This window comes from Numida meleagris, chromosome 1 (assembly GCF_002078875.1).
Source record: "Numida meleagris isolate 19003 breed g44 Domestic line chromosome 1, NumMel1.0, whole genome shotgun sequence".
In the NCBI taxonomy this organism is placed as follows: Eukaryota; Metazoa; Chordata; class Aves; order Galliformes; family Numididae; genus Numida; species Numida meleagris.
Window position 1 is genome coordinate 190612090 of NC_034409.1, and position 70563 is coordinate 190682652.

The following is a 70563-nucleotide window of genomic DNA, read 5'->3' on the forward strand; positions in this document are numbered from 1 at the left end:
AGGGGAGATTTAGGCTGGACATTAGGAAATACTACTTTTCTGAAAGAGTGGTCAGGCGCTGGAATGGGCTGCCCAGGGAGGTGGTTGAGTCACCGTCCCTGGAGGTGTTCAAGAAACGTTTAGATATAGCGTTGAGAGGCATGGTTTAGTGGGGTTATTGGTGGTAGGTGGATGGTTGGACTAGGTGATCTTGTAGGTCTTTTCCAACCTAGCTAATTCTATGATTCTACGATTCTATGTCTCTTGCTGCAGTATAAAGTTCTCAGCAGAGCTCTAAGTGGAGGAAACAGAAGGATTTCTGAATGCTGAGGGGACTGGGCAGCCCCTCAGAACAGGCCCACTCAATAGCAGAAGTGGCAACATCACTGATAACCAAGCGGGAACAGCCTTAATTTCTGCCTTTCACCATCTCTTCTGGAGGAAGGCAGATAGTTCCATCAACAGACACCACAAACAAGCAGTGTCAGAGCAGAACAGTTATCAGAGATGCTCACATAGCATTCTGTGTCTGCCTGGCTGCATCCCTGGGGTGATATCTCTGGTCTGGCTCCTTCCTGGGATGAAGGGGTAATCTCAGAGGACGATGGATACACCCTAAACCCAGCACAGGGAACTTTCAGCATCTCTGAGCACTGCATTTACTCACTCATCAACCTGGGCACCATGCACGGCACCTTAGAGCTGGCCCCAAAGTCAGCCAGGCCAAGCCATATATTACTCTCTGACAGAAGAATGTCTTCTTCCCTTTTCTTCATCTGCTGGGAAACGTAAAGGAAAAAAAAACAAAGGACAGTGCAAGAAGCAGTTTTTGTGTCTGCTTTTGTCTCTTTTCAGTGAAGGGTTAAGAGAAAGAAAAAAAAAAGGAAGCTGAGATAGAAAGAATGAATTATCTAAACCAGTGATTTGTTTAGGGAAAATCATCTTTATTTATTGGAAAAAATGTTCTTTTTATTGTATCTCATTTCATTGGAAAGTTACTGCTGTGAAACAAAGAAATACAAATTCTTTACTTTGGAATAAAGACAAATGTGCTTCATTTTGTGTTTCCAGAATACGGCTGGAAAAAAAGAAAAAAGAAAAAAGAATGGCACTTTCTAATCACTGTGTCCCCACTGCTCTATCTGAGGCATAGCAGGCTGCAGCCTATCTGGTGCATCTCGGTTTCATGCTAAGACCTTTAGGGGCACCAGAGGGCATCTGCTGATACAGTGGAATGTCTCCATAAAGTGGGAAGTGTGTCAGATTGAAGAACTGCATATTAACCACAGGTTAACAAGGATATTTATCTGCCTTACTCTTCTTCTTTTGGGGAGGACATGCTTATGCCTTGCACACACAGTCTTTTATTTTTTCAGAAGGCATACTGAACTGCAACTAGAAGGCACAGGCTGATCTGATGATGCAGTGAAAGGGATGCAAGACTTTCTTAGGGTTGGGATCAGAGGTTCGCAAACAGTGGACACTCCCAATGATAAAAACCCTCACTGAAATCAGAAAGAGCTGCTGAAATGCTACTGCTGGGAAATACATTCTCTGGGCTGACAGAAGTAAAGATGGAAAAGATTTCTATAAGGCCAGCCCTGAGGGCAGAGTTTTCCTACAATGGCATCTCCAGTTCCTAACTATGTCAAGAAAATAGGTGCAATGTTATCAGCTACTAGAGAGACAAGAGCCTTCTTGAAGGAGGCAAGATTTTATTTTTTACTTTACACCACTCCCACTCTGTTTCCTGCCCTTCTTATTAGTCCCACTTCCCAGCCAGATCTGGATGGCATTATTGGCTTCCCTAGACCTTCCTGCTTGGGAATGCTCCATTTCTTTAATGGACTCTCTGATATCTTGACTGAGAAATCTTCTCTCCCAGTTGCACTTCTTGAGGTCTGAAAGAGGTCACAAGTCCAGACAATCACCATGGGAATGTGCTAGCTAAAAGCCTCAGAATCAAAAGGAAACAAGGACAGGTTTACTTCAAAAGCAGAACTGCATGGAGCTACTCCTCCTCCACCCACTAGAAAAGATGAAGGAACAGAAAGCTGTAGAGTGCATGGGTGAAGAGGCTGAATGTTGAGACAGAGTAAAAGCAGCAGGCAGAAATATGCACAGAGGAGGCATTTCAGAGCATTTCTCCTGCCAGGTGAAGGCTGAGTGTTGCTTACACAGATGATGCCAAGGAGGTGATGACCTACAAGCACACCACTAATTGTCCACGCACATCCAAAAACTGATGCTCCCTGCTTGGAAGTTCTTCCCCACCATTGTTCCAAACTTTCTCAGCAGACCCTATGCCCAGCTGGGAGTACAAGAGAATGATTATTTCTCACCATTCTTTAAGCTTCTTTCCCTGCAGACATCCTGACAATTGGCTTTCTGCCTCCCAGCTCAGACTTACATTATTAAACTGATGCACAAACAGCATCAGTGTCCTCTGCAGAGCTTTCAGAAGAACTCTTTTCTGCAGGGAAGGAAGAAGAACACAAATTCAGATACTGCCACATCCTTTTTAGACACCCAAACTGGCTCCAAAACACCCAGTTCAGGTACCAGAAAGGGAACAGACACATGAGCTAGCTCTAGCACTGTATAGACCCATGAAGATGTACTGAAACAACCTGCAACCTGTGCTTGTCACTGGGACTGTGATTCATGTTATCAACACTACAGAACATCTGTCCAGCGAGGGCAGCAGCCAGCAGTGAAAAGAATATGGTCAGCTTTGAAGGGAACAAACTGATGTTTGTTGGAGAACTTTGGGAATAAACTAGGACCTGTCTGTCCCTCTGTCGTCTTAAAAAGCTTGCCTGGAACTGTGCCTGTCAGCACACAAATGTTACCTGCAGTCCAGGAGCCTGAAGCAGCTCACAGCAAAATGACTAATGCTTCATCCTCATTTTCTTTCAGGGATGATGGACCAAAGTCCTGCTCTCTCCAGTGACACCATTTCATCTTTAGAAGGAAAGTTATTCAGATGGATGGGACAAGTTCACAACTAGCATTAGACAACTGTGGCCAGACTTGCCAAGTTATTCACTTCTCTCAAAGACCCATAGGTGGCCCTGGTGCATAGGGATCTAAAGGAAGGACCTTCCCTCTTATCTCATGCATTCAGCTGCTGGCATTGGTGTGAGGCCCAAGTTATTCCGAAATAAATAGTTTATACAGTCTGGAGATAGTTCTGTGAGTCAAGCTATTCTGGAAAAAATATTCTGGGACGCTATTGGCCAAACACCAGAGGCAAAATCTATAGATGAGAAGTAATAAAGGTACCATCTGTGACCTGGTAGAGAGGAGACCTAACATACACTGAACACTTATTACATACTCATTTAATTCTCACATAAAGCCAGCAGCTCCCTGAACAGTAGAGCACTCATTTCCTACCAGTTTCTGTATCTCTGTCTCACACCGCAGCAGGACCAGCTCCTTCCTCCATTGTGATTCTGTAAGAAACTGCATCATGTCACTGTATCAACACATAGCAAAGCTCGGTACTGGCCCTTAAAGGAGGGGATAATGACTGGCATTAAAACAAAACTAATTCTGCTAAGTCAGAAGCACCAAGACATGTATGGCTGTGCATTTCCATCCAGCATTACATGTATCCAGGTAGTCTGCCTTATCCCTTGCAATGGCACAGAGGACAGATTAAACCAGCTAACAAGTTCTCCACATTGGTTCTAGCTCAGTTCCCACCCACCCTTTCTGCATCCCTTTCTGTGGTCTCCTGTCCTGTTTGTGACTTTCTTTCCCCTTCACAGGGCTATGTCTGTGCCCCTGCTCTGCACCTCTAATTCTTTGGGATGGCCTTCCGGAGGAGCTCAGAGCTCAGGTCTAAACTGAGAGCCACAGGTGAGGACACTGCTAACTGTGAGAAAAGAAAGAGGTGAAGGAAGGCCCCAGCAAGCCGTGTGATGACTTTGAGGACAAGAAGCTTCTTATTCAATAGATAAAAAGCACCACAGGGGAAAGTCAAAACCGGGTATCTACAGAGCTTTCCTCTATCTCCTTCCCATGAGCTCAGTTTGTTTCTTTTAAGTGAGGTCTCTGGCCAATGCATTTTTTCTGATCTAAGACCATGTAGTGAGGCAGAGGTTTGTCTTACAGCAAGCAGTGCTGCTAGCAAAGCTGCTTCCCAGCATCTCCTGGCCCAGGGGCAGATGCTACTGCCACTTGAGAGGGGAAGGAAACTGAGAGCATGAAGCTGAGTGGCAGTGTTTCACATCTTCATTCTGTTAGCATGGCATGTAGGAAAGCAAGACAGTCACCCAGAAGGACAGGAGAGTGGGACAACGGCAGACAGGTGCTACGCCATTCCCAAAACCCACTGCAGCATGCTCCACAACATCACCATACTGCACTGCTGCTGAGGAGAGCAGCCTCTCCCTTCAGTCCCTTCCTATCAGAGCCCCTGGTGCTACGTCATGAGTAGGGCCTGCAGCCTGTTCCAAAAAAAACATCAGGAGTTGTGTTTTCACTCAGCCAGTGCCATCTCCAGCTCTCTTCATGCAACAGAGGCAGTGGGAGGCTTGCTGGGGCTCCTGGGGCAGTGGAGATGGCGACCGTGCTACCAAGGGCTCAGAAAGCTGCAGAACCCTTTGTCCCCTCCATGGAAACCCCTTGTCCCCACCATATCATAGACTCATAGAATCATAGAATGGCTTGGGTTGGAAAGGACCTTAAAGGTCATCCAGTTCCAACCTCCCTGTTATGGACAGGGTTGTCGACTGCTAGATCAAACAGCAGATCAGGTTGTCCAGGGCCTCATCCATCCTGGTCTTGTACACCTCTAGGGATGGAGCATCCATATCATGGGAGCCCTTGTCTGCCATTATCCTGCTCTGCTCTGCAATGCTGCGGCCTCACTGTGTGCAGATTTGGGCACCACCTTGTTAGGACATAAAACTATTTGAGAGCATCCAAATGAGGGCTACAAAGATGGAAACGGGACTGGAGGGCAAGGGGTGTGAGGAGTGGCTGAGGGCCCTTGGTTGTTCATTCCAGAGAAGTGGAGGATGAGCGGAGGCCTCGTGGCAGCCTGCAGCTCCTTATGGCGGCCTGCAGATTCTCGCAGGGAGCAGAGGGGCAGCGCTGAGCTCTGCTCTCTAGTTACAGACAGGGCCCAAGGGAACAGCATGGAGCTGTGTCAGGGGAGCGTCAGGGGGTGTGGGGAAAAGGCTCTACCCCAGAGGGCAGTGGGCATGGAATAGGCTGCCTAGGGCAGTGGGCACGGCCCTGAGCTGACGGAGCTCAGGGAGCATTGGGTCACCGCTCTCAGACATCAGGTTTGGGATTTGAGTGATCCTGTTTGGGCCAGGAGTTGGACTTGATGATCCTTATAGGCCCCTTCCAACTCAGGGTATTCTGTGGTTCTATGATTCTCATAACAGTCAGAGCAGAAGGGCAGGAGGTGCTCCAGGCATGGAGCAGCAGTTCCCTTCAGCCCAGGAGATGTTCATGTTGGAGCAGGCTGTCCCCCTGCAGCCCATAGGCACCACATGGAGCAGATCTTCACATGCAGCCATGGAGGAGCCCATGGTGCAGCAGTGGATGTGGCCTGGAGGAAGCAGCAGCCCATGGAGAGCTCCCACAAAAGTAGATCCTGGGCAGGAGCTGAGGAGCTGTAGCCCAAGGAAAGGAGCAGGTGGAGCCAGGGTGGAGCAAGGGCACAAAGTGACCACAGAGGAGCAGCAGAGATGAAGCGTTATGGATAGATCGCAGTCCCTATTCTCCATTCCTCTGTGCTGCTTCAGAGGGGATAAGGTAGAAGGGAGAGGATAGGGAGGAGGTGTTTGTAGTTTGCTTTTAGTTCTTACTGCTCCAGTCTGTTAGCAATAGGCAATAAATCACATTAATTTCCCTTTGCTGAGTCTGTTCTCCCTGCCATGGTGACTGGTGAGCGAGCTCCCTGTCCTCATCTCAGCCCTTGAGCCCACAGCAGAGGGGTAAACTAGAAGACCACAGAATCACAGAATTGTAGGGGCTGGAAGGGACCTCTAGAGATCATCAAGCTCAACCCCCCTGCCAAAGCAGGCTACCTACAGCAGGCTGCACAGGTAGGCGTCCAGGCGGGTCTTGAATGCTTCCAGAGAAGGAGACTTCACAACCTCTATGAGAAGGCTGTTCCAGTGCTCTGTCACCCTTACCGTGAAGTTGTTACACACATTTGTGTGGAACTTCCTATGCTTCAGTTTGTGGCCATTTCTTTATCACCTTTGTGGCCCTCTGCTGGACTCCTTCCAGGAGATCCCTGTCCTTTTTGTACTGGGGAGCCCAGAACTGGACACAATACTCCAGGTGAGGCCTGACTAGGGTGGAGTAGAGGGGAAGGATCACCTCCCTTGACCTGCTGGCCATGCTCTTTTTAATGCAGCCCAGGATGCCATTGGCCTTCTTGGCCACCAGGGCACACTGCTGGCTCATGGTCAACCTGTCCTCCACCAGGACCCCCAGGTCCCTCTCTACAGAGCTCCTCTCCATCAGATCATCCCCCAACCTGTACTGGTGCATGCAGTTATTCCTCCCTAGGCGCAAGACTATACACTTACTCTTGTTAAACCTCATCTGTTTCCGCTCTGCCCAGCTCTCCAGCCTGACCAGGTCAATCTTTAAGGTCCCTTCCAATCCAAGCTGTTCTGTGATTCTATAATATTTACTCCGTCTGTTTCATAAAGACGGGCAGGGAGAGAGCTGTGCAGTGCCCCTCAGCCGCCCATCAGCGAGAAACTACTGCCACCCCCCCCCCCGTGAACTACACTTCCCAGAAGACCTTGCGCCCCCCCGGCGGAAGAGGCGGCCCTTGCAAGCTGGCGGTCTTCCCTCCGATTGGCCCGCTGGGGCAGCCCGCCGAGCGGCCATTGGCTGGGGCGGTCACGTGAGGCTCGTCGCCTCTGAGAGGTCGTGAGGCGGCGGAGCGGGTTCCTGCGTCCCACGGGGGCGGGTTGAGGCCGGGACCCTCGGAGGCGGCGGGGCCTGTGGAGGGGACCGGGCCTGTGGAGGGGACCGGGCCTGCCCGGCCGCTGCCATGCTGGGGACCCGGGGCGGGTGGCGAGCCCTCCGCTACTGCTCCTCCTCACTGCCGCGGGAGCAGCGGGTACCGGCGGCGCGGCTGCGGGTCCGGGAGGCGCTGGGGGCCCGGGAAGCTGCGGGCGAGGTGAAGGTGCAGGTGTGTGGCGGCGGAGCGACTCCCAGGCGGTAACGCGACCCAAGGCCGGAGCGAAAGGGAGAGGAGCTCTCAGTTCCTGAGCTTCGGAGATGAGGGCTTTAGTTTTAGCCTCTTGTAAACCTGTCTGGTCCCCTTTGCTGTCTCTGTGCGGCTCTGCCCGTCCCTTATCACTTGGTGGTCGTTAGATCAGATGCAGAGCTTTGAAATTACCCTGGATGTGTGCAGGGAAAGGTCCTGCCTATGGCGGGTTACACTGAAGTGTTTCTCTGTGCAGCCTGGGTTGCATTCCCTGTCAATTTAGGAAGGCAAACCGTTGTCTTTACACTGTTATCCTACCCTGTTGTGAGCCAAAGTAGACTGGGATACGTTTTTAATAACCAGACTTTTTCCCTTTTCTCAGCACGGGGTTTTGTCCTCCTTTTCTGGTGTGCCTGACACACAGCAGTGCTTTTTGATGCACGGTCCCTGTTTGAATGCAGCTGTACTGTTTCAGGGGTTCTGCACCAGTCTGTTAAGGGCTGGGGTCATGACAAATACCAGCACATCGATATTCCTCCATGCACCTCGATACTGGGAAGAAATTCTTTGCTGTGAGGTTGGTGAAACACTGGCACAGGTTGCCCAGAGAGGTTGTAGATGCTGCCACCATAGAAGCAATCAAGGCCAGGCTGGATGGGTCTTTGAGCAACCTGGTCTAGAGGGAGGTGACCCTGTTTATAACATGGGGATTGGAACTAGGTGATCTTCAAGGTCCCTTCCAGCCCAAACCATCCTATGATTCTGTATAGCCTAATAGAGAAGGAAGAAGCTTATTTAATATAGATGCTTTTCATCTGTAGTTTTATGAATTATGCAGTCTGGAATAAGCCACTGCTAAACTGACAGTACTGCCTTTTTGTTTCCTTGATTCTTTGTTGCCTTTCCCTTGTGTTGACACACATGGTTTTGCATTACGTTGGGCTGGAGAACTGATCTGGCTTAAAATGATCCTTATTATGAATAGATTTTAGTTACTGGAAGCTGCAGCCTGATCTGAATTGAAACTGACACTGAGCAGGGCTTCTGATAGGGTGTGAAGTGGTCCAAACGCTTCTGCTACAGCCTCTGCTCTCCTGTTATAAGCCTGAGGGTAAGCTCATATTTTCCTGTTGTAGGCTGGAAGAGTCATCTCCTTGTTTAACAAATCCCAGTGCCACTTGATGAGGTGGGAAAAAACCATCAAGAACGTTTCTTTGTTCAGGGCTTTTTTTGTTTCCTTGCAAGGAAGGAAACTAAGAAAAACATCTACCATTATGCATCAAGTGTAATGTACCTGTTCTGGGGTTTTACTGGAATATAGGAGATTTGCACAATAACATTCCTGAAGCTGTTGTCCGTAATGCCTTTTAAACACCTGTTGCTTTAGCTATAAGAATATGAGGATGCCATGCCAGATAATCAGACTTTACTTTTAGACTTTTTTTTTTTTTTTTTTGCATTAACACTGCTTCAGGTGGAATTCCCTACAGAGGACGTTCAGGTAAACACGTATCTGAATTTGTGAGGCTGGAAGAAAGGCTGAAGTTCTGGTAATCCTTCGTTTTATGGCCTAAACATCTTCCATAGTTCTTGCATGCACCTTCCCTCCCCAGTTTGGCAGGGGTTTCCTATGGAGGAGAGCTAAGGGTTCTATAGAAAACCATGATACGAGGGCAGACTTGAAATGTGCATGTTGTGCATTTGTGGTGGATTGTTTCCAGTGTTGGTCTCCTACTGTGAGCCTGTGTAATGCTTTATCTGATTTCGTAGTCCCAGCACAACTTGAAGAATGCTTTCCTTTTGTTACTTCTTGCAGTTTGTTCAGTATAGTCAGAAGCAGATGGATTCAAATAGTTTTGTCTGGTATAAAATCCCTAAAGCAGTTGGTGAGTTTCAGGTCTTCGAAACTGTGGGCAGAAGACTAAAATTGCAGGAAACGTGGGCCCAGTTGGTTTATTTAATCGGCACTATTTTCATTTGTTCTCTACAGTATTATCATAACGTGAGCTGGAAACTTCCCAGTGGATAGGTTTTGTTTTAATGCCAACTTTGTCTCAGCTCTGGTGAGGTGAGGAGCTGCTAAGGGAGTTACGTTTTGGATGCCATGACTTTTGCGTGGTGCCTTGCTACAGACTGTAAATTTTAGATTCTTTTATTTCCTGTTTCATTTCTTAAAATGCATCATGGAATTCCAGACTGATTTGGGCTGGAAGGGGCCTTTAACCCACCTGTTCCTGGCCTCTGCCATAGGCAGGATGCCTCCCGGGAGGCCAGGCTGCTCAAAGCCCCATCCAGCCTGGCCTTGAGCACTTCCAGGGATGGGGCAACCTGTGCCAGTGCCTCCCCACCCCCCAGTGTGAAGAATTCCTTCATTATATCCAAACTAAATCTATCCTCTTCTAGTTTACAGCTGGTTGCCCCTTGTCCTGTCACTCTGTGTTTCTTACAAGCCCCTTTTATATATTCGAAGGCCACAGTAAGACCTCCCTGGAGCCTCCTCTTCTTCAGGAGAAACAATCCTCATTCTCGCAACGTTTATTCATCTCCCACTGAACCATGAATTGTTTTAATTCTTTAATTCAAAATGTGTAAGAATGCTTCTTTCCTTTTTTTTTTTTTCAATGGGGACAGCATGCCAATATTGATTTTTAAGGCACAAAGAGAAACATGCAAAAGTGTCAGAGCATTAATTTTGATTTTTGTGTTGCATGAATTATCTGTTGGCTGTAATATCATTGTTCCAATAGTCCAATGGCTTTGGGCTTGTAATCAAAAACAACTAGTGAACAATTTCCAGTTGGAACCCTCTTACAGGTGCTACAGCAACAAAAATTGGCACTAACATTGTCAAAATAGCCTTGAGTGCTTTAACTTAAAGCACTGTGCATTCCCACACGGTTGCAATAAAAATGTTCTGGAGGGAAATAACTAATAGAAATGTGTACGTTGCTAAAATGCTTTTCGTCTTCAAAGCAACTCTGCCACTTGCGTTACTCTAAGCTGCACAGAGATGCAGGTAGATCTTAGTTATGCTTGCTTTACTCCTGGGGAGAGCTGGGGTCTCTGCCTAAGGTTTCATTCCTATTTGCTTTGAAGTGAACAGAAAAAAAAAATGACATTGTTGGGGTTTTTTTTTTTTTTTTTTTTTTTTTTTTAAGAAGTAAATGGCAACAGTTAAATAGTTAAATCTAGAAGCTAAGAAAGAACTCACATGCTCAGGAAAAGTTGTTACGATGAAATTACTTCTTGTACAGAGAGGAATACAGCATCCTGTAGAGAAATTTTTTTTTTTTTTTTTTTTTAACTTCCTTATAGAGAAATATTTCCTTTGATTTCAATGAAAAGCTGAAATAGGCCTGCTGTGGCGTGTCCAGCTCTTTGGAGGGGGAAATAAAAAAAACAAAAAAACAAAAAACCAAAAACAAAAAGAAACATGATTATGCAGAGCCCGTGACAAGAAATAACAATTTTCTTTTGCTTTTACCTGTAGGGCTGGGTCCGCTCGGTCCGATCCCAGAAGGAGGTTTTGTTCCTGCATATAAACGATGGGAGTTCTCTGGAAAGCCTCCAGGTGGTTGCTGATCCCAGTCTGGAGAATAGGTGGGTCAGCTTCTGATACCTGGAGAAATGTGTGTGTCAGTCAGTGCTCAGAGGGATCCACAGAGTCCTCCTTTCCTGTGCCACGTTGCTGGAGGAGCCTCCAGCAGCTGGCACTTGACCACAGGGAAGAAACAGCCACAGTCTGGGTTCCCTGGTTTTGATTTTAATATGGGGCTGTGGCTTTGTGGTTCAGCTGTTTGGGATTCATTTGGATCTCACTTTCTTAGCTGTAGTAGCCTGAGTGTTCTGGACTACTGCTGGACCTTCTTGGAAATCACACGCTGTTGTCAGGGATGACTGTTCTCCAGGTTCTTGGGTAACCACTGTTGTTCTTACCATGCTAATTTGAGAGATGGCTCCGTAGGCACACTTCCTAGATAGGTGTGCCTGTTCTGTTGTCAGAATAATGCACTTGTTTTCCAGCTTCATTTTCTTACTCTCAGTTGTTCTTTGAGGATTTCATGACAACCCAGGAACCTTCTGTACATTATTTGATATGTTTTTTTTATTTGTTTTTCTCATAAGCTTCGTTTGTCCACACCAGTACTCCTTCTTATAAAAGCCTCTCACTTGTCCAACACTCCAGTGCCCTAAATTCTTCCAGTGATTTGTGAATTTATTCTCACTTTCACCTTTTAATAACGTCTGACTGCATTTGGTACATCATCAATTACAAGATGAGGTTGTGGCTATAGTGCTTAATCTCAAGGAGTCCCGCTAAATTAGAAGAGAGACTGCTGTTAAATTGTAGTTGCCTTTGTATCAAGAGCTAGTTAAGTGCTGCTGTTCTTGGTTTTGCAGAGACCTGACTTTTGGAAGTGCAGTGGAAGTACAGGGGAAACTGGTCAAAAGCCCTCACAAGATGCAAAACGTGGAGCTGCAAGCTGAAGCCATTCGTGTGGTGGGACCTTGTGATACTTTGGTATGTCACTGCAGCAGAGTCCAACTGGTAGGATCGCCTTGGGAATGAATGCCAAAATGCCCAACTGCCCAGTAGAGAGTGCTTCAAACTGTGTTGTTTGTTTGTTTGTTTTCAACTCAGTGTGTCTGCAGACTTTCATTTGGCTGCAGTGTATGTAGGGTACATCACATGAAGATAAAAAATGATGGGAACGCTGTGAACGCTGTCATCTGGGGCAGCGCTGTTCCTGTGTGGAAGCAGGTGCAAATGCTGGCAGCTGAGTGAGTGCATTTGTCCCACCCTGAAGCAGTTTCCTGGGCTGCGTCGTTTACCTGGTAACTCCGGCCAGGCTGTGAATCAGGGAAGCAATGGATCTGGCTAAATGCACCAGATCATGAAGGCAGAATAATCTGCTGCAAGCATGTTTGGAAACAGCTCACTGTTGCAGTAGTGAGATGAACAGTTAGCTTCCAAGGGAGCTCAACTTCTGAAAGATAAAGCATTTCAGAATGCTGCTACTTTTCTTCTATTCATGGCTTAGAAAAAATTAAAAAATAAAATGTAAATCTGCAGAGTACTAGAGAAGGTGGGGAAAAGCATTTTTTTTTTTCCTCTTCTTTGCTCTGTAATGATGATTGAGTTTTAGAACGCAGAGACTGCCTTTCCATGCGTAGTAATAGAGATGTACTGACTCCATGTCCTCATCCTCTTTGTTTTTCTTTGCTTGTTGCTTTCAGTCTTTCCCCTTGAAAGTCAAGGAGAGGCACCCACTGGAGTACGTCCGACAGTTCCCGCACTTGCGATGCCGAAGCAACGCGCTTGGAGCCCTCCTGAGAATCCGCAGTGAAGCCACGGCAGCAATCCACTCATTCTTCCAGGTAGTCCCCGCTGTCCTGAGCTTTATGTGTAGACCACTACCTGGGTTAGGCCTCACAGGAACACGTGGAGAGGAAAGGGCCATCATGTGTTCACTGCATGGTAGTGTTTTTTCAGGGCCAGGCCAGGCTGAGACCTTGACCAGGGTGTTGCTGATGATGAAGTTTGCACGTTGGTGGTCTCCTTAGCGTCCTTCCACCTGTTTTCCTGTTAGTTATTTTATCCCTTTCACTTAGTTGCAGTATAATTGCCTGCAACTGTGTGTGTGGTCTGTAGCACACAGCATAATAAGGAATTATTTAACACACTCTCAGCAGTGACCTTGGATAGTAGCCTCCTCCTACGTGGAAATATCTGCTATCCTGGAAAACTGCAGACAAACAGACTCAGACCTTCATGTTATTGCTGTCGTTTCTTTTTATCTCTGTATACGAGTCTGTGTGGATGCTGCTAGCTGAGATTAAGAAGCTCCTGTTTTAATGCATTTCCAACTGATGGATTGGAAACACCTGTATTTCATGAATGTGTACACACCCTCAAGCTGTGGGCAGGGTGTAGGCAGTGAATTAACTCTGATTCTAGATTCTCTACGGAGACCATGTGATTCTTTGCATGAGTACATAAAGTAAGAAAGCAAGTCCTCTAACACTGGAGCTCTTTCTGTTACAGCTATTCTTTCTGTTTCAGTTGAAATAAACTGGCTTTAGCTGGAGTAGAAGCATATGCACAGCATTCCTATTATTATGTCTCAAAGAACAGACTGGAATTGTTGAGGTTGAATTTCTGGCCCTGAATGTGCTCTTCCTTTTTGCTTGCAGTGATGAAGAAAGCTTGCTTGCTCACTCAGAGGCTTGTCTGCATGAAATTGTGTGGTATTTTAAAGGTTGTGTTTTAAGAGCTTAATAGTAATATCGTGTCAGATAAAGCTGCTGTTAGCTTCAGCATTGTGCCTACTCATAATACAGAACATGACTTCAGTGGGAATTGGTCTCTGCTGGTATCGAGCCACTAGATGGCAATACCTACAAAACTTTGTAATTTCAAACCTGGCAAGGAAGCCAGCTGATACCTAAAAGCATCATATTCTGACAAAGGCTTTACTTCTCCAGGTTAATTCCATCTCAGACTGACATAGTCCTGTTTAAAATGCTCAGAATTACTGCAAAATACGAAGTATTTTATCATTGGCAGCTACAGTAAAGTTAAGAGATGAGGAAGGGATAAGGAAGACCTGCTATTTGCAAATGCTTATGTCACGACTCTTCTAGCACCAGGAATGGCTGTAGCTTTTTTCCTTTCTGATGGAAGGAAAGCAGTCTTTTTAAATTGCCACCTACATCGTCCCCAAAATGCTGCAATTTCAAACTTGATGTTGTCAGGTTGCATGATCGCTAGCAAGTACAGCTGCAGCCTTTTTGCTCTGCAGAGCTGTACAGAGCAGAATGGTGAAAGAAAATAAGTGGTTTTAGTTCTTTTAATCCAGAAGCTATCTTAACTGCCTGTAACTTGAAAAAAATCTTTTTTCTGATCATTTACAGCCAGCCAAATGACTAATGCTAAATGCCTTGGATTTGGACATTGAAGGCTAAAATGCCATCTCGAAACCTTCCTGAGTCTTGTGGTCCGTGAGGGTTATGAAGTGTGAAATGGTTGCATTGTGAATGACAGTCTGCACGTTGCATCTTGATCAGTTCTCAGGTTTGTCAGGGCCGGTGATGTGACATGTAGTATTCCAGGAGCTTTAATAAGAGAAACTGTGCAGGAGCTTTTTATGAGATCCCCGTGCTAGACACCAGTTTTCTGACCTCTGCAGGTTGTGCAGAAGTTCTCTTACATGCTTTGGAAAGGGATTGGAAACATATATCTTCTCTCATGTGGTGTTAATAGTTGCTGTTTAAAAAAAAAACACAAGTGATATTCTGAAGTCTTATGGAGCAGTGAAAGGACCCATGACCAGCAGGTCTCTGGAGCATGCATGGGATTATGGGAGAGAGCTGCACTTCATATTGATAGGCTAAAACTGTCCTTCCTGAGCAAAGCAAATAGTTCTGGCTCCCAAACATCTTTCTGTGCAGTAAGTGGATCTTTGTGAGATGCTCCTGGCAGCCACCTGGCAAGCCAAGGTCTTTGCACCTGTAACCAAGGTAGCCTGGAGCTCACTGTGGGGACTTTGCTCTCTCTTGGTTGTGTTAGATTACTTCCACAAAATACACTGCATGTCCATATGAGTTCTTTGGTCCTAATTCATTTTAGTTTGATTCCCAGAATGAACAGTAAGTCCTATTCCTGTTTAACTAGTTGATGGTAAGGATCAGAGGTTGTGGTGTGAATTGAATTTGTATTACCCTGGTAAAATCTGTGAAACTTCAGCTTTTATGAGCACTCCTTATTTGTTTGGTGGTTTTTAGTATTTTGTGTAAATAAGATAATGGTAGTTGCCTGTATCATGGTAATGCTGGCACACCCTCATTTTTAGAAGAGTTCCCTTGTACTGGGCATTACAGTGGTGCAAGAGAAAACAAGTCCTTCTTGTGTGGGAGGCCCCAGAGCTGGATGCAGTACTGCAGGTGTGGCCTCACAGGAGCAGGGTAGAGGGGGACAGTCACCTCCCTTGACTTGCTGCCACCCTGTTTTTGATGCAGCCAAGGACACAGTTGGCTTTCTGAGCTGTGGTTGCACTTTGACAGCTCATTTTGAACTTCTCATCAACCAGCAGCCCTAAGTGCTTCAATTCAGGGCTGCTCTCAATACCTTCTCTGCCCAGCTTGTATTTGCGCTTGGACTTGCCTCAACCAAAGTACAGGACCTTGCATTTGGCCTTTTTGAATTTCAGGGTTCACACAGGCCCGCCTTCCAAGGCTGTCCAGGTCCCTCTGGATGGCATCCCTTCTTCCAGCATGTTGACTGCAACGCTCAGCTTGGTGTCACTGGCAAACTTTCTGAGGGTGCAATCAATCCCACTGTCCGTGTCAGTGTCAAAGGTGTTAAACAGCTCCGTGTCCCAGTAATGAACCATGGGGAATACCACTTGTCACTGGTCTCCATCTGGGAATCAAGCCATTGACCACAGCTCTTTGTGACCATCCAACCAATTGCTTATCCAGTAAGCAGTCCATTCATCAGCTCCATGTCTTTCCAATGTGGAGGGAATGCTGTGGAGATGAGCAGTTGCAAAAACATGTAGCAGTAGCATAAATGTAATTTCTTTAGGAAATAGGGATGAAAAGTACAAGTAGTACACTTGGAATTGTAGCCCTCTTGTTTTTGTCCATGTTAGGCAGAAGTTGCCTGATAGGGTGCACATACTGTCCTGGTTGAGGTCTGATAGCTGGGTCATGGTTTGTCCTGGTTGAGGTCATCTTCGAAATTGTTATCTTCAGCTAGTAACTTTGAGTGTTCTGTCTGTTCCAGGATAATGGCTACGTGCATATTCATACTCCCATAATTACATCAAACGACTGTGAAGGTGCTGGGGAACTCTTTCAAATTGAGGTAAGTTGCAGTGGGTAGAGTTGCTTGATTATTATTATTTTTATTTGTTTTTACTTGCAGAGCAATTTTGGAATCATTGAAGGTTGGAGGAAGTGTTTGCATAAAACCTTTACTTTATACTCTTCTGTGATTTTTTTTCTTAATATAGCAGTCCTTTCCTTTGATGAATAATTGAGACAGAATTAAACAGATTACTCTAAGTCCTGGTTAGTACGTTAATCAGTACCTTTTGTACTGATGAGTTATTTTATCCCTGGTGCTCTGAGATAGACTAGTGAACAGGAGATGGGATGGGACATTCAGGACAGCCTAATATACAAAAATACGTTAGCTCAGAAATTAAGGATGTAATTCACCTTAGTTCTTCTTCTCAACCCTGAGATTACTCCTTAAAAGAAATTCAGCAATATCCAAAACTGCTTTTCACATGTATACGTTCCTCCCAACAAGTTACTCCCATTGCATATTGGAATTCTTCCTACTGAAATTGCCTTGTCTCCTGATATTGCTGAGTCTGTTTGTCCACCAGATTACTGCCACAGTCTGTCATTTTCTGAAGTACTTGACATCTTGGGTCAAAAGTGCCTGTGAAACTTAAATCCAGCTATAAACACTAAGATTTTCCCCGCAGATTCCTCGTGATTCCTAACCCCCCACGTTCATGAATCATAGGAAATTCCATCTGCTTTTTATACTTCTGTATTTGAAATGTACTCTTCTATCTCAGACAATTACATCCATTGCCACTTATGCTCATTGGCAGCAGCCTTGCTGGTGAATCATCTGTAAGCAAAAGTAAAACTGTTGAGGTAGCAGTTGCTTGCTGCGGGATCACGTCTTCCATTCCGTGCACAGCCTCATGGCAAAAAGCCTCCATCTACTCGTTCTTCAGGATGTCACAGTCTAACCTGTGCTACTAGTGATTCCCTTCCAGAGCAGTACGTATGGCTCAGCTTTTTGTTTGCTGTGACAATAGAGTTGATTAGCTAAACTAAATTGTTGCTGTTTAATTGAGATCCCTTAATGCTACCAAAGGTTCCCTCCAGGCTGTTGCATGCAAATTAAGATGTGAAAACAAGTGGCACTTAATGATGAGAACATTATGCAGTTTGCAGCTGTACAGCATATTACATCTTTGGTGCAAATTGTATCCACTTGAAAGCTGTAAAGGATGCAGGACTGGAGTGTAGGTGGCTGGTAGTAGCAGAAGCACTGATGCAAATGTAGATTGAGGTGGTAAAATGTGAGTCTGAAACTTGTATCAGCTGGATCTTAACGCACAGTTCAAGATAAAAGCTCCTAATCTCTCTCTAGCGTGATTGCTTACCTGTAAAGTAATACCAGTCCTGAGGAAACTGGGCTTGAAAGCTGTGGAGTAAGTGCTGAGTCATATACCATTGAAGAGTCTGCCCCACAAAGAAGAGCCTTCAGAGAAGTTCTCCCTGATTTGTTGTTTCTTCTTTGAGCACTGCTGTATCGTCTGGCCTGATTTAGTTAGGGCTTGGTTTCCTTTCCTCAGAGCTCTGCTCAAAGTTGGTCTTGGCTAGCAGAGATCCACGACTGTTTGCTGTACTGCTGTGCCTGCTGCGCTCCGCGGGAGCAGCGAGACAGTTTCATGGCAGTGGAAATCTTGGGGGACACGAATCTTTCCTTGGGAGAGCGTCAGTCATGGACTTAAGATTTTAAGACCAATCCTCCAGTTGTGAACAGAACATAAATTGATGTCCTTTTGCTCCTGAATTCGTAGTAGTAAAATGTACCTGCTGCTGACAGTCTGCAAGCAGACAAGGCTGGCTTTTCTGCACTTCTTTTTATTAATTCCATTGAGCAGATGGGTAGTATCACCAGTTTAGTTATGCTGCTGTGAGTGGAATAAGCTGAAAGCTTTGGTTGAGTAGCCTTTAAGACTACAGTAGTTTTAATCCTCTAATGTCTGGCCTCTGTTCAGACTACTGTATTCTTTAGAGATGGTGGAAAGTGAAGGGAAGAGGAGTCAATTTTCACATGAGACTTGAAGGGATGGGAAAGCAGTACCCTGAGTTAGAAGGGAGAAGCTTTTTGAAGGCACATGATCTTTGATTCCTAGACCTCTTAAGCCTGTGAGATTCATGTTTGTTTATATGTTTGGCTTCCTCATCATCTTTGTTTGGCTTTGAGGGTACTGATTAGTCTGTACATAGTTTTGGTTGGGATGTTCTCATAGCAGGACTTAGAATGAGGGGGAATCCCTTTTGCCTCTGCTGGGCAAATCAATTCAAGAAAATATTTTTGAAAGGAAGGGTCCTGTAGCAATGAGAAGAGGGTGGTAAACAGAGGAAATATTAAAAAAATTAATCAGGAGATGGTAAGAACTTCAGAGGAATCCTTTGTATTTGAGATTTTTCTACGGCTTAAAGAAACAAGTTTGAGGAGAAACTGCTGGAAGTGTGAAAACAGGCAAATCTTAATCTGCACAGAGAACATCAGCAACACCAACGTGCAGGTTTCTGCATCTTTGGTAGTGTCATCTTTCTGTGGCACCCTGGAGGCAGGAGGCCTCTTGGCTGTGCTGTCCTCCTTGAAAGAAACTTTCTGAGAAGTCCAGAAGAGCTTTGCATATTGAGAGCTGGCTTTAGTGGAATGCAAAGTAGGACGAGGTAATCCTTGAAATAGGGAGAGTTAAGATCAACAAGGTGAGATGGCCCTTTTTATTTTCAATTCAATCTGAGAATAATTTCTGTGTACCAGCTCTTTGAGAACCTTAGGGGAGATCCTTTCCTTGTCTTTTTTTCTTTTTCTTACTTAAGTCTAAAATCCTTAAAAGCTTTGTACATTGCGAGAAACTCGACTCAATCTACATCTGGGGCTTTTCCCTAGGAAATCTGTCTGCCTTTTGTCTTTGTGACCCAGCTGTGTGTCTGTTCCCTGCTATTTTCAGCAGCCACCCACTCTGTCTGCAATGTCGAAGACTGTGCATTCTGGGTCTCCTTCTGTCTTTTTGACTTTGCTCTCTGGACAGTTGCCTTGTTTGACTGTCCTCAGCTGCTGTTGGGAGGTCACAGTCTCCTCTCCCCTCTGGAAGAGCTTTCCCGATTAAAAACCCTGGGCAGCCATCTTCCCTGCCACACAGCCTGATAAAAGAACTTTGCATGCAGTCACTTAGCATGACAGTTAAATTGGCATCCACAGCTCTTTGAAGTAGATCTTGCACGTGTCTAGTGTTACCTGCAGACCTATTCTTTTCTGGGACAGTGCTCTATGTCTGAGAAGAGGTGCAATCTACCTAGTAGCTCCAGTGGAGCTAATACATACTCTGCATCAGGCTTACCTCTTCCCACACACATACCTCACTGCATTTGACTTCAGTGCTTGACGGATCAGACAAATTCATTAAATGAAGGAATATTTACTTTACTGTAAAAACTTGAGAACCGTCCAAGTATTGTTCTTCTCTAAAATGCATCCAGAGAGGGTATGGTGATTGGTTTTCTTACCAGTTGCTCACAGGGAGGAATGTAACTCTGGATCCCTGGAGAGTGTAAGTTCACGGCTGCACGTCCTGTGGAACCAGAAATGTGTGTCTGCTACTGAAACTTACTCCTACCACACTTTCAGTACTTCTGAAAAATAACCCTGTCAACCCCAAGAAAGGCTGGGATCTGCTGGGGAGAGAATCACAGTTAAATTCAACAGGATTAGCATCCGTCAGGTGTTTCCCCTTCAGAGATGTGTCACAGTCTGGGAGGCAGCCAGTACCTGGGAGCCTGGGACTTCAAGAGAGCTGCTCAGCAGGGCTCGGCGTAAGCTGGAACTGAGCTGAGGGAAGGCTTGCTGTCATCTTTCCTGGCTCTCCCAGCTTCTGTTTTTCTCTGCCTGGTTCTTCACTGTCTATAATTCCAGTACATCTTCGTGAGATGTTTCTCTCAGCAGCAGCAGCTGACCAGCTGGACTCCCACTGGGCCATAGCAGAATTAGGGCTGGAATTGTAAGGAGGGCTTCTTGGAAGTTAAAAATTCTGCAGTTTATCTAAAGGAGAAAACCCACTCATGTTTGTAATAGGGCATCACATAGGGTAGTCTGGATTGAAGTTGTGCTACTGTGAAGCTTCAGCAGTGTGGTAGTGTGGGCCAAGTCTAGAGCTAACGCAGTGATTTCTATGAGCTTTTCAAGTCGTCTCTGATCTCTTCGTGCATTTGCCTTGCGTGGAGTAAAAGAATCAAACAGTTTATACTCTCCTGAAGCAAATTGCCTCAAGTAGAAGTTAATACAAGACTGACATCAAAGCAAATAATTTTAAATTAAATCATTAGACATTTGAGAAGGAGAACAAAACAGGTACTAAATCCAGTTGTTCTCGTACTTAAAATGAAAATAAAAAGCCTTTGATGTTGTTGTCAAATCCTAGTATGTTGATAGTGCATTCACTCTGAAACACCGAGATGTTTCATACAGACCCCCCTCCCTCTCTCTCCACTGCAAGTAGAGGACTTTTTGACTAGGAAATGGAGAGAACTTGAAAGCAAACACATTATTTCCCCTCCCTGACTTCTATCAGGTAGGTATTTTTTTGATTGGGAAGTGGGAAACAAAGCCATCAAATTGAAATAAAAGCACAGGGTTGTAGCTTCATTTCTCTCATCTTGAACATGAAAAAAACAGCCTTGCTCTGTATCTGTGAAGAGGTGGCACCATGAATGGGATTATTTATAATAAAGAAGCAGGCTGAGCTTAAATCTGGGGCATAAACACTTGAGAACGTTGGCCTGAGCCTCTTGGATGTATGGAGTGGAGAAACCACTTCTGGTGGGTTAGTCAATATTTGCATATGTGGAATGGGAAGTTGCTAATTATGAAGGCATCCCTTCTGCCAAAAGAAAAAGGGAGTCATCTTCCCTGGGTGGCAAGTGGATCCATTAATACCAATGGGATCACAGCACCCATTCGTCAAGATTGTGCCTCAAAATGAGGGGAAGTGGGGACCTGGGAAGGTGAAGGGGAGGGTAAAATTTTATTTAAGTTGCTGCATTCACTCTTCACCTTCTGTTGGAAGCAGCCTAGCAGCTTCTTGCAATGCATGCTTACATCTCAGGACCTGAAGGGCCTATCAAACTGGCTGCAGGTTTTTATAGGTCCAGTTGAGCTGTAGTGTCTCAGTTTTCCTTCAGTCACTTGCTGTTGTGTCTGTTTTCCCTTTGCCTCGCTGTAATTACATCTGATATGAAGAATGAAAAATGACACGAAGTCATCAAAAATAAACCAGGCCTCAGCTCCTGGAGACAGCTGTATCCTGTTTGTGGCTTTGGGGGAAGTATTGAGATTTCATGGCTGATTTCTTCGGTGCTTTTCCTGCTTCTAGTCTGTCTTTTTCTCATTGTTTAGAAGTTGCATCCTACAGGATTAGGTGGGATTTTTCACTGGTGGGACAAGGAATGTTACTGACCTAAACTTCCAGTAGGATGAGCTGGGGTGGTACATGGCTCCTTCCCTCTAGCTCTCTAGCCACAGCTCTGGAACTGTGGTATGTGGATGCTTATGTTTATTAATATCCGTATTGTTTTTGAATAAATACACTGGATTTATTTGAAGAAAACAATAGGGGCCTGCTTCTGCATCCTTGTTTTCTTTTTTAGAACTACAAAACCTACGAAACAAAGGAAGCTGTCCTGGGGTTGCAGCAACAAATTGTCCTGCTACCATTGATCTTTGTGTATCAAGGCAGGCTCGCTCTTTTCTGTAGCGTGGTGATGTGAGGAGATAAAACTGCTCTATGATCTGCCTTTGACAGTCTCTTTTTTATCTTTGTGATGAGCAGCGAAGCTTTTTAAGAACAAAAAGCAACACCTTCCAACTCATTGAGAAAAATGGCAGGCTGTGGAATATCAAAGGCTGCCAAACAAGCCTGAGCTGAGCAACCTCCCCATGACAAAGCAAGCTGAGGTGTAGGGTGGCTACAGGCAGTGGCATGCTTTGCTGAGCTAGTAGCACTTAGCTTAAGTTCTAGGATCTGCTCTTTGAAAAGCATTTCAAATTTATCTCAGAAGGAAGGACTCATTTTGAAGTGAACACAGATCAACAAAACCTCAGATTATCTTCAAAGTTTCTTTCATTTTCCTGAACGTTTGACTCCGCTGAAGCTTAGGGATGATGTTGAGATACAGAAAACGCTGACATGATCTCATGTATCTTCACGCTTTTTGTTAAAATATATATATAAATAAAAAAATCACAGAATTGTTACCTCCAGAGATCATCAAATTCAACTCCTGCTGCTCAGGCAGTGCCAGGTGGAGCAAGCTGTCTAGGACTGCGTCCAGTTGAGTTTTGAATATTTCTGCAGCTGGAGCCTCCTCAACACATACCACTGGTTTTATCACCCTCACTATCACAAAAAAAACCAACCAATTCTTCAGATGAATTGCAAGGTGTTTTTTAATCTTTTCTTCTCTTGTGGTTGGGCACCACTGACAAGAGGGCCTGGCACCATCTTCTTTGCACTCTCCCTTCTGGTATTTGCGGACAATGATGAGCTCCTCCTCAGCTGCCTCTTCTCCAAGCAGTCAGAGCAGTCCCCGCTCTCTGTCCCTCCTCATCTGAAAGATGCTCCAGTTCCTCCATCACCTTTGCTGGACTCACTGCAGTATCATCTACCATGAGTACTCCTGTATCTCTTGCATCGAGCACTGCACCCCGCACAGCCCGCTGGCAGCACTCTGCCTGTTGTAGTTCAGGAGGCTGGTGCCTTTCTTTGCTTCAGGGGCTCGTTGCTGTCTTCTGGTCAGCTTGGCATCCAGCAGGGAAATTTTGAAGCCCAGTTCTTAAATGATTTGTAAAGGTCTCATTGTAGAGGTCTCTTTCAGTTTCTCCTTCGTACCTGGAAATTAAAATGCAGAAATGTGCCTCACTTGAATGGAATTTTTTTCAGACTTCTTTCATAATCGCTGAACTTGGTAAATTTTTATGCTTAAACTATCCCGTGACCAGAACTAATAGGCAAAAGCTGAAATGAAACACTGTTTATTTTTCAGCGCCTATTGGATGTCTGTGCTGTGATGTTTCCAACTCCATGTTGTTGTAGTTCTTCTTTTCTGAAGACTGAAAAGCAGTGAAGCCTTAAGAGGATATTCCATTGCTTTTTTTGCTGTTGGCTTTTGTTTTACCAATGTGGAAAAAAAATCTCTCGTCTATGAACAAGAAATAGCACTGATTTTAAAAGTCATTATTAAAAGAATGAGTACACGGCTTGGAAAATACTCATCCACTTTCTCAGTAGGCTTGAAATTGAATTTTGAAGGCAACACTATTGAACTTCCAAATGGTAGAGATTCTTCCCTTCCCCTTCACTATTCTTCTTGGTAGGAAAGAATGAAAAATAGGTTTTTATGTTTGGAGATGAGGTTGATACACTGACTTCTTTCTTTTGAATGTTGCTGAGCAAATTGTTCCTCAACAGGTGATCCAATGGGATTTTCATTCTGTGTTTGTATTTCCTAGAAACACGGGATGTCATTTCTCCACCTGCTCCCATGTTCCTAGATGGACAGAGTGTGTTTAGAGTGTCTGCATGTGTTTTACTCTGCCTGGGAGCTAAAACCCAGAGGCCATCCTAGAAAATCTGCCTTCCACCACCTGTATTCTCAGACTTGCTTTTTAAATGGTGCATATTCCTGACACTTTATTTTACATTTATCATCTCCTTCCTTTCTGCAATGCAATTTGTTTCAACCCATATTTAAATGCATACCTTACATAGTTGTTTACTTTTAGTAAAACACAGAGCTCCTGACGTATCTATCCAACATACAAAGGCAAGAGGTGAGAAGGGAAGAGTCATAAATTCTTTTAGTTGGTGTGAACTCACCACTGCCCTTGAAAAGCTTTGGGCTGATGGTCAAACCCTGTGAAGCTGCGTCATCTTAACGAGTTACTTCTCTGCAGCTCAACTGATCAAACTAATTGTTCTGCATCTAATTTACAATCCCTGTTAGTTTGAGAAATATCTGAAAGAACTGTTCATTCTTCCTCTGTGTTGACATGTCTAGGCTTTCTTGGTGATGCAGGTGGAATGTGCAACGGTTCACTTATTCTCTAAGTTGTGATACCTACAACCCACATCCTCGTAAATGACTGAAAGTGCACGTGGGGAGCTGTGTTGTTTCCAGCTTAGAGTATGACTTTAACTATGCAGCCACATTAGGTGCTTCAAACCCCTACAAAGAGAAGTCCCTGAGAGAACTTCATCACGTGGGTTATTTTTGTTTTCCTGTCTTTTGCTTGAATTGTTTATAGAGCCTGTTAGTTGTCTGAGCTGAGATAGGGATCATCGTGTTAAGACCATTGGGTTCCTTCTCAGAGGTGTTTGCGTTGACTCTAATGTAAGTTCTTAGGAGGAAAAAAAAGAAGTGGGGAGCTGTGATCGTTATTCAAACACTGATAGACTAATGTGTGGCTTTTTGATTTGCAGACATCACACGAGGCAAAGGAATCAGCGGAAAAGAACCACTTCTTCAACGTGCCCACCTTCCTTACAGTTTCTGGCCAGCTCCATTTAGAAGTGATGGCAGGGTGAGCAAAATTTCACGTTTTTGATTTGATCTGTGATATCTTTTCACTTGGCAGTTGTGCACCATTATTACCCATCAGATATCTGCCGCGTGCACCAGAAACAAAATGAGCAGCAGTGCCTGGATGATGATGTGAAAGGCCAGTGTACATGGGTGAAAGCTGAACTCCTTTAGATTCTGGTCTGTGAGCTAGCTTGAATTGCTAGGAATCTCACATGGATTGGGAATACTGGATGCAGACATATTCCTTACAGGAATGACAAGAGGTTTGTTACCAATAGCTGCAATATCTTAAATGTCTTTTTGTTTTTCTTCACGCTTACTGTGTGTCAGAAATTCTTTTTCACTTGAGCAATCACATTGCTTTCCTCTTTTTTTTTTTTTCTTTTTATTCCAAACTTCATTTGTCTCCTTCAGTCTTCTTGTTGTGTTTCTTCCCTCTGCGAGTTCTCATTTCTTCTGTTGCATGGCTTTCATACTTAATGCTTTGTTCAGTCTCGCCACCAAAGTGATCAAAGTTGAACAGTTAACACTGACTTTAGTTTAAAAACAACAACAACAACAAACGATCCTTAGGCTTTTAATGTTAATGTTTCACTGAGGCTGTTAGGGGTGAAAATGTCATAATCTGTCAGAGCCACGTTTTCCTTTGATTAGGGAACTTTATGCTCGTCTACACCAAATTGTCCCAGTAAATTAAGTTAGTTTATCAAGCAGATGGAGTCAGAACAATCCCTCATTTGAAAGCAGAGTTCTCTGGACACTTATGATGCGGGTTATCCTCAGATGTGGTGCTTCAGCCAAGTTGCTGTCTGCCAGCTGAACTGCTGGTAAACCCTATCACAGACCAGGTAGGTCTGTGTCTTGTTCTGAGTTGCCAAGGCAGTTTGACATGCACTCACAGGGGATACAGAGCTCCTTCTGAAGTGATTTCTTACTGCTAGGTGCAAATCTCCTGAAAATGAGAGGAATAAAACCCTACCTCTAGAAATCGTGGTTAGAAGTTGAACAACGTGCCTTTTCATGTGGACTCCAATGAATATTTCTAGTAGTCATAGTATAAGTTGTTGTCCATGCCTCATTTCCAGTGTTGAGAACCAAATTATAAATGTTTAGCTGCTTTTTGTTTAATGAGTGTTGTAGAGTGTAGCTGACTGCTGGTAAGTAAATAGCCGCAGTGAAATTGTTCAAAGAGCAAGTTTTGCCTGCAAATAAAAATAGCAATTTCTTCAGAAATCTGTTTTCTGCCCGGTTTATTCTGTCTGTGAGACAGTGTCTCAGACCACCTAGAAAGCTGGGATCTGCTAAAATGCTCAAGCCAGAGGTTCTCAATGGACAGGATGTTTTTGACTTGCTCTCATGTGGTGCCCTGGCTGCTGTGACAGAAGCACAGGTCACTTGGCAAGCCAAAGGCTGATGCGTCATCTCAGACATTATCTGAGGCAAGATAATGAGGTTTGTTTAACTGTAGGGTTCTGCATCCTTGAAAGAAGATGGGATGACATCCATTCAGACGTGGTAGACTTAATTGGCTTTCGTGCCTTGTGACCTTTATTGAAAGACGTAATTCCACAAATCAAATAAGTGCAAAGAAAAGTATGGATTGTAATGATTAACTTGAAATACAATCTCGCCCTCGTACATCAGTCTGTTCCTTTTAAATAGTACACAGCCTGCCCTGGGATCGAGCAGAAGGCTAAACTGGGCAGATGCGGGACCTGTCTGCTAACTATTTTTTCCATTGCTGTCATTCAGGTGCACTTTGCTCTGTAAGGATGGGCAAAAAAAAAAAGAAATCAATGCTCTTCTGAATGCAGTACGTTGTATTACAGCTTCATGTTCCTGTTTGACAGTAGCGTACTGTTCTTGTAGGCATTTAAATGGATCCAGCGCTGTCTAAATTTAGATAAGTGGTGTTTATTCGTAATGGGGCATAGCTGCTCTGTGAACCTACTCCTTTTATTTTTATTTTATATAAACACAATGAGTTTTTGAGGCCTCGAACTCAAGTGCTGTTGAATCCCTTCAGCCTTCAAAAATAGATCAAGCTCTTCTAGATGCAGAAGCATGTGATGCTTTGCTGTGGAACTGAGGTATTAGCTATCTTAATGCTGTGAAACCCTTCAGATACTGAGAAGGTTTTCATTTCTGGTTTCTTGTGTGAAAAAAGTTGGGTATTGGTCTGTGAATAGGATTCTTACACAATCAGATAATTTCAGTGCATAGTAGTAATGAAATCTGCTTGGCCAACAAATTTGTTCCGATGACACTTTCAAAGCACAAAAAAGTGAGAGTCCTTTTCTCAAAAGTGGAAATACTCTGGTCCTCTTAATAAACGAAGCAGTCAAAACAGTGAAGAATTGTGTGTTATAGATTTGATCCACTGAAATTTACCCTTTCTCTCACTTCTCTTTTAGCCCAATTTAATTTTTCATGCCCAGAAAATGAACTGTTCTTCACTAATTCCCCTTTGCTTAAATAAGTGTTGACTTGCTTCGGTCGTACCGTTTTCAGGAACAACTGGTCCATGAGAATTTGTGGGAGGAGCCCGAGGTAGAAATATTTGGGAGACCGACCCTTCCTCATCCAGTTTTGGCCTGTTCCCTGCTCTGACTTGCTGTGCGTAGTGGGAGTGCAGAGGCAGATCCTGCACAAGTCCATTAGAAACCAGGGGTGGTGCAGGACAGGTATGAGAGGAATTTTTCCATGGGGTTTTCTGGGGCACAGAAAGTCAGCTGGGCAGACAGTCATGTCTGTTTGGAGCTAGCTTTTAGCTTTTCAGAGCTCATGAGCAGGCTGCAAGCTGTGGTTGGAAAAGTCTGGGCAGGGGCTGTATGGGAAGACTTACCAGATGCGTCTGGATCCAAGCCTTCTGCTGTCCTTGCTGAGAGTTCATTTGCAGTCTGTGGGGTGTCACTGTTAGGACACTGTGTCTGTGTTGTCCAGAGCCCCGGGCTCTATTTTATGATGCTATTTCTGATGATGGAAGTAGAGCAATGAGCAGTTATGACTTAGGAGTTTTAAACCTTTTTCTCCGAAGAAAAAACGAGAAAAGAGAAGTTGCTGCCTTTATTGACGATATACTAAGCCGTGTATGCTTGTTATTGAAGGCAAGGTCAGAGGAGTTCGTCTCGTCTCTCGGCGTGACACGAATGGCCTAGTTGGCACAACTTCTCATTTCATTTGCAGTGACGGCATCTAGGTTGACTGCTCGGCGTGTCTGAATCACTGTCAGCTGCTATAAATCTAGAGGCTGACTGAGGTCTCCAAAAAAAAGTCTTTATTCTGTAATGCAGCTCTGTAGCCTTCTGAATCCTAGATGAGTCAGTAACCGCTGTACGCGGTAGAGGTTTGTAGGACTGTGTGTCCCCCCAGTAAGTGGTTTAAAATGTCATTGGTTTGCTGTGAAGTCGCTGGTCCTAGTGGTATTTCCTCAACCTCCAATCCTCCTGTGAGCATAAAGGCCCTTTTGGGGATTTGAACTAGGCTGGAGGGTCTGTGAGAGCTGATGATTCAAAGGCACGCTGCAGGCAGCCAAAACCAGCTGTTGCCAAGAAGTATAGCTCACTGGTCGTGTTTACTCATTTGTTTCTCCTTTCACCCATCTGAACTTCCCACAAGACCTACCTGCTCCTCTCCTTCCAGCTTTGTTGCTCATAGCTTACATCATTGTTTTGCACTGGTCGTCCTGGCCTCTCATTCCATCCCAAGCACTGTCTCTTCTGCCTTTTGCATCATTAGTTTCACTGGAGCTCCTCTTCCGGAAAGGTCTGGGGACTATCCCCTCCCTGAATCTCAGAATAAGTTTTCTCTTCTTCTTCCTTGCCCTCCCTCGCTCTATTTCTTCCCTCTCTTCAGTCCCTCAATAGGTTTCTCCTCTCCTGTTCATCTCGTTTCTCTTGTGAGCAAAAGCCTTAGGTGCAACCTAATAGTAGGCTACTAATACCCGTGAAGAGGTTATCAAGAAGATGATCCCAAAATCTTTGCAATTGTGAGTGACAGAAGGGCAGGAGAGAATGGGCATTAAGTTGCAATGAGAACTTCTGAGTGGTTCTCGGGGAAAGAATTCGTGAAGAGATCCGTCAAGCATCAAAAAGATTACTGAGAGGGGTTGTACAGTTTGCATCCTCCAGAGGTTTTCCAAGGCAGAGCTGGATAAAGCCCTGATAACCCTGGTCTTCTCTTCTTGCTGACCCTGCTTTGAGCAGGAGGCTGGACTTGTGACCTCTGGAGATCCCTGCCTGCTTGAATTGTTCTGTCATTCTGAGTTTATTCTTGACTTCGTTCCTGTTTTTGTCTTTGCCGATCTCATGCACAAGACCATCTGAATGAACCACCTCTAGTTAATTTCAGTTCAGCGTCTCTCCCTAGGACTTGTATTTTTCTACCTAAACTACATTCTCAGCCTTTCACACTCACATCTGCCAGTGAATGTCTGATTATCAAACTTGGTTTAGTTGACACATAATCAGTGCTGCTCCCGTGTCCTTAAGCACATCCCTGTGGTTTCTAAGCCATCGTGGATTTTATTGGTTTCCTGCTAATTCCAGGTATTCTCTACAGTCCTGCAACTGGCTTTTCTGGTTTTAGAGAGGCTCTCCGTCATCCAGACCATGTGAGCTGTGTCTACCTGAGTTTGCAGAGAGCTAAAAGCGTGAATTTCCTGTTGGTTTCAGAAGATTGCGCAGATTTCATTTGAAAAATGCCACCATTTCACTGCTTTTCAAAGCAATGGAGAGAGAGAGAGAGATGTCATTCTGGGTTGATGTTCAAGAAAATATTGCAGAGCTGCAAAAAGAGGCATGTGAGGCCTTCTCCTGTAAAAGAGGCTTTTCTTTTGGCAGTCTGGCGAATGCAGCCTTAAAATTTGATTCCGAAATGACTTGATAATGATGGAAAAAATTGCATTGACCTCAAGCAGATATTTGCTCTACATTGTACGATTTGAAATACTTTCAGACGCAGCTGCAAGAATGATGTCCAGTTGTATAGCATTCCTGTTGCTAAAAATTAACAAATGGAAGTGTAATTATTTATACTGGATCCCTAAAAAAAATCTCTGACATTTCTTGTGCAACAGTTGAGTCTGACTCACAGCACAGACTCTTATAATTAGCACACTAACTTCCATTAATTAAGCTGCCACTTAATTTGAGCTATAAAAAGCAACCGTGACATGTCTGGTTTTAATCAATTACTGCATGCTCCAGTCTGGTACATGACTGCTGCAGTGACTGTTAATGACTTTGCATCACTGGGACTCCCAGTGCAAAAGCTCTGTAGGTAGAGTGCCTAGGGCTGTTTGGCTGATCAGGGCTTTATATAGATACACCCTTGGTCCCTTCTACATCTCCACATTTTTGTGAGAGGAAGCAAAGGGAATGTGCTGACAGTTGCTGTAGCCATCCATACATGTAGGGCTGAGTGTAGTCCCAGCAATGTCTTGCACTGTGCTCTTTACTTTCTCATGTGGCTGTAAAACTTAATGTGCAGGTAGCATCAGAAGAACAGATTTTACGTTCACCTGGTGAAAAGCATCATAATCCAAAATTCCAGGTCCTCCTAACTAAGCAAAGGTAAGCTATTCTGTATCACTCCTGAATCCTTTACCCTCTCTGAGCATCTTGTCATTCCTGTTCAAAGCACTAGTAGGTGCTTCAGGATCCAGGTCAGATCCAAACATCCAGATTTGTCTAGGGCCTCACATAGCTTCAAGTGTGCCCAGCCAAAACCTCGATGGCTGTACAGAGGAAGGAGCTGTGGCTTTGTGAGTTGCAATAGGGCTGTTATGACCGTCTCCATGTCCCATTGTAGCCATGTTCATGTTGGCTTCCATAAACTTGTTCTTTGTGAGGCAAGCAAGGAGTGGTGGGTGCCTTGTGCTGCGGCTTACCTGATGCACAGTTGCTGATGTGGCAAACTTGATTGCTTTTAAGGGGATGAACATAGCAGTCTTTTCCAACCTTGAGGATTCTAAGTTAATTCTAAGTCTCCCACAGTATTCTCCTGAAGAAGCTGACTGCCCATGACTTGGACAGGTACACTCTTTGCTGGGTAAGGAGCTGGCTGGCAGGCCAGGGAGAGTGGTGGTGAATGGAGTTAAATCCAGCTGGCGACCGGTCACGAGTGGTGTTCCCCAGGGGTCGGTGCTAGGGCCTGTCCTCTTCAGTATCTTTATTGATGACCTGGATGAGGGCATTGAGAGCACCCTCAGTAAGTTTGCAGACGACACCAAGCTGGCAGGAAGTGTCGATCTGCCTGGGGGTAGCGAGGCCCTACAGAGAGATCTGGACAGGCTGGATCTCTGGGCTGAGACCAGTGGGATGAGGTTCAACAAGACCAAGTGCTGGGTCCTAGTCTTGGGCCACAATAACCCCAGGCAACACTACAGGCTTGGGGCAGAGATTGTGTGGAAGAAACAGACCTGGGGGTATTGGATGATGCTTAGCTGAACATGAGCCAGCAGTGTGCCCAGGTGGCCAAGAAGGCCAATGGCATCCTGGCTTGGATCAGAAATAACCTTGCCAGTAGGAGTAGAGAAGTCATTGTCCCTCTGTACTCAGCCCTGGTGAGGCCGCACCTCGAGTACTGTGTTTGGTTCTGGGCCACTCACTGCAGGGAAGACATTGAGGCCCTGGAGCATGTCCAGAGAAGGGCAACAAATTTGTGAAGGGTCTGGAGCACAAGTCTTATGGGGAGTGGCTGAGGGAACTGGGATTGTTCCGTTTGGAGAAGAGGAGGCTCAGGGGAGACCAGAGCGCTCTCTGTAACTGCCCGAAAGGAGGTTGTGGCAAGGTGGAGATCGGCCTCTTCTCCTGTGTAACTAGCAGTAGGATGAGAGGGAATGGCCTCAAGTTGTGCCAGAGGAGGTTCAGGTTGGATATTAGGAAAAATTTCTTCTCCAAAAGAGTGATCAGGTGCTGGAATGGGCTGCCCAGGGAGGTGGTGGAGTTACATCCCTAGAGGTGTTCAAGAAACGTTTAGATGTTGTACTAAGAGGCATGGTTTAGTGGGGGAATATTGGTGATATGTGGGCAGTTGGGCTGGATGATCTTGGAGGTCTTTTCCAACCTTGGTGATTCTATGGTTCTGTGATAATCTAGTCCAACCATCAACCCATTACCTCCATGCCCACTGACCATGTCCCTCAGTGCCACATTTCCACAGTTCTTGAACACCTCTGGGGACGATGACTCCACCACGTCCCTGGGCAGCCTGTGCCAATGCATTACTGCTCTTTCGGAGAGGAAATTTTTCCTAATATCCAGTCTGAACATGCCCTGTGTTCCAACAGCTCCTGCTTCCCAGGGAGCATTTAGGCCCCAGGAACAGGCTCCAGTATTAAGCATTAAGGCAGGCAGCTCCATCTCCTTTTGCTCTCTCAGCTTTCCTTAAAATCAGTCCACAAATCCAATGCAATAGTGTGTGCACTGAATTTCTTCAAAGGTTTGCAGTCACTGCACTGAAGTAGAATGCATAGAGATAGATATCTTATAGTCAGCTGGAGTGTGTTACGTTTAATATAACTTTTAAAAACTATACTTAAAACAATTATTTACTTCTCACTGTAGATCTTCAGGACTTGGAGATTTTAAATAGTCTCACCCAAACTTTGAAATGGGGCTCCAACTATGCAACTCTTTACGCAGTGGTGCACCCACCGATGTGGTCTCTGGCTGCCATTCATATTTATGGAGCTGGGAGAGCCAGTGTCCATCTGAAAAAAAATTGACAAAAAAAAAAGATCCTCTTTAAGGTTGTTATAACGCAGTTTAGGGAGAACATGTGATTTTTCCTCTCTGAAAGAAAAAAGGATTTATCACAGTTGCTTTCTTGTTTTTTTTTTTCCCCATGGTGGTAATGTATTTTTATTGCTTAGAGTCAGAGTCACTGGGATGAATAAATTTTGTAAGAGACCTTTGGACCCTGTTTTATTTAAATCCATGATACATTTTGTATCACTTCTTTGTGGAAAGTCTCTTTTATCTAGAGCATGGAAAATTATTTGAATAAATGCTGAACTACTTTGGTGGCTTTCATCAGCCCGTCTCAAGTTATCGTTGCTAATCAGTTGCTTTATTGACTTAAATTAGAAATAATAATAACAAAACTCAAACAAAACAAGAATCCACAGAGAATAAAGTACTACAGAGGCTCATAAAAGGGCAGAGGGCCCAAGCTGATGAGATCTTTGTGCCTGGAGCAGAAGTAAGTGCTTTGAGTCTCAGTTTACCCCTTCTCTCCTGCCACCTGTAAACCTAATGATAGAAAGCCTAGGTTTCATAAGGAAAGCATGGGGTGCTTTACCAGATAGATAGGGAGTATGGATCATGTTGCTATTCATTCATTTATGCCTGTATCTTTGTCAAGCAGGGATGGGTGGCCAGGAGGGGACCCTTGCTGCTGGAGCCAGAGCAGATGACATGGTTGGGGAAAAGCTGCTGGTAGGATTCTGCCCTTTGGAAGTCACAGCAAGGGAAACTGCTGCATTGCTGCTGGCTGGCTGGGGTGGAAGTCTGGCACTTCCCAATCCCTGTCTGGGAACTTAGACAATATGATTTTTTTTTTTTTTAATACGTGTGTTTATTTTTGGCTGCCTGCAGAAGGAAGCACTGTCCCATCTTGTCACAGCATGACTTGGAACTGTAGCACTCAGCACCTCAGCTCTGCTGCCCAGGCCTACGCCTCACAGGCTGCTGCAACAGCCCCTGTCAAGAAGCAGCTTTCCACATCTGTGCTTCCCCACAGGCAGGTGGAAGTGGCACATTCTGTGAGGAATCCTTTAAAACTCCTTTTTCTGCTTCTTTTTCTGGATAAAATTCAAGTCTCCTCTGCTGACTTTTCAGCAAAACCATGAACATTTTGATTGCACAAAATCCAAACCACCAAACAACAGTAATGGGAATATTAGTTTTACACTGAGGTTAAAAAACAGATACTTCTGTCCAACTCTGAGGTTTCTCTTTCACATAGTCCGCTCAGATCAAGGATGTAAAACACTGTCACAGAACCAGAGATTCTTCAAACTGCTGAGCACCTGTACCTCCCCGGCATCATTAGGAGCCCAGTGTTTCCAGCTCCTCCGAAAACAAGACCCTGGAGGCATTGGATTGGTAGGTTTGAATGGTTATCTCTGTGCATGTGGCTTCTTGAATCAGGCCACAACATCTTTCAAAATACATATTTCAACATGCCTGAACTATCCTAGTTGTGCTTAGGTCAAGTGCAGCAGCCAACTGATGGCTCCTGGCGGCAGAGCAAAGCCATCTGCTCAATTTGATGGAGCATGCAGGTCTTCCATTCTCAGAATGAACCTGGTCATGCTGGAACAGAGTGGAATTAAACAGCTTGCTTTAGTGATTTCTTCCCTTCCTAAAGGAAAGGAGAGTGTGGCTGACAAAGCTGCATTCCTGATCTTTAGGATCATCTTGCTCTTCTCTCCTCCTCTGCTGATGTTACGTGTTGTTTTATCCTTCAAGTAGAAGCTACTGTTTCTAGATTTTCTTGCAATCTAGATTTTAATATATGTCAAGGAGTGAATTCTGTGGGAGATATGAGACAGAACGCATTGTGTTGAAGGGTCATTTACTGTGGCCAAAGATAAGAGCTGGCACAAATCCCCTTCCAGCTGAACTCCTGACCATAGGCCTCTTTGGAATAATTGCTGTATTTAGGGTTACACAGGCACCTGTAGTATTTTAGGGTGAGAATGAGGGCACCGAAGAAATAAATAGCTGCATGCTGGTGTGGTTTAGTGCTTAGCCCTGAGTCACAACCGCCAGCTTCTGTCTCCAGCTGTGTCACCAGTGTGTGGTGTGACCTTGGCATAGGCTGTAAGCTGACTGCGCAGGAATTGCATCTTTTTGATTAATTGCCTTGCTCAGAGTTAGATCCCCTTGGTTCGACAGCACAAATAAGTCTTTATTACCGCAGTAACAGCATGGAGTCCTGGCTCAGAAAAAGGAGCTCAATCCATCCCTGGCTTGGGGACCATCGGCACAATTAATTAGATTTGAATTGCACTGTAAAAATTGCCAGGAAGGCAGAGATGCTCAGGCCCACAAAGATTGTGTGAGTTTAATTAAAAGGACAATTTTAAGCAGCTTTGGGCACAGACACTTTATACTTCTTCACTGATTTATATCATTGCCTTACTAATGAATTGTCAACTAGTTTGAATGAAGTGAGCTTTCATTCTGCATACTGTAAAGTTCTTTGCATGGGAGAGGAGACTCCTTCTGTAGAGTGTTTTAGTAATGTGTTAGCTTGCAGGAGAAAGAAATTTCTCACTTCCTGGATATTTTAGGGATGGAGATCTCAAACACAGCCTCCCCCAGGTGTCTTTCAGTGCAGTGCTCCAGCAACGCACCCAAATGCTGATTCCTGCTTTCAGAGGGACTCCTGCGAGCCTGCATCTTGAAGGCAGCTGAGCCCTTGGCTGGACTGGGGCTGCAAGCTCAGTTTCAGCAGGATGGGGCCCTGGATTTTGCTGGAGAATGCAGTGGGTATTGTCTTGGCCTCCTACTTAAATTCTCAGATTTTCCCAGGAAACTGGGTAGAGCAATATATGGTTAATAATAATTAATAATAATTAAGCATCTCCGTGCTACCTTCTGGTTTCAACCCCAGCAGCACCTGGGAACTGCATAAGTGCACTCGGACTCGCTGACCAGAGAGCTCTGATCTGGAGCTCTGGGTGAAGCTGGCTGCAAAGGGACTCATTTCAAAGCCTCTCTTCTGTGCTTTAGTAGCAGATAAGGACAACAAGAATTATAGACATTATACTGCTCTGCCTGAACTGGGTAAGGCAAAGGGCTTTTTTTTGACCTAGCCACATTTTGGAGTCTGAGCCAATATTTTCAAGCTATTTTTAAATGCTGGAGGCAATCTTGCAGAGGTTTGGGAATGTAAATGATTAATTATTGGCGTTGTAAGGCATAGGAGATACAGCCCTGGACCGAGGCTCCATTGTGCTAGGTGTCAAATGCATACAGAACAAAGCACCCTTGGTGCCATAAAATTGAAGCAGAACCATCTCCAGTGTCTGTTTTCGACTACATTTACCCACGCTCAGTATGATGCAGCAGTATATCAATTCCCAGATACGTTTCTTGATAGCAGCTGAGGAACAATTAGAGGTCAGATTTGTACAGTGTACATTTGTGTAATGTCTTACATCCTTATTGCCACTGTTGTTGAGCACCCTGAATAGTCCACAAAGGTGCAGGGCTGATGTCTTTTATCCATGCAGGTGCTGCTCCATGTATGTGTTAGAGAAGATTGGTCCCAGCAGGGTGGCTAGAGCTGAGAAGAGGCTGAAATCAAGTCCTGGGGGAGCTGTTCTGCACTCGTCCTCCCCAGAATGTCTGGCACAGAGAGGCTTTATTCTAACAATGCACAATCTTTCTGTGGCTGTGAAGCGTTTGACCATGCTTGACATCTTGGAGCGGTAGTTGTTCTTATTTTTTATTTTTTCAGATGTCTTGCAGTCAGCGAGCCCCTCGGAAGATAAACAACTAGACATCATGGTTGGGCTTCTACTGAATGAGAAATAAGGACAGTTCAGAGTACTCATAGTAGCCTGTATTGCTGGAGTCTGTAATCTGCTATAGTGTCCTACACTAAGTTTAAGTGTCAGTGCTTTGTGCCTTGAGAAATGTGTGTCTAGCTCCTGCTTCCCACTGTGTCCTGTGAAGTTCCATAGCAAGCAACAGGTTTTGACCAGTTCGGCCTTAAGCGTTAAACCACTTTGGCCGAGTGAGTCATTGTTTCGTGTTTGTTGTTTGGATTGCTATAGCAGTTGAGACTTTTAAGCTTTGGATCCAAGACCTTGTTGTGCCAGGTGCTGTAGGAACATGAAGAGGAAAAAAAAAAAAAAGGTGGTGTGAGGAGGAACATGCTTTTCTCTAGAACCCGAGACAACAGATGGCTCCAGATGGGAGAGCACAAGGAACCGATGAGGTCATACTGACCAGTGCAGTGAGCAATAGTGTTGGAATATCACTTATCCAAACATCGCTGAGGTTTTCGTAGACACTGTAGCAAAGGACAGTTTGAAGGAGGATGAGCAAGGCAGGGCAGAAGTTCATCGTAACATCCTATCAAGCACAGGGAAAGGAGACATGCTGAAAGGGATCGTGGATGAAAGGATTTGCTGCGAAATCTGGTGGTAGCATCAGAGATGCTGTGGTCATGTGTGGCAGAGCCCAGGAACGGGAGCTGAGGGTTCTGAAAGCAGAAAAACTGTATTTGTTTGAATGGAGAAAGCACAGCCAGGAGGGAGAATAAACCTACAGGCAGACTATGTACTTGAAATCTTGACCAAGACCTGTCTTCCAGTGTGCTAATAATTAACAACTCAAGGCAGAAGAAAGTGCTGCTGCTTTTGATCATAACCTTTATCTGTCATGTGATAAGAGGGAACAGATGAGTGAACCAAAACGTGCACGTGCCTTTGTTTGCCACACAGATACCTCCTTAGAGGGTAAAGGAAAACATGGCTTTTTAGTAGCATTTTTTGTTTAAATTTCAGTTTAACAAAATTAACCTGTGCAAAATCCCTAGTAAACATCCTCTTTGAGCAAAAAGCTTGCAGAAGAAGATACAAGTCAAATGCCAACCCCTGCAGTTAGCACACATCCTTTCGTGAGTGTTAAACTGTGCCTGATCTCCACTGATTGGGTCCTTTTTCCCCTAAACACTGTCAACTCTTAAAAATAATGAAAATTTAGAGGTGTACTGAAGGAACCTGCTGCCCAGTCCATGTTTTTTTCTGAAGCAGCTCTGTCTCTTCCCCATTCATGGTTTGCCTTCCCTGCAATATGGTAGAAAAGACAGCTACCATGGCATCTGGTTGGGAAGCTCTCCCTGGACTGAAGACGTCCAGGAGCCCACCTGCTTGTAGCCTGCAGTATAAAAGCGTTCCTTGGAGTGCAATTTCCCCACAGGTAAAGTAAGATTTGAAAGGAGTGTTCCTCTTTGTTGCAAAGGATTTTTAGGAAGGGATAATCAAAAAGGCCTTTGTGTCCTTTGTAATGCAGCTCAACACGACTAGAGGAGAGACACTTAGACTTCCCAGAAGATTGCTGGAGAAAAAACTTCATAGTAAGAAATGCATTGGTGACTTCAGCATAAGATGCTATCCCAGATGTGTTTTTTAGGAACCCCATTTAGCTGAACCATTCTCAGCTGGTTGGAAGGAGCTCAGTTCATTCTCTTGAAGGCCCTTTCAGGGATAAACTTCGATCTTGCCACTAGAGGAGACTGCGAGCCATACACCGTACGTTCATCCTGCTGGGCTTCACCAGCACCCTCATAATGCTAAGAACAGTCCTGCAGCATCAGCAGCAGGACCCTCTCTTCTCTGCTGTGCTTTGGGGTGTCACAGCACCTAGAGATGTCGGACCTTGCAGCCAGACGGGTGTGAAGAGGTACGGATGAGGGGAGCATGGCTGGTTCCTTGTGCTTCTCCATTCACCTGGTGCTGCAGAATGGACCGTGGGTGTAAATGTTCAGTGAAAAGCGCGCAGGGTTTGTGCAACCTCATTTAGTCATAGAGGGCTGTGAGTAAACCCTCTTCCCACCACACTGAAGGAACGTAGCTGCAACGCACACAGTGGCGTCATTAAGCTGGTCAAAGGTAAAATGGAAACAGGAGTATTTCTAGATCCTGCAAGAAAAGTGAGCTTGTGGATAGGGTTTTCAGTGCTAGCTTGTTTGTTGGGCCTGACCTACTTGGGTCTTCTTGCCTTTCAGGGCTTTTACCCATGTGTTCACCTTTGGCCCCACGTTTCGAGCTGAGAACTCGCAGAGTCGCCGGCACCTGGCAGAGTTCTACATGGTGGAGGCCGAGCTGTCCTTTACCGAAAGCCTCCAAGACATCATGCAGGTGGGCATCTCTAAGTGTTTATATGGAACCAGTGTCAAAACTTCCTCCTCCTCCTCCCTCAGCTGTGCTTCCTGCCCTCATCTGAGGTCTCAGCTTCTCTTTCCGTGCGTGAGCCGAGGAGAGGTTGCACAGGCACATCCCAAGGTTCAGGGTTTGGTCAGCAGAGGTGGGGTCAATAAGGGGATTGGGAAGGGAAAGTATAAGAGGACAGAGGGAAAAGCAGAAATCTCCTCTGAATGGGAGGCTGCATACAGCCAGAAGATGGATAAATGCATGTGACTGGTGCTAATGAAAGTGGCACTCTCCTCTTCGAAACCTTCTGCATCTCTCCAGTGAATCTGAGCAGTATTTAGGCAGTGGGCCTCTTGTTATGCTCTGCAAAGAAAGTTCCTTGAAAACTACATTAAAATCTGAAGTAGAAACAACAGCTGCTGACATACGCTACTCACCAAGACTTTAGTGAAGTCTGAAATCCCTACGGTCAGCTAGCTTTGGATATTCCAGGTTTGATCTCTTAACCACATGATAGATGCTAATGCATCTTATTACTTTCAGCATATGAGGCATTATGTACTCAACAGGTATCTGCACATGTTCTCATATAGCAGATGAGCTCCTTGGGGTGCTGTTGAGGAAATATCCTAACTAATATAATAAAAAAATAATATTAAAAAAAAAACTTGAGGCGCTGGTTACACATGCATGAAGTAACATCCAAGTGATGGTTTCTTTCAGCCTCAATCATGTGCAGTCTTCAGCATCAATCTGGCCTACCAGCAAAGCTGTATTCCAGTCCAGAGAAGAGAAGGCTCCAGGGAGATCTCACTGTGGCCTTCCAGTACTTCAAGGGAGCTTATAAACAGGAGGGAGAATGACTTATTAAACGGTCTGATAGTGACAAGAGGGAATGGTTTTAAACTAAAAGAGAGGAGATTCAAGTTAGATGTTAGGAAGAAATTCTTTATGCAGAGAGTGGTGAGGCCCTGGTACAGGGTGCCCAGAGCTGTGGGTGCCCCATCCCTGGAGGCGCTCAAGGCCAGCCTGATTTAGAGGGTGCCAGCTCTGCCGACAGCAAGAGATTGGAACTGGGTGCTCATTAAGGTCCCTTCCAACCCAAGCCATTCTATAGTTCTGTCCTTTCCTGTACATAACTGTGCTGCTGCTTTATCTTGTACATCTGGATGGCACTGGGCTGTGCAGACTGACCCACTGGGAATCTCTGTGCTCCACTAATAATAACCCAATATTTCTTTTCTCTTGTTTGTTTCCTTCAAAATACCTTAGCATACTCCTAGAGCGTAACATAGTCTGTTTCCACCTTACTTCCCAAGCTCCATTTCTCTAGGTAATCAGGAGCTGACTGAAAGCTTCGCTGATTTTGTCATACAAAAAGCAAGTTCTTCTGCAAAGTGGTGTTTAAGCCTTTGAACACAGCGCGGATGTGTACTGTTGCAGTGAGAAGTCTAATTTCTTGGCTTCAGAAGTATATATGGCCAGTTCGTAGGCTTCAAATAATTAGATATGAGAACTGTCCTGGAATCCGTAGCACCTTCACTTTGTAGGAAAAGAAAGAATTCCCCCCTTGGCTTGTTCTTTTTATTGCTGCTAAACATCTTACAAAGTCTCAGCTTGTGCTCTCATTTTTTTCTTGCACCAAAGCCTATGAGAGCTATCCTTTCTTATTCCAGAAATTCTAGCAGTAATGGTTTTCCATTCCCCATAGCAAGTCTACATTGCAACATGCTTACTTTAGTGAAGTTCTCACTTGCAGAAGTGGAGTTCCTGTTTTGTTTATTTTTAGATTATTGGGCAATCTCTTTAAGAAAAAGACACCCACACTAAAACAAACAAAAAAAAAGAAAAGACAGCTGCTCTAAAGCCTAAGTTAAGTTTCTTTTTCCCCATGTAAGTGACCTAAATTCAGTGTTCTCTCACATATTTGCCCAGTGGGCAGTTTGTCTGTTTGTCATCATCTGCAGGTTCTTTGTTCAGTGCAGAACGCTCAGTTGAAAGCCGTGGGGGCTATTGACTAGAGTTAGCATCTGAACTTTACCCTTAGATAAATAGCTGGATTGTTTAAAAATTATTTTTGAAATTGGCATTCAGGATTTGGAATGAGTACCTCTAACTTCAGCACGTTAGTGTGCTGAGAATGCTCAGCTTCTTCAGGGACATCTTGAAGTATTTGCTTATACACCATTAAAGGTACAGAAAAGCCTCGCTACAAAGACATGCGTGTTTACCATTCTCTGATGAGGCTTGAGATCTTTGTTAGCTAAAGCTCCAAAAGAAAAGCAGCTCTCTTTACAAAATAAAAGGAAGAACAATATTTAATAACAAAGGCACAGGTACTTGGGAGCAAAGGGCCTTTTTTCCCCGTTGTAATTGCACAGAGTAATGCTCAGTTATTCCTAAATTAGTAACCCAGTTCTTATGATGTCTTAAGTGCCTTGATCACGCAGTCTAAATTTCTGGTTTGTGCCAAAATGTGTTTTAGTGCTACAAAGGAGCTTAAACTCTCACAATACTGGTTTCACAATACTTTCTGTGGGAAGTCCCACTGTGCTCAGTGTGTTTGGTGCTGCCCTGTGTGCTGAGTGGTTGGGTGATACTATTACAATTTAGTGCACAGGGTGTATGCAGGTGTTTCTACAGAGAGGCCTTTGTGGCCTCTTCCCAAGGCAGTCTAGTCAAGAGGTTGAGTCAAACTGCCCCAAGGCACTGCTCCTCCAAAGTGAGTGAGAGAGAAGAAGAGTTAGAGAGGGTCAAGCTAGAAGGTGGAAGAGATCCAGCTTGTCCTAAGTGTCTGGTCTCACCACAGTCATCTCTCTTCCAGTTCCTGAAGGGGAAATCCAAGATCTCTGTTCTTATCTATCCTCTGGGATGCCTGCTACCATCTTTTCCCATTCTCTTCAGTGCTGTGCTCATCTGTAGGTTTCTGGTTTTCCCTTCAGCTGTCTTGGCAGTGAAGTGGATTTTGAAGGGTCCCACTTCACTCATGGTGCCTCAAAGAGGTCTTGTGATGCCATCATCACTGAATTATATCAAGCGTGCATTCAAAACCATGCTAAAATAACATGATTTAGGCTGAAAAGATAGGAGGTGCCAGAAGGAAGATTTTTTGAGGACACTTTGGAAAGTCTGTGCATAGTGTTAGTCTTAATTAAATTGGACCTTAGAGCCACTGTCTCTCACTGCATAAGGTGGAAGATATAATTTAACACACGGTATTTGAGCTCTGTTCTGGGTACAGAAATATCATCTTCCACTGGTTATGTACTTCATCAAAACCTCCATCATTACACCCCAGAGACATTGTTATCTCCCCTTTATAGAAAGGAATTGTGGCACAAAATGGAATCAGTGGTAGCGCTGATTTTGGGTGCCAGTTGGAGCTCTGATAGGTGGGTATGGTTTGGTTTCCTGAATACTTGAGTGCTTTCTCTCTTCACTGCCAAAGCTAAGATATTTTGGCAAATTGGGTCACAATTTCAAGGAAACAAACCCTAGGGATTGTATGGGAAAGTTTTGCTCCAAATGTCTTGTGCAGTGCTCTTTAGGAACGCTGGAGTATCTTCAGGGCTATAGTTTCCCTCTCTAAAGTGACATCCAGCTGTCATAGCTGAACCTTTTTCTGTTCCCTGGACTCCATCAGCAGTTACTATTCAGCTTCTATGGCCTGGGAAGCAGTAGTCTGACAGACAAGTCTCTTTCCTTTCACAACAACAGCATCTCTCCAGAGTGGATCCAATCTAAGAAAATCAGTACATGACCATAAAATGAAAACTGTTTTATCAACAGCGGGCAAGAAGGCTCACTTGGAGCTGTGTGCAAGATCTTCTTAAATGATACAGTTCCCAACCGAAGTGAGTGATCTCACATTTCTAATGCTTTTCTTCTACAAACTTTTTTGGAGAACTAATAGGTTAAAAAATCATCAGTATGTCATAGCAGATATGGAAAGGGTATCCCTTGCAAATTGCTGCAGTCCTCGTAAATGCTTTCTTTGCTATAGAAGTTCAGCTTGCTTTCCAAAGTGACGATTTTGCAGGAGTGGTGAGGGCAGCAGCACTGCACAGTTATATCCTACCTTTGCAACAAGTGTACACTGTGCACAAGTGGAGCTTTTCTTTTCACCCGGTGACAGTGAAGAGTGACCCTCAGCCTATAGAAATTCAGCTCTTGAGCTGCTTGAAATATAGGTGAGAAAGGGGACTTCACAATAAGATCAGCTGTGAATCTACCCTGTGTGTGTGTGTGTGTGTGTGTGTGTGTGTGTGTACATGCATGTAGTGTGTCTTGGAGCAAGCGTGAGGGCAACAAATAATGGTCAGGTTGGTAAATGCTTGGTATGTACGTTCCCTGTGATCTACACTGTGCTCATGGCCTGGGTAAATGCAGAAACAAAAATCCTACTGGTAGTTACTGTGATTTTCTGGTAGTATGGTTGCATGACCTAATAAAAATCAGAGGGATGGCTGTTAAGTTCCACAGTACCATTGAGGCAGGCCAGGACTGATGCTGCTGAACTTCTCTGAAAGGTGAGAATTAAGAGGAGAAGTGGGGAGAGGTGAGAGAAGGGAAAATTTTTACCTCACCTACGGTTCTACACAGCACCTTCTACACTTCTACCAGCGTGTTTCCTATATTTTCCTCATGAAGCAACCAAACTAACAGGCTTTGGGACATCAAGAGTCCCGCCTCTAAGGCACACTGCCATCTGTGAGTCCTCTGGTGTTTTCCATGTGTAAGCCTCCTGTCAAACATGCTTCTTTCAGGATATATTCATACACAATCACTTGGTCTATCTCTCCCGCTCACGTGCTCCCTCAACTAGCAAGCCAGTGGCTGTGGTTCTCCGCTCACTTTTCATACATCTTGCTTTCTAGTCCTTCGTTATATTATCTGCTTAAAGCCATAACTTCTGAGTTGGAGAGCTTTTTTTCCCCTTTATTTTTTTCCGTCCACTGTTCGTGCCTGGTACACATTTGGCATAAATAAGAGTGGTGAGAAAGCCAATGCATGACCCACGTGTCTGTCTTCTTTGCCAGGATAAAACCTCGCTCTCAAACCTGGAAGTATTTCTCAGATTGTTTTTCCCATACCACCCACATCTTTTTTCCACAAGAGGAAGCTGCTTATATTGAATGCTGTGGGAACCTAATTGTTACTTTATCGCACAGCGAGGAAAAAAAAAGTGCTAATTAAACAACATGCTTTTCTAAAAACAGATGATACTTTCATTTGCTAGAAAGAGGAAGCTTAATGTAAAATCCCTTCGTCTCTGCCTTGGTGAAACCAGATGAATTGCCAAGAAGTTCTCTAATTTCATTTGCATAAGCCTTTTTCTAGCTACTTTGAAGAAAGTTCAAAGCTGCCTGGTTGGTTATTTGCCACTCAGCAGCAGGAATGCTGGCTTTTCGTTTCCTCTGCGTTTGAGTACTAGTAGGGGTAAAATTGCTTATCTGCATATGATAATGCTGTGCCTTTATTTGGATCTTCCTTTTTTAGCGTAGGGCTCTGATTGATACAGGAGTATGAAGGCTCCGAAGGAGTGAAGATGGGCTGTTGTACAAGCTTCTCTTGGCAGGTGGGGTGCAGAGGCTGTTCATCAGTCAGTGTTTCAAGCAGTTCAGAACAGGTGATCAAACATGAAAGTCTGAACAAGATGCCTAATAGTTAATCTTAGCTATATCAGCAGCCCAGCTTCTTCTTCTCCCTGCATTTCGTTCCTCTTGCCCTGTAAGAGGTTCCTTATGGGGCAGTGACTTGCTTCTTCCTCAGATCTGCTGACAGCAAGGTTCATCTTTTCACAGTTTTCCTCCCCTGGGCTTAGCAGTGTCGAGAGACCGCTGTTCACCTGGATATCGTTGGTGGATTCTTTGCCTCTGCCAGCTCTGCAGTTAAAGAAACAGGTTGTTACGCTCGCAGAAAACACAGAAATGTGTCAGGACTTTCAAAATTGCTTTTTGTTGGAAAAAAGCTTGTTCTCATCCCAGGCGGATGAAATGCAGCCCAGCTCCATTGCTCTGTTGCTTACGAAGATGAGAACAGGGAATGTGATCTTGAAGAAAAGTTGGGAGTATCAGTTCTCCACAAAGTATCCCTGCTTTGTGCAGGCACAGGGCTACGAGTGGTTATGGGAACTCTTATTGGCCAGCATGACAGTGAGCGTTCTGAGTAGTCTGCTTTGCTTAACCAAACACAAAAATGACTCTCACAGCAGGTTGATCAAAATACACTGAAATACAACGTGGGGGCTTTTTTGTTGAGAATCAAAATGGCATTTGTTTCGTTTAATTTCTTCATACCCTTTTTAATGGGTAAGTATATCCAAACTGAATGCCACTGTTGTTTAGCTAATCCACAGTAGTTTAGGGGAATTAAACCAGGTCTTTTTTTAGTTTCTCAAACATCTCTGTATCGAGGTGTCCTCAGCTTTAGCTCGCTACTTGTCTGTACTTGTTCTCTTTGAGTTACTCTTACCGTGCAGGGTCTCTAGCTGGAATCTGTTGAATAGTCTGGCTCTACATGGTGCCCGTTTATTCTGTTCTCCTTTAGTTCTGTCTGCTGTGACAATAAAGCAGAAGGACAGAATTGCTCATTACAGGAAAGGCATCACACTAATGATTTATCTGAGACCATTCACCACAAATGGTTGTATTGTGTTCGTTTGTGGCTGACCTGGGCTGCTCCTTGAATATTTTAGGTGGTTTTTTTTTTTTTCACTGGAGATACTTGACTGAAGATGCCAAGGCCATCAGCAGACACTGCGACCGTAAACCTGTAGCAGAAAAGCAGGTTCTAATCCTCTTCAGCTGGTGAGCAAGCCTGCTAATTAGGAGCATTAGCAAGCTGGTACTGTCTTATGCAGTCTGACCATGAAAAAGCACAGAAGCTCCTTTTGTACCCTTTGGTTGATGTGTACTGTGTTTTATTTATAGTCTGGGACATCTAAGCAGTGTTAATTTTTCATGCACTTCTGTTTTCTCTGTTAGGTTATGGAAGATCTTTTCAAGACAGCAACAAGCACTGTGTTCTCCAAATGTCCTCGTGATGTCGAGCTTTTTCATAAATACGTAGCTCCTGCCCAGAAGGTAATAAATGTGATGGGAAAGAGCTGCAACACTTCTGTGCATCTGGGGGGGCTCTTGACAATAGGGATGCTTGATTTTCTTCTTACTGCCTTCTCCTGTTAATGGAGTGTGAAGAGCCAGGAATCTGCTTGAGCTTACGTTATTTTTCAGACCCACACAGAGAGGACTCACAACTTTCTGTAGGTGCTAGCATTTGTGGTAGAGCTTTAGCTGTCGCATCACCTTGTGACTTCTGAATCCTCAGCTCAAAAATTAGGTTCCGTTTTAGCACAGAATGACCTGGAGTGGATTTTGACGTAGATTTAGAGCACAACACACACCTACAAATGGGAACTTGGAGGGGGGTAGCTTTTCTGTCTTTATTCTGGACCTGTGAACCCTTAGGAGTAGCTTTACAATTTTGTTTTCTCTTGTTTTGAACAAGGGCAGGTTGGAACAGATGCTGAAGAACAAATTTGTAACGTGAGTACTTTAATTTCAAAATGATCTGGAGGAGGGCTTTGGGGGAAAGGAGTCCCATTTTGTATGCCTTTTTTTTTTTCTTTTTCCCAACTCAGTACCTTCTGAGTTAGTATAATGTCGCCTAAAGAGCATGAACTGAAATTCCCTTTGGTCTGTTCCCTCGCTGCCCTTTCACTCCTGCATGAGACTCCGGCATCTGAATCTGTTGTCCTTTCACTTTTGCTTACCTAGACAGGATCATCTTTCTATCAGGGCGTCCTCTTTCCAGCATGCACCCGATGAGTGGTTTGCTTATAGTGCTGACTCCTTTGTTTCAGCTTTGGTGCTTGCTCTGCTTGCCTTCACATTTTCATAGAATCATAAAATCATCTGAGTTGGAAGGCACCAACTCCCCTGCAATGAACGGGGACACCCACAGCTCAGTCAGGTGCTCAGAGCCCCATCCAGCCTGACCTTGGGTGTCTCCAGGGACAAAGAATCCAGCACCTCTCTGGGTAACAGATCCCTTTTTGTAAAAATACTTGATAGAAAAACAGTTTGGATTTTTAAATGTTTCCAATTACTTACGCAACTCGTATTTTTACAGTTCTCTGTGTGCTAAAGAACTGAAAGATTTTTGTTTCTTTCCTTGCTGCCCAGAATATCTCCTCTCTTCTTCTCTTGCCAGTCCCTACAGGTAGTGGTGCTCTTCGTTCATCCCACAGAACATTGCAGAATTGCTCAGCCCAGCACTGGTTTTCATGTTAAGCAGCTCAGCTTCCCTTTGCAACAAGATCATGAAAGATGCTCCCTATGCATCTTATTTGCACAGACACCACAGAGGGTTTCTGTGAAGTGAATCTCTTTCCCTATTTTGATCCTTCTCTCTTTGTACCTAACCAATATTTCCAGGAGGACAGAGTTACTCTCAGCTTCTCCCCTGGAAAAAGAAATTGAGTCAGCCTATCTCTCTCTCAGTTTCTGCCTCTCTCTTCCATTACTGGCTGATCTGGGGCATTCTTGGCTTACACATCCCAGTTACATGGGTTGAACCTGTGCCTCCCTTTGCCCAAACACATAGAGCAATATATTCCTGATGCATTTTCTCCAGAAGCCTTCCAGGTGTTAGTGAATCCTTGTAGCTGGATGTAAAGAGCTCACGCTCCTTAGGGAATTTGGTTTTTAATTGGGTTTGGCTAATGATAGAGAGAGAGGAAATTATTGTGAGCAAGTTGTCCTTTCTGTCTACAGCATTTGCTTGGTATGTGGAAAACTTGTCAGCAAAAATATCTTACACTGAGTCTTGATTTCCAGTTACTGAACTTGCAGTGTCTTTAACTGCACTTTTTCAGTTGGCATTACCATGATGCTGTTCATCAGTTCTGGTGAAAATCACTGGGAAATCTGACTTCAGAACTGCCATAGGAGAAGAGAAACATTGCTGCAAATAAATACTGTGATATTTGCAAAATGAAATGAAAACACTCGAGGTACAAGTCCTTTGCACACTGAGCTGTTATTTTTTCCTTAATACTGGAACAATGGAGCTGTGTTGGAACTATGCCAATGAAGGCATGTTGTTTTCTTTTAAAAAAAAAAAAATCTCAAATATATATAAAGTGGTTTTGTGCAAAACTCCCTTCTGACTGAAACGCAATGTTGCAACAATGCAGAAGTGTTTTGAGAGCTCAGCATTTTCACTTTGCGTGTAGCTGAAGCACAGGAAAACATAGGGTTCTTGCCATATAAAATGTAAGTCTTCGGTTTCTATTCCAAGCAGCATTACTGGGAAGTCTGACATCACACTACAGGTTGGCATGGTCTTGGGGAAATGCCTCCTTAATTTTCCAGTGCAACACTTGGCCAGAACACTTACTTGTTATTCCTTTCACAGTTATCTCAAAGACTTTTTTTTCTCTCTTGCAGAATTTCCTACAATGAAGCAGTGGAAATTTTGAAACAGGCTTCTCAAACTTTCACTTTTAAGCCAGAGGTAGGTAGTTGCCTGGTTGTTTGTCCCGATGCCTGCTGGTACACACACCCAGTCTGAACACTGTAGGTCTCAGGGACCTTTCCCTCTTTTCTGTCTGCAAGCAGTGCTAAGTGTGTTCTAGTTTCATTAGCAGTCATCTTAAGAAGTTTATTTCAATAGTCTTCAAATAAAGGAATCGTATTTAGGTAGCACCGAAAGTTCTACAAGGGTTGATAAGTCAAAACCACGTCAAAATACCATGCAACCTACACGCAGGTAAAGAGAATCCCTTGTTTTTCTCAAGGATAGTTGTCATCTGGGAAAGACAATCACGTGATAGTCTTACAGACAACATTAGATTATGACTTTCTGAAAACTGTATTTTGCCCAATTTCAAACATATATACCAGCCCTGAGAGCATCTGTGGTTGTGCTTGTCTCCGGAATACCAATTAATCTTAACCTCACCCAGCTGTTTTAAGGAAAATAACCCTCTACCTGAAGACATCTTCGTAGCTGGTTGGGTAGGTGTCTGTTCTTTGTGAACAAGTGGGTGTCAAACCTTGAATCCTGGGTGTGAATATAGCTACAAATTATGCTAGCAGTGCTGTTCCACAAATCATTACTGTTTTTCTGTTGCAAAGGAGATTTATCAGCTGACTACTTAAGAACACAGATTTGAAAGGAACCATCTCAGTCAAGTGTGTATTATCTAAATCTGAAACAGCCAACTCAGTATATTTTCAGATGAGGAGAGCCTGCAGAATGTATTTCCCTCCTTCTTTTCCATTCCCTCTGTATTTTTTGCACATCCTGTGGTGGGCTGGAGGTCTCTAGTCAAAAGCCACAGAATTTATAACATGGAAGAAAGCAGGCATTGCAAATGTCCAAAGTTTCCAATAAAGAGTTGTTTGATAGGATGCAGAGTTTTTTTTAAATGAGAATTAATGTGGTGTGTAACAGGACTCAGCAAGGAAGAGAGCAGTCATCCTAGCAAAGCCATTTTCTGCACACCAAAAGTAATCATAGAATCATAGAATGGTTTGGGTTGGAAGGGACCTTGAAGATCATCTAGTTCCAACTCCCCTGCTATAGGCAGGGACACCTCCCTCTAGACCAGGTTGCTCACAGCCCCATCCAGCCTGGGGTAATACTGGGGTGATACTGAAGTCAGTGTGGGTTGAGTAAGCCAATTTTGGATAGGTTCCTATTTCCCTGAAGCTACGCGGAGAGAGATTCAGGGGGTTTGTTTTGGTTTTGTATTGTTTTCTGTTTTGATATCAGATGTTTGGACTTGATGCAGGGACGATCGGGCCCTATTCCATGGAATTTAAACCATGTTATTTTCATTGCTTTGCTCTGCCCTAAAACCTGTGGAACTCTGTGTTCTTAGCAAATTTTCCCACTAGGTTGCATGAACTCAGAAGTTAATGTTCATGTTTTTGTGTTAGTCAAAAGTGTACCTCTCAGTGCAGGGATTTTGCTTTGTCTCTTGCTGCAGGCGAGGTACACAAGAGCAAGATACTAGGTCCCTTTTGTTGTCTTTACAGTGGGGCTGTGACCTCCAAACAGAACATGAGAAATACCTGGTGAAGCACTGTGGTGAGGTTCCTGTATTTGTGATTAACTACCCATACGACCTCAAACCTTTCTACATGCGAGACAATGAAGATGGACCTCAACGAACAGTGAGTCCATGGGTCACACTTCCACCTCCTTTTCAGTAAGGCATGTGTCTTAGTTTAAATAGAATCATAGAATATCCCAAGTTGGAAGGGACCCATAAGGACCATTGAGTCCAGCTCAGGGATGGCCTTCTGCTGGGCCTCTAGTTGTGAAGGCCGAGGTAAGGCATGGCCATCGTGTAGGTGATCCTGCCCAGTCTTTTTTCTGTTACAGAAGAAATCCCAAAGCTGAAGTAACAGGAGGAAGATTCAGGAGTTAGGTAGCATGTAGTTTTTGTTTAAATCCTTTAAGGCATATTTGCCATAGTTTTTCTTTTCCAGGTATATATCTGTACTACTAGTGAAGTGCCTAGAATTGTATGGGTTCAGGCGGTCCATTATTCTCCAGTCATCCAAATCTGCCATGTAATCCTCAAATAGCAGATGGACACTAGAAATAAACTCTTTTTCTTTTTCCACAAGTCTTTTGCTTTGAAGGTATGATTTTTCCAGTTAAACCGAGACCAGTCTGAATCAGTGCTTCTACTAAAAAGAGTGACCACGTCTGCAATGTGCTGCTGTGCCTTTACTTGCTTTAATTTGGCATCTATTGAGCTGTGGAAAAGTAACCCTACAGAACAAAACGGAGAAGAAAACCAACCCAAACCTAACAGCATAGGTGTTAATACTCTGTTCCTAACGCTTGGATCAGTGCATCAATACTGCCAGCTGTATTTCTGCTATAGACTGTATGGCCTAACTTACATTAGTTTTCTCCCTCTTAAGGTTGCAGCTGTTGATCTTCTAGTACCAGGAATAGGGGAGTTGTGTGGAGGCAGCTTGAGAGAGGAGCGACTGCCCTTCCTGGAATCACGCTTACAGAGGTACGGAAAACCTGCATGTGCCAGGAGACCAGCCTGGCCACAAGTGTGCTCAGACAGCCCTCAGTGGTAGGCAAGGCAGGACTGGAAGGGCTGCTGTCTTTTGAGATACCTGTTTATCTGAGTAAGTGATTGCTGAACAGTGAAGGAGGTCTTGCGCTTCTGCTGTAGGCATGTGAAGTGCCGCTCTGCTTCAGCTCACTGTAGAAGAGGGGAGGGCAGCAGAATGCCTTAGCTTTGTGGGGGACTGTCTGGGACAGATTCTCATCAAGGCACTTCATCCTTGAACCTTTCCTTCCCAGCTTTTGTGACTAAGAGTTGGTTGTGAAGGTGAAAGTTGTCATGTAGCCAAAGCTTATATCCCGTTGTTACCACACTGTGTAATTGAGGAAGTGCAGTTTGGAAGCTTTGCCTAGCTGTTATACAGTTGACTTCAATGACTTTATTTCATAGAATGCTGTTCTTTGCTAAGAGTTTGGTGGAAAGCTTCATTGGAAAGGGCTAAGACTTGTACTGAAGTCATATGGGCTCTTTGGCAGTCTTTTTTCCTACTGTGTTGTTCTGACTCATGAGGCTCAGAGTAATTTTAGGCTAAATTCAGTATCAGAATATCAAAGCTGTTATTTGATTAACAATAATTGACTTTAAAGATGGGGTGAATCTCCATAGGCAATTACTCCCTGGATCCAGCCTGATTTTTCAAAAGAACTTTTCATAACTCATCTGAGTCCATTTGTGCAATTTGTACACTTGTTACAAAGCAGTTTGGGAGGAGAATTAATCCCAGAGTAACGTGATTTGTACATTGGGAATGAATTTATCACTTAAATCAGCCAGTTGGTCACAGAGATGTATCTAATCAGTGGGGAAATGCAAAATCTATTTCAGCATAAATGAAAAAAGACAGGGCAATTAAAATCACTGTGAGATTGGTTCTTGGTTTGTGGTGTAGGATGGTGTTACTCCCTGCAAGGCCTCGCTGTGCTTGCTGTTACTCTCACTGAGAACCCTCCAGATGGAGCCATGCTTCTGCTGAAGCAAAGTACACTTGAAATTTCTACCCATTGAATCCACAGTCCACAGCCTTCCAGGTGTGGGACCGGAGGAGGGATCTCTGTAGAGGTCAAAGCCTGACATTTTTGTTTGACAGGAAAGTCACAGGAAGTGTTTTTGAGCTACAAATGGTGTATCTTCAGTGACCTCAGGCTATAGCTCTGCACTTAAGATGAACTGGAAAAATAACACCACGTGTTTCTCTGTTTTGAGTGCCCAGGATCTGATCTGCTGAACCAAAATATTTTGTTAATGCCTTTAAATTCCACTTCCTGCAGAGCCAGCACAGCTAAGAGAGAGATAACTGGATTCTTGTCTCCTTGTGCACGCTTCTTCCAATAAATCTAAGAATCCTGGTCAAGGACTGCTGCAGTATATCGGAGATCAGAGAAATGGTCTCATTTTACCTGCAGAAATTTTTGTTTGTGTTGAAAGAAATAGGAAGAAGAAAATCAACTTTGTTCTGTTTCTGCTAGGGTTGGAAAAGGGGGGAGGATCTGCTGGTGACAATTAGGAAAAGCCACCTTTATTAAATTGCCTTACAGAAGCTACTTTTATTTAATAGTTGAACACATTATTAAGTCCATGGCTATTTAGTGGTTTTGTGAACTAAGAAAGGGAGAAGCCGCACATATGGGGAGATTTTGCCTCATTTATAAATGAGATTGGCTGCATGTCCTAAATTTAATATTTGGGCCTATACCCTCTGAAACTTTGCAAGAAGATTTTACTGATTTCCCTCAAGTTAAGAATTGACACACGTCTTTGCATGAAGCCGTGCGTTTACAAAACAGACTTTGCCTTATAAGAAGCATGTTGGGAATCTGTTTGAGATTCTCTACCGAGTGCCAGAGCTGACAGCCATTGACCATGTCTTCCCTTTATTTCCTGCCTTTCCTTTTTCAGCTGAGTTTAGTCCTGAGACCCTCCCTTTCCTCATAGCATTGTTTTCCATGCAAGTGCTGCTTGTGCAGATCCATGTTCCTTTATTTATGAGGCGTTTTCTTCTTGTTCCACAGATTAGGACTCGCAGATACATACCAATGGTAAGACTGTATCTTATTCTGCAAGCTATATTTCTTCTTCTGAGGTTCTTTAAACAACTGTTTCATTTTTTTCATGCAGTTCTCAAGGGGGACATTTCTTGGCCCAGTTGCACGGCCATCACTGCCAGTCTCAATGGAACACCCAGCTCATTTCAACAAAGTTAATCTAATGCTACTTACTTTATCTTCCCAATTTGTCCATGGACAGCACAGGTCATTCCTTTCAGGATTGCATAAAGTGGATTAATTTACAACTCATCAGTGATACTAAGTCATCAAATTGTGTTCCAAATTGAATAGATTCTGGCCGCCATCGGATGAGATAAACAGGTTGCAGAACCACAAGCAATTTGTGACCTTTAACAGCTCTGTGAATGACTCCCTTTGCAATTGACAGAGCAAGTGGGTTGAAAAATCTTCCCTAACAAAGCTATTGAAGCAATTAAAACTGTCCTGCTAAGGAGACAGAACAACCTTTGAATTAAGGGTTTAGCCCATTAAAATGACAAGATTTTAGTGCTCCTCTTGACAAGTGTTTCTTGGTATGTGCTTTGTCAAAGCTACTGAGAGAGAGGTTGATAGTGCAGAGAATTTTAAATTTAGAAGAGTGTATTCAAATGCTCTTTAGTATTTGGATTGATCATGAGGGAGACTGCCTTACAAAATACAGTAGTGCAAGATTCTTACACTCTCCTCTTTTCCCAGTATAAAATCACTTTGAAACAGCCCAGTGCCTGGCAGTCCTTTACATCATCCATTTGCAAACAAGGCGAATGAAATGTCTTCCTTTATTATTTGCTTTTATGGGTCAGAATGCACTGTATCATCTCATCTCATCCAGAGTGGAGGGTCAGGATTTCTTTCTGTAATTTCTCTGAGCCTGCAGCTTCTGTTTATAGGAAATATTTTTAGACAAGCATACACTTTAACTGTCTGTGTTCCCAGGTAAAGCTGCTGGTAGAAAGCTGTTAACATGCCCAGTGTATCATATAGAATTAGCAGCCTGTGTAAGGGAGTAGCAGTCGAGCTGAATCCTTTTAGCCTACTCTGCTTCTTAGTTGTCCCCTTGGAGCTCATGTGAAATACTCAGAAGAATCCCAGGACCCTATGTGGTACTTGGGATGGTTGTTTTTCTCCTAACTCTGAGCAGCACTCGATATTCTAGGTGAGCATGGTCAGCAACTCTTACACACGTAGATAATTAAATATTGGGTCTTCTGGAGAGGAAAGGATTAGCGTGACTAAGGATGATCAGGTGTATGGTTAGATGTTGAGATACAGCCTTAGGAAGTCTGATGTTCAGTAGCAGGGAGTCTTCCAACATTGCTAAAAAAGCTCAGCCCTGCCTTATGCCTCCCACAAGAGGCATTTCTCCTCCATTCCACTGACAATAATGCTGCTTCCCAGAGAAGACTGGAACTGTTTTTACCCTCTGCCATAGCAGGGTTTGGTGTGCTAAGGAAGGTGCAAGAGAGGAATATCCCATATTACTTCTGGACTCCAGTCCAGATTCTGCCAGTAAAGAGGTAAGTGGTTTGCCAGCATCCTTCTCAGAGGAGGTGGCAGGAGAGACTGAAATTAATCTCCTCCATTTTAATGATTGAATTTAGTCTCCAAAGCTGGCACACAAACTCTTTGGAGAACAGCTGAGTCATTTCTTTTGAAGTATATTTGCTAACTTTTGAATGGACAGCTATACAAGATGTAGTCCCTTTTGAAATCCCCTAGATAACGTCATATCTCTGCTTCTAATTGTTTTCTTCTCCCACTAAGCATGAGGATGTTTTGGAGCGCATTATTTCTGGAATGGCTTGAAGAGTTCCTTACTTGTGGGGGAATCGCTGGTCAAAGAGGCAACCAACAATCTGTAGATAAAGGAATATGGCCAAACTCCTCTCAGTCTTCTTCAGTTCAGTACAGCTTTCCTGTTGTGCAGGTTTCTTTCCATAAATAGTAAGAGCTGGGAAACTACTTGGCTTGACTTTGGAGTAATTTTATCTTATTTTCACACTCCTTCCTTTGAATTGTAGACAGAGCTCAGTGCTGTAGATGCTGATCTTGGCTAGACTGAGAGAGATCTATGAAACTGAGGTGGGAAAGTCAGGAGATCAGAGTTTACTCTGGGAAGTTACTTGCTGCCTTTGTGCCTCTTTCCTGCTGTTCTCTGCCAGTGTAGGCTGTTGGCTCCAGAGGCCAGAGACTGTGAATTCTGTGACCACAGGGTATTGAATATATTGCCTTATAAACAGACTCCAAGTGCTAACTTAGTACAAGCAATAGCAAAACAGTTACTTTGTAATGAATGTGTCCCTACCGCCATCAGCTTGAGCAGCATTTCAGATAGTCTTTCTACATATAAGCATCCGTTTCCTTATTCTGATTATCATCGTGCATATGGGTGAGGAACGTGGCCTCATACTGAACCCTTCAGAGTCCATCTGCCTTTCTGATCTTACAGTGCAACAGTGGTGGAAGTACACAGCCCAGGAGCCATCTGCCATCGTAGAGCAGATATTACTGTGTGGTCTTGACCTTGCTTCTGCTCTAGATGAGAAGCCTGAGCTGTGTGGGACTCCTTCATTTCTAATTTTCTTTGGTGTTAGAGTATTCTGTTGGGTCTTTTTGTGGCAAGGTAGAGAGGAGGAGTTGGACTTAAGAAAGAGCAGCACTAGTGAGCCACTTCAGATCTATGGCAGTGACAGCGTCCATATCTTCCCTTAACCTTCTTCAGAGCGCAGTGAAAACAGGAAAATCATAGCTTGCAGGAAGAAGCATGGTCCTGTTGTTTTGCTAAGAACATGAAAGCTCTGGAAGATTTTGGGCCATATGAAGGCAGACAGAAAATCATTGCGAAAGCCAGCCAGAACCTGATCTAAATCCAACTCATATCAGCGGGAGAGTGGTTTCCATTGAATGCTCTGAATGCCTTTTTTTGTGGATTACCAAAACATTGTAGCAGAGCAGACTTTGCATGAAATCAAATATAGCATTTTCATATCATAGAATCATCATAGAATGGCCTGGGTTGAAAAGGACCATAATGATCATTGAGTTTCAACCCCTCTGCTGTGGGCAGGGTCGCCAACCTCTAGACCAGGCTGCCCAGATCCATGTCTGGCCTGGCCTTGAATGCCTCCAGGGACGGGGCATCCACAACCTCCTTGGGCAACCTGTTCCAGTGCGTCACCACCCTCGGAGTGAAAAACTTCCTCCTAATATCTAACCTAAATCTCCTCTGTCTTAGTTTAAAACCATTCCCCCTTGTCCTATCACTTTCCACCCATGTAAACAGTCGTACCCCCTCCTGTTTATACGCTCCCTTCAAGTATTGGAAGGCCACAATGAGGTCTCCCCGGAGCCTTCTCTTCTCCAAACTAAACAAGCCCAGTTCCCTCAACCTTTCCTCACAGGAGAGGTGCTCCAGCCCTCTGATCATCTTGGTGGCCCTCCTCTGAACTCGTTCCAAGAGCTCTGTGTCCTTCTTGTACTGAGGGCCCCAGGCCTGGACGCAGTACTCCAGATGGGGCCTCACAAGAGCTGAGTAGAGGGGGACAATCCCCTCCCTCTCCCTTCTGGCCACTCCTCTTTTAACGCAGCCCAGAACATAGTTGGCCTTCCGGGCTGCCAGCGCACACTGCTGGCTCATGCCCAGCTTCTCATCCACCAGGACCCCCAAGTCCCTCTCTGCAGGGCTGCTCTTGAGGAGTTCTTCCCCCAGTCTGTATTCATACCTGGGATTGCCAAGTGCAGCACCTTGCATTTGGCCTTGTTGGACCTCAGTAGGTTCTTGTGGGCCCACTTGTCCAGCCTGTCCAAGTCCCTCCATAGGGATCTGGACATTTTAGCCAGCATTAGAACCTAGAATCATAGAATCATTTCAGTTGGAAGGGACCTTTAAAGGCCATCTAGTCCAGTTCCCCTGCAGTGAACTTGGACACCTACAGCTCCATCAGTTTGCATAGAGCCTGGTACAGACTGACCTTGAGTGTCTCCAGAGATGGGGCATTCACCACATCTCTGGGCAACCAGTTCCAGTGCCTCACTAGTGGTACTTGCACATTTATTTCCTAAAACATTCAACAAAACTGATTCTTCACATGCTATCTCATTTCACTACTCGTTTTTCATTACCCGTATTTTTTCCTTAGTGTATCTTTTTTCTTCCAGTAAAATATTCAACTTCAGGGATGACAGTGTCTTTGTTCTCTTAACCTTACATTTTTCTGGCTGGCTGTAGAGGCTTCAGTATTACAAGATGGTTATATGAAAGATGAAGATTATGTTTGTTTTGAAAGGAGACTGAAAAGCATACGCTCTGCTTTACAAATGATCACTAAGAATGCACTGATCTTCCTACTGCCTTGCTGTGCATCACAGGATTTTGTGATGATGACAAAAGGATATAGGTTTTTAAAGGGATGAAAGGAAATGCATTTCTATCTTGGCACGTAACAAGCTCATGGAATTCACTGCCAGGGGATGTTGTTGCAGCACATACTTTAGTAAGATTCAAATCTCAGAACTACCAGTCCTCCAGATCCAGAACGTGAACAATGAAGATAGCAGGGGTCACGGAAACTTACTTCCCCCTTGGAATAATGTTGCACATTCCCTCAGTTGTCAGTGGAGGTCTCAGCCGTCCTCTTGAATACGAGCCACTGGGAGAAATAGCTGGACGAGTTCATGACTGTTTTCTGAGGTGAGAAACATACAATGCGTGGAGATTATTGAATGAAGGAAACCTCAGGAAACATTTTCCAACCTAAAGGGATTTTTCTCTTAATCTGCGACTGGTTATTCTTTCTTTCATCTGAGAAGAATGGAAAATTTCTCGATTCCTTTGCTTTTTCTAAGCGCAGTCATCAGGAAGGATTCACAGGCTTGATCCTCAGCACGTTTAATTCAATGGACTTTTTCTATTAACTTTAATGGGCTTTGTTTTGCTTCTTTTGCCAAAATGGCTTCACAGAGTGCTCTGAGATGTATAGATGAAAGCCCTGGATAAGCAAGGGTAGAATTTATTACTGTTGTTCATCTGGAAGAAGCTGAGTTATTTAATCTTTATGATGACTTTATAAACTATGTTGCCACCAAAAGGGAACAAAAGGGGCTAGGCACAGTCTCAGCTGCCTTTGCACAGGCTGGGATATGCTCACTGACATCACCAGCAATATTTGTGCTGTTATTTCAACTCCTAGTTGCAGCTAGAATTGTCACCAGCTGGTTTGCCAGATCTTCTTAAAACTGCTGAGCTGGTACAGGTTGGTCTGCCACAGGCAGCACCCATTTCACCCATATCCCTCAGATTTATGAGGCCCTTTGTATTTTACAAGTCACCACCCTCAGCATCAGATTTGCTCATCATTTTCCTTGCAAACCTTTGCAAAGCTGCTAAGCAGGGTTTCCTGGAGGCAGTTGGTAGTATATAAGTGGAAAGTCAGTGCTAGGGAGAGGTAAGAAGTTCTGGTTTTGATTTTACTTCTTAGGCAGTGGAGTGGAGGAAGAAAAGTTCTTGAGAGAAAAAAAAAAAAAAAAAAAGGAAAAAAAACCCAAAAACATTGTATTACATTTAATGTAATAAGTGGCTTCCCAAATTTCAGCTGTTAATGAACTGCAAGAAGAAAAAAAGTAATATTTTATGGTACAAAAGGCATACTGTCAAACTGTGTAAACAAGTGTATAACTCAATATCTTTTTATATGCATTATAGATGTATTGATATTTATATGCATTTATGTATATTTAAGCATCATTCTATATTTGTATTGAAGTTTAGCTGCTTTTTGTGAACTGAGCTGATGAAACACTCATACATGAAGACTAGAAGCATGTAGTATATGTGCAGTCATTCAGTCCCTTCGTAATGCATTCATACATAACAACTTTGTGGCCTCAGAAGGCTCAAAATGGGCCCCGTGAAAGAAGAGACCCACTGAGATGGTTTTCACTCCTATTAAAGTGTAACTGTTGGTGACAGTTTATAGTTGTAAACATAGTTCTTGCCTACCACGTCAGATGGAATCAGGAGGGGGAAGGGGGAACTGAACCATCTAATGTTGTTGACACCCACATATTTGGAATAGCTGCTTCCAAACTGGGGAGCTGGCTTTTCTGTGGACAGGTACTGTTCTCCAAACTGAAATGCCTTGTTGCAGATCTCATTTTTGGAGAAAATACGTACAGGATTTTTTGCTGACTCGCTATGGAAGTCAATAAATCAGGCTGTGAAGATGATTGGGGTGGGAAGGGGAAGAAAAAGGTGACAAAAAGCCATTATAACTACCCTAAGAGAAAAATAAAAATTGGAAGGAATCTTCAGCAGACAAGAAGATGTATTTGAACCAAGAAATAGACTTCTTAAGGAATTACTGGAAATGAAATGACTTGGCCTATTGAAAAGATGACTGGACAGAAGATGAAAATTTATTGTAGGACAGATTTCAGCCTGGCAGGAGGTGAACAAACCCAAGCAGGGGACTCTGTCTCTGACAGTGGAAATGTTTCGTGTTGCTGGAGGAACCTGGGCTTGTGCCTCTACTTAGGGATATTTTAGATACTAAAGTCGAAAAACTTAGGTGCTCTCTACTGAGTAGAGCTATGATGTTAAAGCTGTTGTTTGTACCCAACTGATTTCTTGCTCCTAAGCAAGGCAGGCTGTAGCATATTGGCAAGGCACAGCTCTGCTGGTTTACATTTGCACCTGGGGCTTCTTGCTAATAGAGTTCTGCCTGTCAGGGAGCCCCACCCCTTCATACCCCCCTTTCAATGCTGGCTGCGTTGGCAGGAATCCACAGTGGTTAGGGTCAAAGGGAAGTAATTAAGATGGAAAGCGAAACGCTAGATAAAAAGCTCTCTCTAATTATATCGGCATGAATGTGCTGCAAATGTAACTGTCTGTTTAAATTACAGGTACCTAGACCTGCGAAAATTTGGCTCTGTTCCTCACGGAGGCTTCGGAATGGGGTTTGAACGCTACCTGCAGTACATCCTGGGTGTTGACAACATCAAAGATGTTATTCCTTTCCCCAGGTTTCCTCACTCCTGTCTGCTGTAGCTCAGCAGTTGACTCAAGTGGAGAAAACTGCCGGTGTGACCATGTGTATATAATATTAGCTTATGACTAAGCGCGTTGTAGAGGAAAATTGAGAGAAATTTTGTACTGGTGATGCTCTCAGTAAATTGAATGCTGCCTTATTGGGAATAATATACGTTCTGGTGAGATAATGCTTGCAGTTAATTTGATAGCAGTTCATGTCTTCGGTGCATTTCAGGAGCATTAATAAATTCCACTTAACCAAAGAGTTAAGATTCCCAAGAGCACAGACGAAATGATGGGAGTCCTGAATAAGTATTGTTGAGAGGTAGTGGGGGTTTGATGTGAAATATTAATAAGGAGGTGTGACCTAAAAGTGGACTGGGAGCCAGGGCTGCTGTGAGGCTTTAGTAGGCTTTAATTAAATGCCTGCACGGTGCTTTGAAGGTTGAGTATTGTAAAATTGCAGAGTATTGTAAAATTGCAGAGTATTGTCACTGCTGTGATGTACTTGCTCTTACAAAATGACAGCTGTATGAAGCATGGTTCTCCCCACCCTAAGTTAAAAGCAAATATTGTTTACACTGAAAAAATCAGCCAAACCTAGCAAAGAGAAATGTCATCCTGGAACTGCTGGAGTGAATTAGGTGAACGGTGTTTGATTTTGTGAATCATCAATAAAGATGTACACTGGGTTGTTTTGTAACTCTTCGTGGTTCCTTATAATGCTATAAAACTGCGGCACTCAGCATCATAGCATTTCCTTCAGTCTCTAGTAGATGGTTCTTTCTGCGTATACCCAGATTAGTTGCACAACTTCTGCAGGAGGTGCCCGTTCTGTGAGCCCAAGCAAGCACATTTTCGTAGCAGAAGTGTTCAGTTAGGTTCAGTACATCCGTGTTTCTGAAACCAGCGTGCAGTTTTGTGGCGTCTGTTGTTGTTGCTTTGCTTTTTTGTTGTTGAAAACATGTAAATACGTGATGTGTTCATCTGGCCAAGCAGTTTTGTGTGTATTTTGAAACAGCCACCATCCACTGCCAGCCGCTGCATATGTATTAAGTAATTGCTTATCGCTGTAGGATCTGAACTCCATGCAGTCTTTAATGGGTTTGTGCTCTCAGCCTCCCTGCCAGGTAAAGAAATATTCATTTCTGTTTTGAAAACAGGATTAAGGGCAGATCAAGTGACTTGCCCAAGGCGACTGGAAACCAGTGGTTTATTTGGGACTTGAACTGAGGGTTTCCAGCATCCCTCTTCCCTTCTAAATTATCACAATCCAGCAAATTGTCATTTGCATAGTGCTTACTACTCTGGAGCCCAAGATGTCTGCAGTGAAAACAATTTATATAAAGAGAAAAAGCAAGGTAACAGCCTTATTGCTAATGAACCCCGTGTAAATTGGCACATAGAACGTGAAGTGGCTGCAGAACAGCCCCGAAGACTTTTCTTGCAAGTAGATGAAAGAGACTGAAAAATAGTAATCAAATCGCATTGCACTGGTAACGTTGCAGGCACAGCTCTTTGTAGTAGGGCTCTATAATGCTGCACCTGCAGTATCTAAAAATACACGTTTATGTTATGTGGCACCTGCCACGTTTCGGTTTGGTCCATGGCTGGGGCTCTTACCTATCATGATCATACAAACAAGATCAACACAAGGTCATTGCTTTGGGGTGCTTGGTGCATGCACTGGGACATCTCCTGCACATCAAGATTGTTGTCGTATTTCTTCCGTCTTTTTGGTTAGGCAGGCGTTAACTGTGCAATGGCTGGTTTGTATTTCCTGGTACTGCCTTACTTCACAGAATCATCACAGAATCCTTTGAGTTGTTAATTCTGGTTCCGTGAATGGGTTCCAGCACCTACCTTCCCTTTGAAACCACCACTTCCTACAGAGGACACCCAACTGTCTTCATGCATTTGAACTGTCTCCTCTTCTAATGAGTTATCTTAAATGCCATCGCTGGCATTTGTCTTTTGGAACTCTCACAGGAGAAAGATGTGGAAAGAGTGCAGCTGCCAATAGCCCTGTCCATACAGTGTTCCTAAATAACATGCAATTAGCAGGTGTGCTCATTGAGATCTGTAGTCCTTGAGTCTGTCACAGTTGCTGTAAATGAGTGTTTGAACCAAAAGCTCGCGAACTGAACACATAGTGGAGGGGTGACGAAACCATCTCCTGTCCACTCAGCATTTGTCCCCACAGCGTACAGGGTGGCAGTGTTGGTTTTGGCATCAGCAGGCTGTTGTCAGCAAGAAGTGGGTGATCAGGCTGCAAAATGCCAGATCTGATGGGCAGGGTGGGGCTAACGAGCGACAGGTGAAAAACAAGGTGTAGAAAAGAAGACAATGGAAGGTGCCAGCAAGTCAGAAGATGATGTGGGATGATTCACAAGTCAGGGCAAGGATGGAAGGAGTGTTTTAAACAGGCTTGTGGAGTGGTTATCAAGGCCTTATACGAGCTGACAGCTTGCAAGAACCGAAGGCTGATATGATCCGCCCTTCATTCTTTGCCTTGAAAGAGATTGTTGCAGGACAGGAGGATAAGGCTGAACCTTTCATTTTGTTGATAGGTAGGCATATGAAGCAATGTCAGGGGACTTTGCTTTCTTTTTTGTTTTCCTGGTTATAGCCCTTGCAGAAAGGCAGAATTTGAAGAAAAGTGCAGCAAGTGTGAACTGCGGATGGCGATTCTTTTTGTGATTCCAACTACGCGTCCAAGAGGAGCAGCCTCCCTAGTTGTGTGCGTGTGCTTCTGTTTGATTCAAGGCGCTTGGTGAGTTGGCAGATCTGGTGGGGAGGGCTGAGCTGGTGGGCATTGTCCTTGGGTCAAAAAGCTCATCCCAGAAGCTTCCCCAGTCCAGCAGAATGGGCAGGAGAGCAGGGTTGTTCCCAGAACTAACCAGGTGAGTGCTCAGGCTCAAAAAGGAGAAAAAAGGGTTGTGCAGGCTTGGAAGCAGCCTACAACATGCATCATTTTGCTGAGAGAGGGGAGAGAGGAGAAGGTAGAGACCAAGACTTGCGGGTGATGACACTCTTTAGGCTTAACACTACAATGGGCGTTCTTGTAAGAAGCTTGTTTAATTGGGTACCCAGCAAGGATGGGAGCCACTCATTCCCTCAAAGCTGGCATTGTTCACCTTGAGTTATGTATAAACAACATTGGCTGGTATTGCTATGGAATGCACCGTGTTTTCTCTGGGATTTCCATGTGGAATGTCATGTATTTCCTTCAAATCTTCTCTCTCAGAACGAAACAGAAGTGAACTGGGAGGATAGGGGAGGTCATTCCTCTTGGAGATGCAGGCAGGGAAACAGTGTTTTTTAGATTTAAACCATTTCCTTGCTTCATCTTCGCTTAGAACCTGCACTCTGGTAAGAGTTGAAGCCGGATAAAAACTTCTTCAAACAAAAAGCTGTTATTCTTTGCACACAGGATCCATCCCTTAGCATGACATGCAGTGCAGTAGCTCACATTGGAGTATTTTCAGTGCTGTAAGCAGTCAGCTCTCAAGGCCGGGTAACCATCACAGTCGGTGCTAGCATCCTTTGGGTAAGTGTTTTTTGAAGTTTCCCTTCCTTGACAACCAGCACTGCCTCTTTTCAGCTTTGTCCTCACGTTGGGCTTCAGAGGAAAGAATCACTGTCATCAGTGACCGCATCTGTGGGTTTGCAACACTAGGACAGAATGATGGGAGGGCAATACCGCTGGGAGTAGAATCTTGGACTGTTGTACCACCTTCCATACAATCACAGTAATAACAGTCCATCCCTGGGCCAAATCTTCAGTCAGCACACTGGCACAGGGTATCTGGCTGGCTTACCTGCATTCAAGCCCTCAGACACAAGGGAAAAACACCAAGGAGCTCAGCTCAGCAGTCCTCTTTCCAGTTCATTCAGTAGTTGTTCTAAATTATAGAGCATCCCTTGAGGAAATGCCAGGAGTTTGATGGGAAATGTAACAGACAGTTTTGTTTGCTGGACTAATATTGATTGTTTTGGAAATAGCTTATAGTTGTGTTTTTCTTAAAGGGAAGAAGGGGACTAATTTGCCAAGAAACACTTTGGTCATTGTTCCCATTAAATGTGTGTATAGAGATAAATGAGACTTTGCTGCCGAATGCGGTGCCGCTCATTAGTGCTGTTGTTTCAGCCTCTGTCTCACGCTTAGGGGGGGATGGGTCCAAAGGAGAAGTAAGATTTTGTGTAAAGATTGTCAAAGTCCCAGTTTCCACAGGTCTAACCAAAGCGATGGAAGCCATAAAATGGTGGTCTCGGGGTGAATTTATTGTTTTATCGTATAGTTTGTTGCGGAGCCGTGACCTTCGGAAGGATTGTAAAGTTTTATTTTATGATCCTGCTGGTAAAGAGACATATGTAATTTACTGTATGAGATCTTACAGGCTTGGCTAACAAGAAGTTTGACCCGTAGTTCAAAGAAATTATGGCTCCCATTGTTTTATGGCTGCTGCGAAATGTATGATTATCTGTCCTACAGCTGTGTCTCAGTGTCTGCTGCACAAGGTGTTGCGCAAAGATGCGTTCACATAAAAGGCAGCACCAGGCGAAGCCATTTAAAAGACAAATAGCAGAAATTGTAGGCTCAGTTATGGGTGAAATGCGGGTGAGACGACTTCAGGATCCTTGCTGCTGTTAGTGCTGACGCTGTTTTACTGCGGAAAGTTGAGGCACGGAGCAATTAAGCAGCTTGCCCAAGGTTATGGAAGATATTTGGCAGAGCCATGGAACAGACCAAAATCCCAGCTCGTTGCCTCCCTGTGAGAATTCCCTCCACCTTCGGGTGCACCCACACCAGAATATTTGCAACCGATCCGGTTTCAAATGCATTTTTGGCATTTCTAAGATCCCAGACCGTGCTTCAGTGATTTTTATCTATCCCTATGTGTCCCGAGGCCTTTCAGATCTGGCAATACAGATTTCACAGCGCTGCTGTTTATTTTTATTGCTCTTACAATTGATTTTTTTTTTTTCTGAATAATTTGAGGCAGCCAGCAGGGTGTATTTTTAATTTCCTTTGCAGAGCTTTTTGCTTTTCACCAAGAGCTGTATATCTCCCTGTCTTCAGCAGCTTCATGTACTGATACTTCTATGTAATAATGTATTATTCTGTAACAACAGAGGCCTGGATTCTCAGAAGCAACCAACCACAGGGCTCGCAGGCAAAGAATGCACAAATGGCTCAGAAAAAAATCCTGGTGTGTTCTGGGAGGTGGCCTTGACAAACGTTGCATACACTTCTTTATATGATTGTTCTGTGCTGTCTGCCACATCTTCCAAGAGATTCCAGATTTCCAGCCACAGGGGAAAATAATTATATTTCATGGACACGGTGGCTTTATCGTAGTACCTCTATGGTGTCTTTCCTCCCAGAGTGATTTTGTGCATTAATTCAGCGCTATCCTTGTAACCCTTTGAAGACCCCAGGCTCTAGGAGGTTCTGGCATTGCTTTAACTCCTGAGGCCTTGTTCTTTCCGGGCTGGAGCCTCACGGCAGCATCTCCTTGGAGCCTTGAAGTGACCTCTCCCGTTGTATACTGTAAATAAACCTAAACCACCACGTGTGTCCTGGCTTTCCCAACAGCCCCTGCTGCGTCACAGCCACCGAGAAGGGGCCGTGCAGAGCAGCTGAAGTTTGTGCTTTGGGTGCCTCTTTGTAAACATGCAGAGGTGGTGTTCTCTGTATAGCCCCACGTTTGAACTCGCTGAACCCAAATAATAATGCAATTGAAGTCTGAGGGCTTATACAATGGCTAGAAAACACTTCCAAAAGCCGTTGGCATTAGTAATCGTTTATGGTGATTTTAGGCAGTATAGGGTTCAAGTGTTTAACAAATTTCATATTTGTTAATGAACTCAATGGGTGATTTGCCTTGCAGGAGTACATTGCTGTCTCCTTGGAGCACATGTACTGTTTCTAGCACTGATTGAGATCTGGTGCCATCTGTAACGGTGCTGGTATGGAAAATGGAAGAAAGTTTGTGCTCAGTCCTTTGAGACAGAACATTATGAAGTGCTCATTTCCCAGATCATTAGAAACTCCAAATAGCCATCTGGCCAAAACCAGAGATGCATATGCCTGCATCCACAGCTAAACAGCATTCAGCTGTGAGGGCGGTCACTCTGTAGCATTTGGGACTGGGAGCTGGAGTTCTTCCTTGTTCAAGAAACATTTAGATGTAGCATTGAGAGACACGGTTTAGTGGGGTTATTGGTGGTGGGTGGATGGTTGGACTGGATGATCTTGTGGGTCTTTTCCAACCTAGCTAATTCTGTGATTCTATGATTCCTTTGCCACGGGTCTTGGAGACGTCTCTTTGCACTTTGGTCTTTATACGGTTTATTTGCAATTCAAAACTGAGCTGACTTTTAAGAGGTGTCAATCTGACATGCATTACCCATTTCAGCCAGAGGTATAATGCGGTTCCTATGCGGCCAAACAGCCTAAAATGCTGTGAAACCACAAGATCACATAACTTCCATGCAATGGTGCTGTGATTATTTTCACTGTTCAAAAAGTGCCATATTTCAGTCTCCCATCTGTCTGGCCTCAGCATTAGTCAGGGTGAAATCACTGGGCCTTAAGTCTGAGCATGATGGGGTTATTAGGAAAGAGCATAGGATGCCCTGTCCTTGGAAACATTCAAGGTCAGCTGGACAGGGCTCAGGGCACCTGATGGAGCTGTGGGTGTCTCTGTGCATTGCAGGGGAGTTGAACTAGATGGCCTTTAAAGGTCCCTTCCAACTCAAACAATTCGATGATGATGATGACTCTACGAATTTGTAAAACCTGTCCTAAAACGTGATGAGAACAGCCACAGCCTTTCATGTGTTACCTGAGAAAGTTAATACCAGTAGGAGCTGGAAGGCCTTTATGCTGCTGGCTTCATTACGTTTACCATGTGCCTCTCACCTACACTGCACATTTGCAGTAGATCTATCCTGAAGTGACGGCCTCAAGTTGCACCAGAGGAGGTTCAGGTTGGATATTAGGAAAAATTTCTTCTCTAAAATAGAGTGGTTGAGCATTGGAACAGGCTGCCCAGGGAGGTGGTAGAGTCACTGTTCCTGAGGGTGTTCGAGAAGCGTGGAGATGTGGCACTGAGGGACATGGTCAGTGGGCATGTGTTGGAGTTAGACTTGGGGATCTTAGTGGTCTTTTCCAACCTCTGTGATTCTGTGTCCGTCTGCCCTAGACGCAGAATTCTGTTATTCCTTTTTCTTGGCTGGTGATGTGCAGCCAAACATGGGAGCTGAGAGATGTCTTCCTCATCGCTCCTGCTCGTGATCTCAGTTTCCCCATCTGTACGCTAAAGTTTATACACCTCAATGCACATGTGCATCATAGATCTGTGCTCCAGTATTTTTAGCTCTACAGCTGTAAACAAACATAGAAATGCACTATAATAACGTACACTTTCTAGGAGAGGCCTGAACTTAATCTGACAGCAATGACTTCCTTCTCCTAATAGAATTTCTAGTTCATTATCTTGACTACGCAGCGCACGCCCATATCCTCAAGGGGTGTCATTGGAGCAGGAGTGGGGGGAAAGCATCTGTTTTTATTCTGGCTTCTGTTCCGACCAGCAGATATAATGGCACATGACCGCTGAGCCGACAGTAATCCAGTTACAAAAGTCTTCAGAGTTACTGCACTGACCGAATTAAACTTGATTACATCCAATTATCCTGAAAAGCCAGACAACAGCTCGTAGCTTGGGGTGAAGTAACTTCTTGCGGGGAGGCCTTGCGGGGTGTCAGGAGGATAATTGCTCGTTTGCTCTACTGCAGAGCACCATCTGCTCTTGAAGTGATGCCTAAGGATGAGAGCATGCACCAGGCAGGGGAGCCGGGCAAGATTTCTCCCTGCTAGTTTTATGATGATTTGTTTTATGGTTGCTTGCCCTGGGCCCAGCTGTGGTCAGAGCCCCAGTAGCATCAAATAGCGTCTGTAGAGGTCGTTCCTTCCATACAGAGCTGATGTAGCTGGATCTAGGCAGAGTTTGCATGAGGAGCTCTGATCCATCCCAGAGGAAGGACCAGGCATGAAGAACATCAGTAGGATTTTGTCTCATCCAGCTTGCAGCAAAATTAGCTCGAGTTTGTTGCAGGAAGCAGGACTGGGCTCTAGCTTGAGTACAAAACCCATTTAATAGGCTTTGAGTGAAAGGACTGGAAGCATCCCCTGGCTGCATCCAGGCTTGGGCTCCGCATCCCTGTGCTGCCCAGCTGCTGCTTCCCCTCCTGATGAAATGGGCTGGGTTTGGCCAGGCAGGATCACAGCATCACAGTATCACCAATCATCTGAGACTGGAGGCAACTCAGGGTCCCAGCCCTGCCCCAGCAGAGACACCCAGAGCAGGGTGCCCAGCACCACGTCCAGGGGCTTCTGGAGCTCCCCAGGGAGCAGCCCCCCAGCCCCTCTCTGGGTCCCTGTTTAATCCATTGTTTTCCCATCGCTGTATTTTGAACGCCGCTGACCCACCAATCATCTCCTTCCCTTTTTTGAGTCTCTGATGGCCCAGTCTTTGCCAGAACGCTGTAGTGAAGGTGCTCCAAGCTGTCTCATTATCTGATCGAGGCATCCTGTGCTAATATTCCCCCTCCCTTGGAAAGCAGCTGGAGCTGCTGTCTGTCACCGAAGGACAGAGCTGTCTCGTGGCTTGCATTCAGTTGCTGGCTGGCTGAGGGGGGGGGAGGGTTGCTGTGCTCTTTTATGCAGGTTGGAAAGCTTGAAAAGGCTCCTGCTTAAAAGAGATGATTTTTTTTTTTTCTCCTCTAACCTTGAAAATTTTGGATGAAATAAAGCCGCTTCCATCCAGCTCTGCAGCAGGAACTGTTCGGGGAAGATAAAGTCAGGTCGCATTGTGGACTTGCATCTCAAGAGGCCGAGCGTTCGCTCAGAATGAAAAAGCAGGCGTGCACCAGCGGGCAGCACAGCAGATCTGTGAAGCCTGTTCCCTGCAGCGTGTTTAGGTTGGTATTAAAAGGCACATAGGGCATTTCTGAGGGGTGGGTGCCTGGCTGGGGTGAGTAGCCCGAAGCGTGGTCCCTGATCCCCAGAGAATGCCCCACGGGTCCATCCATCACCAACAGCCCGGTGCGGGGAGGGGAACTGAGTCAGAAAATCATGGGATCGTGGAATCGTTTGAGTTGGAAGGGGCCTTTGAATGTTACCCGGTGCAGCTCCCCTGCCATGAGCAGGGCTCCATCAGGTGCTCGGAGCCTGCAGGCTTCCCTTCTGCCGGTAGATGGCACGGCTCGGTTACAGACTTTTGGGGCCGTGTTTCAGTCTCAGCCGAGAACAGGGAAGCCCAGTGAACGCCAGGATTGAAGCCACCGAGGTTCCTGCGGTAGGAAGGGTCGTTCTTTTCAATGCATCCCAACCCGAGTTCAGCCTGGCTTGCAGGAACAGCTCGAAACTTAGGGACGTGGTTTTGCGGGCATGGTGACCTTGGGCTGATGGTTGGATGAGATGATCTTAGAGGTCTTTTCCAACCTTAACAACTCTGTCAAATTGGGAATACTGTTACGAGCTGCCAAATCAGAGCCACATTCGTGGTCTTTAGCTCCTCGATGCATTGGGGTCGTATCTGTACTCCTGGCCCTGTGCTGTAGTGCTACATGCACCGCACCGCATGCAGCCTGGCTGCCTGATGCTCGGGTTTACTTGCTGTTCCCACTCTGAGTGCAGCACGTTCACGCAGTGTCTGTTTTGAGCATTTTTATGCTCAGAGCTTATCTCTCACGTTCGAGCTGGCAGCGTGCTTGCAAGCACCAAAATCACATTTCCCATCCAAAAGTGCCAGCGATCTGAGGGGCGTGCGCTAGGCTCTGAGAAGAGGCAGTGCTGAAAGCGTGAACAAATAATTCAGCGTCGTGTTTTGGAGACAGCTGAGATATATCTGGCAAAACAACCACGTCAGTCACTGGGATCTGCAAGAGGGGACGAAGAGAGAAAGGGCAGTGCATGGTAATGAACCAAAGACCGTGGAATAATTTGCTGCAATTCACGCAATGATAATTACAGAGCGTTTCTTTAAACATCTCTGTCCCAGATGAAGTGTTCCAGCTCTGCGTGGGGAAAGTTGTTAGCAGGCGGGGTTCTCCGTAACTGGTTTTAAAACTGACACCACTTTGAGTCTGTGTCAGTAGGAGCAAATTCCTGACCCCGTGAATCATTAACGCCCAGCGTGGAATGGCTTTGCGTGGTACCTGCGTGTTAATCGTGGCTTGCTGCTCTCCAGTCACGCTTTGTAAACCTCAGGCAGGTCGGCATTCAGGGGAAGATCTCTTGAGCCACCAGGGCGCTGTTATCCCCTTGAATGTGCAGAGTTGGGTGATGGCAGCGGAGCAGTGCCCTCCGTGTTCTCCCTTGCTCCATCAGCCATCCCCGCTGGGGATGCACCAGTGATGTGCCCATAGCTGGCACCTCTGCATCGCTTGCATAGGACCAGGCCCTTCATTTAGGCAGAGAAAAGGTCAGAAATTCTCTTTTTGTCGCCTTTTGCAGACAACAAAACAAAACAAAACAAAAACCCAAAGCTTTTAGAAATAATACGTTCCTAACGAATTCTATCCACGTTCCTTCAGGGGTTATTCCCCTCCTTTGTGAGTTGGCGAAGATGATAAACACCATACGGCTTCACTGCTGTCCCTGTCTCAAAGAGAGGTGGCAGAGCTGCTTCCCAGAGGCACTGCAAGCTGCAAGCATTGGCTCGCAGGTGCTGCGAGATCCCCTCTCCAGCAGCCCTACACATTGCAGCCCTGCACCTTGCAGCCCTGCACCTTGCAGCCCTGCACCTTGCAGCCTTAAGCATTGCAGCCCTACATATCACACAGAGCACCCAACCAGTGCGGAGTTGTTATTGCACCAGATACAGC

General features: G+C 44.6%; 1 protein-coding gene across 3 annotated transcripts; it reads left to right on the top strand.

Annotated features, from left to right (window-relative positions):
- Positions 6873-60367, top strand: NARS2 (asparaginyl-tRNA synthetase 2, mitochondrial (putative)). Of its 3 annotated transcripts, none has more exons than XM_021382939.1 (14): positions 6873-6891; positions 10668-10777; positions 11579-11699; positions 12416-12556; positions 15966-16046; positions 24487-24587; positions 38342-38474; positions 45473-45571; positions 45996-46033; positions 47939-48005; positions 49535-49672; positions 50435-50532; positions 52602-52628; positions 59538-60367. In XM_021382939.1, exons 3-14 carry the CDS (start codon positions 11640-11642, stop codon positions 59680-59682), a joined length of 1128 nt encoding a protein of 375 aa, XP_021238614.1. In that variant the 5' UTR covers positions 6873-6891; positions 10668-10777; positions 11579-11639; the 3' UTR covers positions 59683-60367. The 3 variants fall into 3 exon arrangements, with proteins under 3 accessions (XP_021238614.1, XP_021238604.1, XP_021238606.1); XM_021382929.1 differs by lacking the exon at positions 6873-6891 and adding an exon at positions 6898-7159; XM_021382931.1 differs by lacking the exons at positions 6873-6891; positions 52602-52628 and adding an exon at positions 6898-7159.

Excerpts from the sequence above, each read along its gene's own strand:
- NARS2 (XM_021382929.1), top strand. The coding sequence starts at position 7,019 with ATGCTGGGGACCCGGGGCGGGTGGCGAGCCCTCCGCTACTGCTCCTCC. Across the intron at positions 38,475-45,472 it reads GCCTCCAAGACATCATGCAG|GTTATGGAAGATCTTTTCAA; the intron begins GTGGGCATCTCT and ends TTTCTCTGTTAG. Across the intron at positions 48,006-49,534 it reads CTTTCACTTTTAAGCCAGAG|TGGGGCTGTGACCTCCAAAC; the intron begins GTAGGTAGTTGC and ends TTGTCTTTACAG.